The sequence below is a fragment of the Symsagittifera roscoffensis genome, chromosome 4 (assembly GCF_963678635.1).
Source record: "Symsagittifera roscoffensis chromosome 4, txSymRosc1.1, whole genome shotgun sequence".
Taxonomy (NCBI): Eukaryota; Metazoa; Xenacoelomorpha; order Acoela; family Convolutidae; genus Symsagittifera; species Symsagittifera roscoffensis.
Window position 1 is genome coordinate 60,551,621 of NC_087065.1, and position 58,790 is coordinate 60,610,410.

Here is a 58,790-nt window from a genome sequence, read left to right on the forward strand (position 1 = left end):
TCAAGATTTGATTGCGCTGAGCCTCTGCGAGGTTTTTGTTCTGCGTCAGTCTCCTGTCCACCTTCTTGACTCCATCATCAAGAAAAAGGTAGAGATGCAGAAGAGGGCTCTTCCTCGCAACTGATTCACCGGTGTTCAATGCCCTCAGCTCGTCACTGAAGCAATTATTTGTTCGTTTCGAATTAGCATCAGAATGGCGTTGCGTCTATTCGTCAACGAAGTTGGATGATCAAAACTGCCATCTTCTCATCAGTGCTTCTGCTTTAGATCTGCAAAAAAGCAACATAGCAGAGAACACGAATTCACTTCTGTAGACTGCTCAACTTTCCAAGATTGATTATTGCGTCTAAAGAAGGCTTTACCAATTGGGAGCTATTGACAACTGCAATTTTCTTTTTTCAGCACCAAATTTGCTAGCTTTGCTTGGTATGGAAGCCAAAGTTCAGAGAGCCAGCTAGGTCCATGCCAAGAGAGTGAAGACATTTTGTGCGTCATTGCATCGAATCCATGAGTTGCACGACCTGCTGGTTTTTCCTCATTTCGTACAAAGCGCCAGTTGAATGGTTTCAGTGTCTCCTGTACTTCAAGCACTAGGTTACGAAAAAGGTGTTCCAGACGTTTGGGGTCTCGTTGATTCAGCAAAGTACAATCGTGGCATCTGTCCATCCATCCAAAAATTTTCTTTGAATTCCCTCCTACCTTTTGAAGTGCTTTCCTCGTATGGTCCAGCAACTTGCATCCTAGCACAGTTGCACACAACTCCAATTTGGGGATCGTCAAATGTTTCGAAGGTGCGTCTCTTAACATAGCCCAAGAAGATTTGTTGTTTTTGTCTTCGTGTTCCTGATGTAGATGCAACTGGCGTATGCTGTTTCTGATTCATCACAAAGCAAACGAAGCTCAAAGCTGTCCTCCACATCATGTCTCGGTACATCAAACTTCTCCACAATGCAAAATTTAGTCCTTCACCTTAGAAACATCTCTATCATATCATCGGGCAGTTTGTGGTCCCAACCAAGAGGGATGCACGATGAGTTTCAAAGGAAATGTCATCGGAGTCAGCCAGCCCAGTGGATCAAAGATCTTATAGATGTCTGAGAGACGAGACTGTTTTGTCAAGTCCTTCTCTAGGTTTTGGGCTACTTTGAATACGAAGTCATCGTTTGTCGGAAGCCACTTGATTCCTACTGCTTTCACAGAGTAGTATTTTGCTGAGAACTCGTGTTCGTTTTCGCGCAGTTCACTAGACAAGGATTTCATGATTTATGCTAAGCTGCTTACAAGTTTTCGCAGAGGAAACTGACTCGTAGCTAGTTGACATCTAATGTCATTGATCAGCTTCTTAGCAGAGGGTATGTCATCTACGCCAGTCAATCAGTCATCGAATAGAAGTCTCGACTGATTGTTTCTTCGACACAAGAATGCTTGCCTGCTTCTATTAGGGATCTACCGAATGATAGCAACAACTAGAAATCCCATACATCACTCGTATCATCCTGTAGGTTTCTATCGGTTGGTTGGGCACATATTTCCGGAGATCTCGGTGGTAGCCTTTAACTTCCTTGTTAAAAGCCACCTGAAGATACATCTGTGCAAATTTTCTGGTGATTCCAGTGGGGTAGGACCGGAACCTGAGCAAATGATCAAAGAATTGTCTTGAAGCTTGGGGCCAACCATCAGTGCGACGTTTACCGAAATTGGAGTACTCGTTAGGGCACCAGCGTCAGAGACAACTCGTAGCTTTGTAGTTGTACTATCCTTTAGAACGCAGCGGTGGAGTAGATGGTAGCTTCTTTTCTCTGACATGGCGAGCTCATCTCGGAGTACAACTTCTATGTGACCCATGTCTCGGAACTCTTCGATGAAGTCTCCATACTGAGTGTACAAAGCAACATCGTGCTTAAGTTCGCGTTCCAGACTGAAGAATCGTTTGAGTGCCTTGGATTTGCACTCGCCGAGGGCTCTAACATTTTTTTTGAAAAGCAAACAAACAGAGTAGCGACCATCTGGTTGAGTTGACGTTGTTTTGTCGAAGTTATCCTCTTCAAATTTTTCTCCATCGATCGAGGGCTTCGGTTCAAAAGCAGGTATTCAACTTTACAAAAAGGACTAATGTCCAGATCAGACTTCTGACTAACAAAGTTTGTTTGCAAAACTGTATCGACATTGTGCTTGCTTACTAACTGTACTAATCCACTCACTCTCCAGCCAAATTTTGACCATCCAAGGTGAGAGATCCTTCTCGCATCCGTTTAGCACTGGTGAATTTGTTTGCCAGTTCAACACCACATAGAAGATTAGTCCTTCCTTTTTTTCCAAAGCTGGATTCGCCAGTGCATATCGAGACGGACAGTTATGTTCGCGTACATCCAAATCGTCGCCTGGTAAATCTGATGTGACTTGGGGCATCATGAAGAAGTATGCTCGTACTGTGTCTTCTCCAGGCAATGACAAAGTTATCGGCGCAAGAGCTCTCGTCGTCTCCAATGGGGGGGGAGCTCCAACTGGTTTAACTGTTTGACTGACTGGCTTAGGAGGCAACCCATGACGTCCTACGAAGCGTTCACCGACGAAACTCAACTGCGATCCATTGTCTATCAAGGCACGGCAAATATTTTCCTGTCTGTGATAGTTGAAACCAAGTAGGGCCGTTCTGTCGCGTTCCGTAGCACCGCTTACCAAACACAGGTTCTTTCCACTTGTCGGAGAGTTGTTTGCAGTCTTCCGTTCAGTCGTGATCGATTGTTCCGTGCGCTGGTTTTCCATATAAAGAAGAAGCTGGTGTCAATTTCCACACGGCTTACAATTGTGTGTGCTTGGGCATTTCTTTACCATATGCCTTGAGCGCAAGCAATTGAAGTACATCGTTTGGAATCACTACATTTTTTCATGTATGTGATTTAAACTTCTTGAGCTCGCTACATGCAGTGACAGTGTGAAGCGCACCTTAAAACACACCTTGCTTGTCTACAGTTGTTTCTCCATAAGATTCTCTTTGATCGATTTTACCTTGGACATCACCGTGTGCTTCATTTGGAGTCGTTGGTTTCTGAAAACTGCTGGTAGATGACTTCACTGCTTCTAGTGCCCTCTCTCAAGCACCAATGAATTTTTCAAACCCATGCAGTTTCTGGAGCTCTACACCTGGGTTGTGAAGCTGCCATCGCTTTTTAGCTTTCCGGATACACTTTTTGCTCAATCACATGAACCAGTATTGCGTGTTACAGACTTGTTCTTCTAATGCAACCACGTATTCGCAAAAACACTCTTCAAATTCGGGTGGAGCAACATAACACTGAGATGCGTTTTCACAATGAATATCTTGTCGTCGAACCGGTCGTAGTTCACATCAGTTTTTGCTACATTCTTGACCAGATCGTGCGCCTCTCCTCGAAGTGAAGATTTGAAGTAATCCATTTTGTCAGCATCTCGTAGGTTTGGGTTTTTTAATGTACTGCAGAATCGAAATGATCGATGAAGCTCGTCCACTCTGTATACTTCCCAGTGAAAGAGGGAAGATTGATTTTTGGCAACTTGATCTGACTTGATCTTGGTGAGAGCATTGTTTGAAGCTCGTTTGCTTCGTTTGTCGTTCCTCTGGACGACTCTAGCTGATTTTCCAACAATTCATTCGTCTGCTGATTGAAGTCTCGTACCTCTGCTCTAAACTCACAAGCTGTTTCAAGCTCGGTTTTCAGACATTTGTCTGGTTCAGCATCCTTTATCAATCGACACTTTTCGCTGATCGATGTGAGAGTCTCTCTTATGACCGCAAGAGAGATTGGCAAGCAAGTCTTGGAGAAGCACGTCTTGTGACCCTTTCTGGAGTGAACCAACTTCCAGTAGGTTCGTTCTGACTGATCAAATTGTCCATGTTGCACGCTCGCAACAGCTGGTTGATCGCTCTGCTCGTTCGCATTGCTTAGACCTGGTTGCTCGTTTGCCATTGATCGTACATCGCCTTGCTTGCTCGCGAAGCTTCGTAGATCGTACTGGTCATTCGTATCACTCATGATTCGTGTTTTGTTAGGTCTGGGTTGACGTAGACCACTGTTTTCTCGCAAAAGCCTAAATTTTTTCAATAGCGGACCAACTCAGCTTGACGTAGCGGAGATTTCACTTTAAGTGTGATTCGTCCAATTTTATTAGAGGGAGGAGAACAGCTTATAGCTGCGTCATTGTGTATTCCAATACGATTAAGCTGAACATCTTTTTCTTGAGAAGAAGAAACTTGCAAATGTCAATATAAGTATAATGGGTTTTAGCTTCTGCCTGCAGCGAGTATTAAAATACAAGGCCTCTAAAATGTTGTAACGCAATAGCTGCAGTTTTTTTGCTCGTTTAGTTTGAGCAATGAGCCCCGAACTGGTCTTTATATGTCTCACGCAACTGCTGATTCTTAAGGTGGTTCAGCATTACAAGCGGTTAACAAAGTTTCGATAATTCGATATAAAATCACATTTTAAATAAAGGGAATAACTCCCGCGTAGATTAAATCAAACATCTGAAACAAACTTTGTTTGTTCAAATCAGTTTTTTGGCGGTTAGTCATTACCAGCTTTATTTTCATTTCATTATGTTGCTTGCAACATGCATTATACAATTATCTGATGATATGAATTGCTGAGTTTTGTGCAATATGACCATTAATTCATCAAAACATAAATTAAAACAAAAATAAAAAAGAAGTTCATCTTGTCTTGAGGACTACAGTTTTACAATTTTCTACTAGCTCAAGCAGGAAAGGCATTCAAGGAGTTTTTGATTACACCAGTGATTTAAGTTTTTTTTAAATTCGGTTTTCTGATGTGAAAAAATACTGAAGGTCTGGTTTATTTGTCATACTTGATTCTGCATGAGGAGTAACACTCCAGTCAAAATTTTTAGATTTTTAAACTCACCTAATGTGGAATCTAATTTATTTGAAATGTTTCGCATGTCCTGCTCTTAGAATACAAAAACTGAGAAAAAAATATCATGCAATAAAAAACTAAGATATTACTTCTTCAGTTTCGAGCTTTAAGTGTGGCAGGAGAAACTTGGATTGGGGTGTTATCGTTCACGGAAAATCAATCATGAGGTATGTACGCTAGCTTAGAATGATTGAAACATCATCGAAAACGCGCTGTTGTAATTCAACTTGATCTGCAATATCTTTTAAAAACCGAAAGAAAGTTTAAAATTTTTTAGATTTTCGACTATTTTAAGATCGAAGCGAAAATTTTTTGGTGTCAATAGTACCACACAAATACAAATATTTTGTGGATACTATGCTTTTTTCCAAAGAAAGGTTCAACGTACAACTATGCAACTATGATGGGTCCCTAAAAACAACCAGGGCCATTCAGGAAAATGCGCTAAAGGGTTCGAGGTCTTGCAACATTCACATAATTGTGAGACAATTCTTTACAAGAAAATTAACTTTTAACTATTTTGTCTTTTTTGGCCTTTTCCTCAAACAATTACAGGGTAAATGGGCCCATACTTTTTTTTTAAAATGGACGAGTGCGATGCCAATTTCTGAGAAAAAACCACAGGGCGTGAGCATTCTACACAGATGTTAGTCACATTTTTTCTGAGGTCATCTTGTTTCTACTTGACAGAAACATAATCTTGGATTCAATTTTACACAAACTCAGGAATTGGAAGTTCAATAGCAATTTTTAGTGACCTGCTTTTTTTGCGAAAAAACACTTGTATGTTCCTCCAGCAATTTCTCCACCTAATTTCTTCAATTTCCAATTAAATAGCAGCATTCGACCAAATTTGATTTTCCTAATTATTAGGTAAATGCTGAGTGCTAATTTATAAGGTAACAGGTTTATGCTTCGCCTCATTTACTTGCCAGCATGTAATTTACCTGAAGTTTTCGGCTGGTAATCTGCAAGAACTAAGGACTTTTGGAGACAACACATGATTAAAATAACTGCAGTAAATTTCCTCCCATCATGCACCAACATCTCTGATGACGCCATAGAGCAGTCACGTGAACGATATTTGAATACTCTTCTGGGTTTATCCTCCTTCCATTGGGTTTTTGAGTTCTGCGTAAATTAAATTCAAATTTTCGGACAATAATGTAAATTCACGTCGAATGTAAATTTGAACAGGCTTTCCATAAGAATCAGGAGCTTTATTTTGGCTTTGCTTCACTGAATAACGCCTTCCTGTTTTTTAGAAGGGAAAAATTGCGCTTTCATGATTTCTAAGAAGAGAAAATTGGTAAGTAATTGAATTTAGAAGAAAGCTCGTCGATTGGCTTTACAATTTGATTCCATTTTCCACCGAAGTTTTTGCTTTGGCATTTTAGTTTCTCAGCTGAACTTCACGACTGAAAAGAAGCAATAAAACTATAAATAGATATAGAATAGAAACTAAGTGACAAAAAATGTTTAACTGCAAAAAGTAGAAAAAGGTTTAATCTGACTCTATGACTATTAGCTACCTGGTCGCTTTGCTGACAATTTTTTTCGTTCGATTAATGAGTCAAGTTGAAAAAGTTTTGATACCTCGATGACAAAAGTGTAGCTGCTTGAAGCAAATACAAACTAAGCTCGAATTTTAACTAAAATAAGTACAGAAACTAGTCTAAGCAGTTTTGTGTTTTTTGCTTTCTGACTAAAAACTCCATAAAATTGGCGTTTCCCGCAGAGGCAGCAAAATGTGCCTTCGTTGAAAAAAGAGAGGAAAAAGTTTGAGTGCAAACACATTTAGTTATTTAGTTTGGCAGTATAAAAGCCAAGTTGCAAACAATTGGTGAATCTTTCAGGAAGTGGTAAATTATGACGAATAATTCATTATCAGAATGTTGGTCATTTTATTATTGCATATTGGTAGGTAGAATGACTGTTCTTATTGTCCGATGTTTTGATGGTATTTAAATCACTCTCATTCATATTTTGGAAATATTGAAATTGCTTCAATGCTCAAAAAAAACTTAATAGATGGTTGGTGAGCAAGTATCTCAGAATGTTCAGCCCACACTGGTTGAAGAAAAATTCATAATTAAAAAAATAAAACTCAAAAAAATTTCAAAATAAAATTTAAAGTCTCTGCCATTTTGGAGCAGGTGCAATTTTCGAAGCAAATGAAAAACGCAGAAAAGTGTGAAAATTAATAGCTAATTTAATGTTGAATTTCAAAAGAGAGTCAGATTTTGAGGCTAGCCTCTAATCAAATTTCTGTCCAACTTCTTTTCAAATTGAGTCTGTCTAAAAAACGAAAAATTCAGACCAATTTTTCCATTTACATTGCGACTGTTTTTTTAATTATTTTTTGAAATCCGAGTCACGGTTGTTATCACTTTATTATATTACTAAACTCCAGGGGCGGATATAAGGGGGGGACGCTTACCTTTTCAGCAATTTAACGCCCTGCCGACCAGAAGGGTCCCCCTTTGTACTATTTTGATATTACTTTTTTTGGCGACGGACCCTATTACTTTTCTAAAGGCACTTTCGGTGCCAATATATACAAATTTTGAGGAGGAGCGCGCGCCCAAAAAAAGGCAATTTTTTTAAGCAAAATTTTCCAAAAAGAGCATGAATAGTGCAGAAATTTTAATCAAAACAGGGTCTGTTTACTGCTTTGGGAGAGCTCAGAAAATCAATCTGGTCGACCTAAAAAAAAGGTCGACAAATTTTCGAAATTTTTTCGAAATTGCACCCCCCTCCCCCCTCGAGAAAATCCTAGATCCGCCCCTGCAGAGGGTTCCTGTCTCTTCTTCTTTATTGCGGGTTGCTAATTTCTTCAAAAGGTCCCCCTTTGTTACTATTTTACGACGAGGTCATTTCTGCTGGACCAACCCAACAGTTTGACTGAAGATGACTCACGCCTTTGACGCGAATATATATTTTAGGAAATGTTACGTTTTCTAAAAAAAACGCCATTTTTGATCCGTTTTGGTCAAAAGTTACGAGCGGTGCAGAATTTTTTTGTTAAATATGGTCATTTTTAGGGGGTTTCGACAAAGCTCAAAAACTTTCGAATGGCTGACCTAAAAAAATTCGACAAATTTAAAAAACGCCCTTCAGTCAAAAATTTCCTGCACACGCCCCTGACCCTTAGTGTGAATTTATTGCTTTTTTTGCTTAATGATTTACCATCTGTCAAAATCAAGCGGGTGATGATACTGCTGCATGGTAACTTTATCAGCACCTCTAAACAAGCGCGTGCATGCCAATCAAAAAACCAGAATATTCACGACGACGTCTACATAATGTTAAAACCATCCATAAATGCTTGCCAGGGGAGTTTTTACTTATAACAATGTAAAAAACATCCATAAATGTTTGCTCTGATGTTTTTGAGGTGCTGAAAATTGGGAAAAAAATAAACACCTTGCGCCATTTTTTTGTTTAACAATTTTAAATTGGTTATAGTTTCTGTTTTTTTTTTAAATGGAGATCAGCGTCTAATTCCTCTCTAAATTTATATAAATTGGACTGGAAAACAAAAAAATTACAAATTTATTTACGAAAAGTTTTTAAAAACGGACTTTAATGCATAATTCTTTTCCAATCTTCGAGAGTAGTGGGAACAAAATAATCTGAGTTGACCAATGACCTAGAGACTTGACTTTTATCAATTCAAAATGAAGGTTCAAAAAAGTGAGGTATATTACATGATCACTTTCTCGCCAACCAAACTACCTGTTTTTTTTATACCACGTTGAAATTTCGATACCTTGTCTCCATATTTGGACGGACTGCAGTAAAAGTGTACATTAAAAAAAACTTAAATACACTAGCAAACTTTTTCCAAGATATCAGCGGCGCGAAATTGATCTACCAAAAAACTTGTTGTATAATTGTGCAACCGCAGAGACGTGATGACTGAAAATTTTGCATTCATACGCTTTTCTGATATAATAATTGCATCGTGATTGAAAGGCAGGTAAATCAAAGGCAGGTGATTGAAAGGCAGGTAAATCAAACGCTCTTCATATCTGAATGTTTATATTGCTTTTTTTTCCGGTGAAATTTTCAGTAACGAGGTCTGGATAATCAAGAACTTTTTTTTTGCCTGAGATGATTCATAAATACAAAAAATAAATTGATGGGCTATACTTTCAGTTTTCAAAAAGCTTTAGCTCATGACATTTATATCTAAATAGAAGATACAATTCTGTCTGCAGAAAAAAAAACGCCCCCGAGCACAATGATTCCATCACTTTCTTCGAAAGTCGGAACAAACACTGCGCTGAAATTGTAGTATCTGTTTCTGTTCTCAACAAAATTCCACCGATTTAGTTGGTAATTTATTGAAATTTAAAAACAGCTAACTGGCAGTTGGAAAAAATTCAATGATTGCAAGAAAACAGAAAAAAATACTAACTAGTCTTTTTGAAAAAAAAAATCAACTTTCGAGTTTCAAAGAGGAACATAATTGGCCGTAAAGCTCTTTGAATTTCAAGAACAACTTATTATCGTCACTTTTTTGATAGAATTAACCCAATTTGAGAAAAATGGATCAAAAAGTAAAATTTTGCCGCGGGGAAGTCTGAAAATTAAAATCCAATTTTGAAAGAAGAAGTCACTCGCGGTTTTCGTGATTCTAGTATTTTTTGTTCAATAGTCGAGTTTCGCTTCCTTTTTACAAAGGAAAAAACGACCTATTAACGAATTTTAACCACGTTGATTGACTCTTAATCAGGATTAATAAAACTACACGGTTCCACTTTCCGCTTAATTTGGCTATTTCCCGCCTTATTTTTACAAATGCTAGGCATTTTTTTTCAATCTCTTTAGCTTGCTGCTACCCGAAAGAAACAACATTTTGGATGCAACTGTACTCTAAAGCTCATATGTATGAAGTTTAAAATCTTTATTAATGGAGGTTTTTCGGCAATGAAGATTTCAAAGACTGCACTTTCTTCCCATTAATTAGCCTATTATAACCAAAACAAGTAATTTAATCTGAAATTATCCCGCTGAAATTTTACGATAAAAGTTTGCCAAAAAGTCTTATTTGTTCAATAATCAAAATTTTACATTGTTCAACTTTTTCAAAGTTCAATTCCCAGCTTTCTGTTAAAAAATTAATCAGCACAAAAATACTGCAGAAAGATCAGTTAGACGAGTAAGGAATTTTGTTCTAAAAAATGAATTTTTCAACCTAAACTTTTTCAACTACTGCTTAAAACTTTATGCATTAGATATATAGTAAGAATAGTCAAATTAAGACAAAAATAATACGAAAAGATAAATATTTTAATTTTGGAAGTTTAACAATTTTTTCCTCAAACTACATCAATTTCCAATAGAGAGTCAGAAAACTAATGTTTTTGCCCTGATCTGATCATTCTAAGTACACTTAATAATTTTCAAAATCATGTTTCTTCAAATAACTTACCTACCAATGAAAAATGCTGAATTGAAGAATTAGCTTGACAACCCATTCAAGTTGAAATCGATCAAAACGTGGAAGTCAGCCATGAAAAATACAAGCACAGTTTATCATCTGTTTGACATTGAAAGATTGTGTTGAATTGAGTATTGCGATGGTAAATGAATAGCAAAAATAAAAGATAAATCAAAGAATAGGCAACAACACATAGGGTTGTTTTCCGCTTGAAATTCACAAAAATGGCTATGGAAAAGACAAGCGTAGTATAATACATATCGCTCCCAATCAATACAGATATGTGTATAAACTCATTGACATAGCACAAGCTTACCGCACCAGGTGAAAAATTGCTATAGAATAAGTCACTTTTTATAATTTTTTCAAAAAAATTTAATTAACAATCCCTAATAAATTTTTTTTTCGCAAATCGTAACAAAAATGAAGTTTTTTATTGAAATTGTTTTCGGTTATTTTCGGCTATTGGTATTTTCTGTTAACAGAGCATCTTACCATTAGGAAAGGTAACTCGGAGTGGTTTGATTGCGGTTTGCGTTGTGTACTGCCACAGAGCTATCTTTGTTTCTCTTTTCCCTCCAAGGAATAAAACAGCAACTTTATAACAGAAGAGACATTTAAAAAAGAATGGAAAAATTACTTGGAGATTTTCAGAAGACGTTTGCTTGATTGTTTTCATCGTGAGTAAGCGCCATAGTGAGCTTGTTTGTCGTTCCAAATGACGCAATTTCACGATTGAAAAAGCAATAAAAATGTACCAGATTTTGCTTAAAATGTTAAAAGGACAGCAATGATTTCCTTTAGTCCTCTGTTGACAGAGATTGATTGCATGTCGACTAAACGACGTTATGTCACTATTGAAAGTAAAAGAAAATCAATTTGTATTTGAGGTTGTTTAAGATAAGATCATTTAAATTCAAAATCCATTAAAACAGATGGAAAAGTCTAAGAATTCGAAAAGGCATCATCACATAACATACCATTATACCAAATGTTTTTGCCCAAGGCAAGCATTTGATCTTTTGAATGCGAGGATTAGTTTTTGCATTGAAATATTGCCTAGAGCAGATTTAAGCAACAAAATCCTAAGATATGAGACGCTTATGATGAAACTTTTCTTGGAAAAAAATTCTTTTCTGGCTATAAAAATTAGGCCATTTTCAATATATTTCAAGGATCAATGATGCTGAAACGGCTACGGTTTCCCCCTCTGATTCGAATAGTTGTCAGCTCAATACATACTATGCACGTTGCTTTAGAGTGGGTGTTGTACCACTTCTAGCCAAGAAAAACCAATTTTAATTGTAAAAACTCACTAAGTGGAATGGTCTGACGATATTTCATATCAGAATAATCATTGTTTCTGCCTATTATCGACTGCAGTCTGCAACAAAGGAGAGTTAATCCCAGGATAGATTCACAAAATGCGATAAAAGAGACAAATGGTATTTCTGTTTCTGACTATATAAAAGGTAACTAAAATGAATATTTGGAGCAAAGTCAAATCTGCACTAGGATTTTAAACAGACCAAATTCTTACAAGCATTGCAGCGAACAAAAAACAGTTGATTCGATATATTTCAGGCCAATAATATAACCGAGTAGGATTTATTGACGAGATGAATTTAAGGAAGGCTTGTGATTAATAAATATGGATGGCCATTGCTTCCGCGTATTGCAAAAAATTCCGCCAAGAGTTACTTAAGCGAAAACAAAAAAGTACAGCTAACAGGTTAGAATTTTCATTTTTATGCCAACAAGTTGTCTGCTATAAACTAGCCATAGACACCAATGAAATAGTGCCAATGAATTCTAATCAATGAATTTTGAAAAAGCAGCCGAAGTCGAAATCAACCGAAATAGTAGTTCACAATATAATCGAAAAATGCTGGGTTTTTATAACCCTGTTACATAATTGCTACATAAAAGGGATCTCTTTAACTATCCCCTCCCTTTGGTACCTTTTTTCCTATTAACGAATCCCCCCCCCCCCCTGCAAAATGGAAAAAAATAGTTAAAAAGACTCCATAATAGATAAATAATTATTACATAATAACAACTTTTCTGCTCATAAAATTCGGCTGTTTTATTATTAGCTGGTTCATACTTCGGGTTTATGCACCACCATCCAATTTGTCCGATTGCCCACCTGCAGTAAAAGTCTATTATGATCAAAACAGGAAATTACGGTCCATTCATGCATCGACACAGAACGCATATTAAACTGGGTTTGTTCACAATTTTGGGGTACTAGAGGGAATAATAGCCACAAGTTCATTCATTGCCACTGTGGTAATGTTAACTGGCAAATAAGGGTTCAATTTCAGACACGTGTCACGTGATATATTTATGAAACTGGAATGCAGGAGATAAAATTAAGAGGCTCGAGGTCCGGTTTCATTTTTTTGGATGAATCATTCTTGAATTTTTTAAGAATATTATAAGTGTATCAATGCTACTTTTTTTTTTAAAAAAAAGCTAATTTAAAATAAAAGATTAATTTAATAAATAAATTCTGATATTTTTGACAATTGGATTAGCAGATGTTTTGTTTGAACAATGATGAATGACGGATGCTTTGAATTTTTTTGGCTTTTATTGGAGCAGCCGATCGTTTTTATAACTATACAAAAATGGAACAAAAATTATGTCTGTACAAAAATTAAACTCAATTATATTCATTTTTCGATAAGCTATATCATTTGATGAAAACTATAAATGTCCAAACGAAATTATAACACAAATTAGAAATTTTTGAAAATTTTCAACTCAGTTTTGGGAAAAAATTGTTTAAGATCAACCAAAACAAGTAAAGTTGGTCAAAACAGGGCGAAATCATCATTAAAAAAATACCAGCAGAAAATTTGACGAAATCACAGCTTTTTGCAAACTGGAAGCGTTATTCTGCTAATAAAAAATTTAAGGTAATATCAGTTTCTAAGTATTACTGTGATAAATTTGCAAGGCAGTGCTCAAATTTTGGATGCCTTTTGATTCAAAATTAGCTATTTAGAGCTCAATCATTTCTGGACCTATTCGTTGCTTAAGAAGTTAAGAAACCAAATCACATTGTAATTTTTGTTCATACTTAAAGAGAAAAACAACCAGGGGATGATATATCAAGGTAATATCACCTACATAACAGAGTTCAGATTTTATTATCAAAACACAATTGAAAAATTCAAATAACTAATTTTGTAGAGCGTCAAAATACAAATTGTATGGAATATTTCAAACGATTACAGTCTGTGCTTTTGTATGAAAGAAAAACTTTATACAGAATCAGTTTTACAGTTTATCCGACCTGGGGATAAATCTATGGGAGCGGCTGAGGAATGGCTAAAACTCCACATCCCAATTTAAGAATCTGCTATGATCTGGGCTCGTTACTTGAAAGCAAAAAATTAATACCATGCTCAGAAAAACAACCAAAAAATACATGCAATTCTTAGCCAGGCCCACAAAAACAGCTTTCCATAAAATCTGAAAAGCTCATAAATTATTCCTCTGTTTCGTGGAACAATCATCTTAAAACATATAGGACTGCCCAAATATCAAAGTAAAGCCCTGAATGTTTCGACTGTCATGTAATTGACCCACCCCGAGCACAAATATTCCGTTATTTTCGTATCGAAAGTCGGAACAACAAGACTGGTCGTATCAAGGTAAAGCCCTGAATGTTCCGACTGCCTTTTAGGAACTATGGTGCAGTAGTAACATGAAAAAATTAAATGTAGTAAAATAAAATGAAAAAAATATATAAATAAAACATTTGAGACTTTTTTTTGTGAAAATCAACCCGACACGCCATATAAAGAACAAAATGATAGATTTACCGAAAACGATCACAGGTATCGTTTTGAATTTGAAATTAGGACAACAATACTTTTTCAGAAATAACAAACTCATCAAAATTGGTTAGTTACAAATTCGAAATTTGTCTGAAGAAATAAAACCAACCCGAGCACAAATATTCCATTACTTTCGTTACAAAAATTGGAACAATTACCAGTTTTTCAAAAATTTTTTTATGTCAGGTTGAATTTTCGACAGTTTCCATCCACAAATAGACAAAATGCAGAAAAACGATACATAAAAAAAGAAAAATTTACAAAGAAACAATTTCCAAGATAGCAGCGGCGCAAAATTGATCTACCATAAGCCTCATTGTATATTTGTACAACCACAGAGACGTGTTTTTTGCATTTATACATTTCTCTGATACAATTTTTTGCAAATATACATTTTTCTGATGCCATTATTGCATAATGATTGAAAGGCAGGTTTATCTAAAGTGATTTTTATATCTGAACGATCATATCGTTTTTTTTTTCTGGCGAACTTTTCAGTTTCGAGGGCTGGATAATCTCGGATTTTTTTTCATGAGCTATATTTTCAATTTTTGAAAAAAGTTGAGCTCATGTCATCAGTATCTAGGTACAAGATCCAATTAGTCTGGAGCAAAAAAACACCCAGCTCACAAATATTCCGTCACTTTCTTCGAAAGCCGGAACCATTACTGAGCTGAAATTGTAGCGTCTATTTCTATTCTAAGGTCTATTGGCTAATTTTAGGTCGACCAGATCGATTTTTTGAATACTATATAGACACTGTTTTGCAAAAAAAAACGAACGCGTGCCAAAAATGTCATTTTGTAGAACTTTTTAAAATGTTGTTTAGAAAAATGCTTTATTTGGCGCCCATCAAAATAGAACGTATCGGCACCCAAGACGTTTTTGTCAAACTTAAAGTGGATTGTTCTATACGAAATTCCGTAGAGTAGGATTGACCAATACGATATTCCGTAAACCTTTTGGTGGTGATTTGCTGGACTACCCGCTTTGAAGCCGCTACTGCTGAAAGTTATCCGTCGGAGGTTCGGAAATGATTAGAACGACCCATGGATAAAATGAAAAATTATAGTCGGCTGAAAATCAGCCCACTTACACGTACCAATTCTCCCCGTTCAAAATTTTGCTTGTTGCGGTCAGAACTATCAGTGAAAGTGCGTTACATTTCGGTAGCTATAACATATGCGATTATGAATTTGTATCATCAATTTGCTTCTGCAGGCGGCATATCTAAATGACGTCAAATACCTCGATAAAAACCAGGTACAATCAAGCTGAAATATATTTTGGCTGACCTAAATTGATTCTAAAGCAGTCTTCACGCTCATGTTAAGTACGACTCATTGGGCAGAAGCTCTTAGCGAACTTTAGTATTTTTTTTTTTCAAACGTATTCTGAGACTATGCAAACGGAAAGAGAAAGATGGCAATATAAGATGAAACTAAACTTAGAAAATTATAGTTCAGATAGAGCTAATCACCTAAGGCTAGAAATGCCGACATCGCAGATTTTGTTTGAAAACTAGAAAACTAAAAAACTTTGATGGAGAAAATCAGAAGTGATAGTGGATATCGAATGACTGCTGCTCAAATATTGATTATAAAGATTATAAACAACCTTCCTTTCAATTAGCGAAACTGTTTACTCAGAAAAATTGAAGTAGACATTTTCTGTAATGTTCAATTGACATTTTTCGGAGTCCTGCCTGATATTTCTGAAAACGAAAAAATTTTAATGGTAAGACTAACAAGAATTATCTAGCTAATGATTTTAATAGATCTTAGAGTATGGTTACAGAGTAGAAAGTAGACATTCTAGTAATCTGACACACAAGTAAAAAAATTGTTTCGATTTTCAGTGCAATTTTTGCGAATAAAACCAGCTATATTACTCCCCAGACAGATTTAAAAAAACAAATGCATCTCAAATATCGCCTCAAAAAGGAGAGCCATTTGCTAAAAAAGGAGGGCCTGTTGCTGAAAAAGGAGGGCCTGCTACTGCATTTTGAAAAAGAAGTATATCAAAACGACTCCAAAACATTTTTCATTAGTTTACCAAATTTCCGGCTACTTTTTCAGTAAAAAGAAACTGAATTAGATGACAAAAACTGCGTGAAGGAGAACTAATGAACTAATAATCACCATACTAACGTTACAAATGAATTATCATTATGTGGGGAGGTCAGCCTCTCATCAATGTCTCTTTTACTTTCAAAAACAAAAAAGTTCAGACCAGTAGAACTTATATATATCATTCCTCACCTGAATCCACACGAGCTGGTTTTGAGGAAGAATAAGTCTGTCAGAAAAGAGACACCTCAAGCCACAGTTTCTCCCATCTCTGAAGTGGTGTTGTTTGGTTTGAAAAAAAGCAAATTTGATGAATATATCAAAACACAATGCGAATCTGTAAAGAAACACATTACTAATAGATTAAAAAAGAAGTGTATGTATATTGCTAAATTAAAGTAAAATAAAGTAATCTAATAATCTTACATTAAAATTTTTAAAAAAATCAGAGATGAATTTAAGTTTTGTCTACGTAACTTTTCCATAGGCTGCCATTGTTTTATCTTTAACGTAAGGTTTTTGAAAAAATTTTGTTATAGCTAAAGTAAATTGCTTTGTCTGTAAGAGCGTTTGCAATTATTTTATGTTATTGTATGTTGTTTCAAACTGGTACAGCTCTCATATAGAGAAAATTTTGAAAAACAAAAATAGTTTTATGATGCTGTTTGAAGACGAGTATTTTATACAGCAATAACTTTTTAATTGATGAATTGAATAACCTTAATTGATATCATCTGAAGATAAGTTCTTCTGAATTTTCCAGAACTTTCATGACGTTTTGCAGTCCAAGGAAAAATTAATCAGAGTGTTTTTTTTTCAATTTCAAATCTTAAGAAAAGTTTAAATGGGTACACTATAATTTTATAACGAAACTTTTAATGTGAATTTACTGAATTATTCGTTATTCCCTAGAGTAAAATAGCCGAGTATTTGCTAATTGTAAAATAACTGCTGATTGCTATATAATACAATAAAAATTTGGTAAACGTTTAGATTTATAATTTCCTATAGCAATGAAGGAGTAGGAAGAAAAATATTTACTGCTAAATTTTACTCAATATAAATAGCGAGAAAGTAAAATAAACCCAAAACCCGAAGTTTTGGCAGATTTACAGTCATACTGATGAAATACTCAAAGCGCTCTTAAAGGAAATCGATTCCAGAAGTTTTTTCTGCATAAAAGTACGTTCATTTCGGATTGCTGAACGCTACCTGATTGTAGGAGCTAACTCCTGAATGGTCGAAATCTTTTAAAATAATGTGGTTTATTTGAAGAGGTTTGAAAATTGTTAGAAGTGGCTTTGAAAACTGTTAATGTTTTATGGTCAATTTTTTTTCCTTTTTAAATTTTCCATAAGCTTTTTCACCTGGAAAATTATGAAAAAATTTTAAAACTCATCGGTTTTCCTTGTTTTTTTTGTTAGTATGGCATTGTTTGGTCGTTTTTCCAAACGATTCCTAAGAAGAAACTCGCATAAAATCAAGTGCGGTGTTACACGTTTTCTTTTTGTACTTTTTTTCTTGTACATTAAAAAAAACTGGTACCAGTTACCTCAGTGTCCAGAAAAAATAGGATTGATTTTTTCGACCATAAGATTAATTTGATTGAAATCGGTTTTTTCCTTTAATTCATTAACCATTTTTGCATCTATTTTGTATGTATCACTTCTCAATATTGACGGTTTTATCTGATGCATCCGCCCTTTAAATTGAAACAACAGGACAATAAAAAACAAAAAAACTTTCAGAAAAACGTTGTCCATTTTTTTAAATTATTTTTCGAATTTATTAGCAAAAATCTTTGCACTTGGATTTTTATGTGACACTTGCAGATCCTTGTTTTTGCTTAAAATAAAACATTTTTGAGTGCTTACTATATCAGGCTTTAATGAATAAATTTCTCAAAATTGAAAATCGTTCAAGATGTGGTACGCGCTGAATTATCATCAGAAAGGTAAAAATGCAATAATCTGATTCATTATACTCTTTAAGATGAGACAACAGAACAATAAGAAAAACAAACCTTTAATTTCGAAGCTTGTACTTTTACATTTTTGGCAGTTTGTTTAATTTTGAAAAACTTCTGTGTCGGTTACAAGTTCTCGTGTCGGTGACAAATTCAACTTCGAGTGATAATTATCTTTCTTTTTTCTAATTTTTCCTTCTTCCTTTCTTTCTATTGTTCATTTCAGTATCATTGATTGTCCAATGTGTTTTGAAAAAAATTTTTTTTGTCTTGCTATAACTAATCGAACTGATGAAATGATCAAGCTAGAGTCGAAAATGAAATATTCCGCTGGGAGTATTGGAGTAATATTTAATAGTACTCTACAAAAAAAAACAGATTGCTGTTCCTGTGTTTTATTTTAAAATGTTCAAGAAAATTCTTTTTTCACGTTTTGTTAAACTTTCCTGCTAACGCTTTAAATTACCGCTAAAATTGCAAATTAAACAAGACTGCTCGTATCAGGGCAAAGCCCTGAGTGTTCCGACTGCCTTTTAAGGTTTATGGAGCAGTAATAACATAAAAAACGTTAAATGGAGTAAAACAAAATGAAAATTTTTTTTTCTAAAATTTGAAATTTCTTATGAAAATCAACCCCCCACACGCCATATAAAGTACAAAAGGATAGATTTCGCTCTTTGTATCAAATCAGTTATGGCAATTTAACCAATTTGGAAGGATTTCTGAGACGGATTAAATCTCCACTTACGCGTTAATAGCGCGAAATATATCGCGCGTTAATTGTCTCAAATTGGCCAAAATGGCAATCTTTAAACCCCCGTAACTTTACGAAAAATGGTCACAGGTAAAATATCTTTTCAAATTTGAGCTCAGGACAACAATACCTTTCGAATGATAAAAAAATTCTGTCAAAAATGATAAGGTAAAAAGTTGAAATTTGTCTAAAGAAAAAAACACAATCCGAGCACAAATATTCCGTTACTTTCGTATCGAAAGTCGGAACAATAATGCTTCTTCTCATTTAGTAACAAATGGGTTTTAGAAGAATGAGGTTGCCTGATTTCAGTTTGAAGTTACATCATTTGCCGTACACGCTGCGCGCAATGTTTATCCTAAATTGGTTTTGTAAGCCCCATAACTTAAAAAAAGTTGATCACAGGGAACCATATTTTCAAACTTGAGTTCTGGGATCAATATTTTCAGGTTGCTCAAAAAATACATCAAAAAATGCTTCATTTTTTGGAAATTTTTGAAAACGCGTATCAATTTTGAAAAGGTTATAAAGTAATTAATTATATAATGCATTCAACCTCGTAAAATTTGACTGGTTTTGATTTTTAAAAAACCACTGAACTCAAAACTATTTTCCGTTTTAATTGGACGCGACAAAAAGACAAATAAGAAATGGAAATTTTGAATCAAAGCAAGAGTTAAGAGCAGACAAGTTCAGATGAAAAGTGCTTTGTTCTTCTCAAAACGCTCTATTGGCTCAAATGCCATTTGACTTTTTAAATCCAGTAATTTCTTTTAAAAAAACAATTTCACTGATAAGTGTTTTAAGATAGTCGTAGAATTCAAATTGATCTCCCCTTGCATCAATTTGCTTTCTGCATGACTCCTTGCTTTACGAACAAATAGTCGGAACAAATTAACACTTCAAAGTGGGAGGAGGTTAAATTTAGTTTTGAGCTGGAATTTTCTTTTAATCAGAAGCCCTTTAAAAATGAAACTGTCTGCAATACAGCCCTTAATAGACACGATTAAATAAGTAATAAATTAAGTGATAAAACCAACTTTTTCAAAAAAACTGGTCCGCGAGATAAAAGAGTCTATAAAAGAAAAACTGGTCCGCCTCGTATTCTAAAAAGCTCTTAAAAAATAATTTCGATGGAATAAGGAAAATAACTTGGATGAAAAACTGAAAAACTAAATTGAGACAGAAATGTGACTTAAAACATGTTCTAAAATCTGGATTACCGTGGGGATTGAACAAGGAAACGGATATTAAAATGGCGTCCTTCATATAATGAGACGTGCAAATTCAAATTGAGAGTTTAATTGAATCGCCCATTTGCATGCAATTTTGGGCTTATTACCTTGAGCAATCCGATAACGGAAGTAGATAACAGATAACAAGCTTTTAAAATTTGATGGAAAACGCCGTTCTGTTCACCAAGTATTAGTCCACCAAGTTAATTCTCACTTTTCGGATCGAAAAAAAAACAATTCCGCTTAAAATGTTTGTTTCCCCAGGGGGGATCTTTGACAAATTTAAAAATCGATTTAATTGGGCTTACTTTTCACGTGTGTTAGCATGTCCGCTGTCAATAGAGGTAACCGGTTGTTGCCGCATGGGAAATATCAATGGTGAAAATCAATGACTTGGTGGGCTTGTGCAACCACTCGTAATGTATTACAGGTAACCGTTATGTTACTTACACATGAAGCCACTACGTATTATTTTATCTAACTTCCCGTTTCCAAGGGACTTTGAAGGATAATTCTCTTTTGGGGGAGGGAAGTTAGTGGAATGAAACGGGCTTTTGTCTTACAGACCTATTTGAAATCTGCCTATTTGTTTTCACATGTACCAACTACCACTTCCTTAAGCGGGAATAAAAGAAAGGTACCTATTGATTGCGTTAATGTTTCTAATAATAGAAGCAGGTAAACTTTCATGATATTATTACTGAGCACGTTTAAGAGAAAGTCACCAGAATCTATTGCTAGTAGTCGATCTCGATCCACACCATTGCATGATTAAATGCATAACAGCCACGTTCAAAATAGGATCAACAGCAATAAAATTATGATTTTGAGCTATGGTTTTAACAAGAGTTCTGCCAAACATGGAGTTTGTTATGATCAACATGAGCTTCGAACATTCAGGAATGTTTCTTTCTGTCAAAACCTCTGCTTGGCCGACTAGTGAGCCGTTTTTGTGTTCTTCGTATTTCAAATTTTGTAGAACAGTTTTTTAAACGAACCTAACTTCTTAGCAACAAGTTTATCAAAAAAATGTTTGTGAACGAATACTAACTCCAAGCAAAAAATTTATCAAAAAATAGTTTTGTGAACGAATTACTCCTATCCTCAACAATAATTCAGCTCCTTTTTATTCATTCCAACCAAAAATCAATATTTCAACGTCTTGAGCTGAAACTGTTTTGCTTTAATCTGATTGACTAAAAATAGCCAATCAAATTTTAGTACCATCTCGAAATGTTTCGTTCATAATTTTAAATCCGATTATAAATAAACCGAATTGGCATAAAATGACGAATGTTTGGTAAACTACTCAAAACTATTTCACATGCGCTCCAGAGTTTTACCCAGATTAGAAAAAAAGACACAGAAAACAGCTCCAATGAAAAATGTCCACCTTCGCATCTACTCAAAGTGCAGCCTTGTTAGAAGTCGGCTCAAGAATAAAGTGATCGCATTCAAATCAACCAGTGCTATCACTATGTTGTTCTCATCATTTATACGATGAATATTACAAAACCGATAAAATAAAGAAATGTGGGCGGAATAAGTAAAAAGACCCCTAACCCCAAGCAAAAAGTTTATCAGAAAAAAACTTTGTGAGCGATAACGAATACTGGCTCCACGCAAAAAGTTAATAAAAAAATAATTGTGAAAAAAGCTCATGAACGTTCCAGTCATGGCTTTTCCAGGGGCGGATTGAAGAGAGGTGGATAAATGCCCCCTCCTTAGGGATTCGATCCCCTGAACAACCAAAGGGTCCTCTTTTGTACTATTTTACGACATGCCAATTCGGCTGGACGACCCTAAAATTTTTCTATTTGCCGCTTTTATTGCAATTGAGGGAAGCATTTTGGTCAAAACTTTTCAAAAAGTTCTAAAAATGGCTCTTTTGTTTTTTTTTTTAAAGTTGGCAAAATTAGACATCCGTCTCTGGTTTTGTTCTCCAGTTTATCGAACAGCAATAGCGCCTGATTAGAAGGAACTTTTGGAGCGAGAATTACTCCTATCTTATATTAATTTAAAATTTACTATCAAGCAATAATTGACAAATTAGGTAAAACAGAAACATATTTTTTGGCGTTCTGTTTGCACTCAGGTGAAGCACGATGGCGGCAGATGGTAAAAAAATTTTGAGGAGAAGAAAAATTTATTTCGGCGACTGATATCAGTTGACAGACATATCAAACAAAAAACTATGAGAAACCGCATCCTGTTTCTGAAACAATTTACCAACCAGCTATTTTGCTTCCTACTTTTGTTAAAATCTAACCGTAACATTCTTAGTGTATCAACTTTTATGTGTCGGAACTTTTATGCTTGGGGTGGGTATTATTGGCTAAGCTGAACGTTTTAATTAACCCTTTTTGACGGAATAATTCTAAACCCTTACTTTGAGGATACTGATATTTTGTGTGCTAATTTAGAAAACAATACTTGACCTATGATTGCTTTTTGGTAACTTATCGGGTTTGAAAGTGTTGGTTTGGTCATTAGCTATCACTAGCGCGCAATATATCGCGTTCTTACTAAGTGAAAGCGGCAAATAAATGCGGCTCAGAAACCATTAAAAATTGAATTGAAGCCCGCTAGTTTCTACTGTTGTGTTGTTTAATTTTTAACTATTCATTTTGACCGAATTTGTTTTATAATTTCAGAGCCAATGATGCGTTGAGCTGCAACTTAAAAAAAGATAATTTATCTGTGCTCAACTTTTGAAAAAATTTTGTGGGTTGAAAATGGCCAATTTGGTTAACTTGAGTTAATTCAGGCGAGAGATAGTTCATGCTTTTAACTCGTAGGCTGCTTACTAATTCGCTTATGAATCTCTCAAAATTGAATTGAGTCAAGATGTTTAGCGTTATGAAAACATTTTTAGAAGCTAACGACATCACTTTGTACTTGGTATAACGTGTAGGGTAAGATTTTGAAAATAAGAAAAATAAATAACGTTTTTTTTTCAATTTTGATTTTTGATCAAGTTTTAATTCAGATGCTACAAAAACAGTCAAAGCATTCAAAACATTACCCTGGTCCAAAGAATGAGGCTTGAATTGGGTGTCGGGTAGTGATTAGCAGGTCTTCCACTCTTTAACCCACGTTAATTAACCCTCTATGTTTCTATGCTTTATCACCCCGTAATAACCACAGTAGTATTTCAATTACTTATTATTTCAGTGTACTAAATGGGGACTGATCAGGCATTCTTACTTTACTTGACGCCTCTAGCATCTCAATAATTATTGCATTTTGGTTAAATAAAGAAAAAAATCCCTCATTCAAGTGGTTAAACCTATATGGTGCTGATTGAATCAACGAGAGACTTTTTAAAATTTCACATTAATTCATACTGCCTTACATATGATTGATTGCTATACCATTCTATGACCTGTTTTGTTTCAGGCGTATTTTCATATTATTTCCCAAAGATAAAGAAATATTATTGGTATCAAGCCACCAGTTTTATCTTAAACGTGAGAACAAAATCACAATGAGCTAGAATTAATCAAAATACTGAAGGCACAAACGCCGGGCAAAAGCAATTTCGGATTGCAAAAACTTTATTGAAACGAGGGGTGAGCATAATCATGACCTTTCTACAGGCAAACCTTATGCACGAATAGTTATGAAAAACATCAAGGATCTGAGCGAGGGTAGTACCCAGAACATCGCAGTCGCCACTGCAGTTCAGCCCATAACAGACAATAATTCTAATCAATTAGCCCTACCCAATAAAAAAAATTCAGAATAAAGAAAGTCTGAATTGCTCAACGCATGCCTAAACAACGAGAACAGGTTTTATAAGTCTCCTCTCAGCAATCAAAAATTTTGAAATATGCTATTTATTTAAAAACTTAGACAAAAAAAATTTATTGGCCAACCGGAAGCTCTACGTTTGCTCGAAAATTTAAGCTTTTGGTTGACTGACGGAAGTTTTAAAGTAAGTTCAAAAACTTTATCAACTCTAATTTATATATTTTAGTCTTTCAGGTATGATCAAGAGGGCTGGCATTATGGCATACAGTCATATACCAGTAGTTCACACCCAAGTATTTGGAAAGTAGCTGCAAATTGCAAAAACAAGCCTTCTTTCAAAAATTTGAAAACCTTAATGACTCGAGTGGGCAACAATTGACAAAAAAGAAAAAGTACCAAACCCTAAACAAACAAAGTGCAGAATTTTATGCATGTTTTTAAAAAAATAATTGATTCGCATTTTGTTACGCGCTATGGTGAAATTAAACAAACTATTTGTTCATTCGTTCCTTGCATATATTTTATTTCAAATTGCTGTTTGTCAGTTTTTTTGAAAAAAAAACGTCTCCTTGTTGCCTCCCGGAGAAGTACAAAACGCACTGATATGACTCGCATCTGAAGAATACTGTCTCAACAGTTTGATCCCAGACTGATTGCTGGTTCGAAAGTTTAAATAAATCCTTTTTGAAATGATTGTTGGCATTCGAAAAAAAAACTATATTGATCAAATTTTTGGTCACAACCTGTTTTTGTTTCCAATTTCATTTAAGTTCATACAACTAATATACTAATATGAAAAATGTTTTCAAGATCAAGGTCTTCTTTTGAAAATTTTAATCACTTTGGTTAATAGGGTTGGATCATTCCGGTCTGGTTAGTTTGATTAGTTATAGAAAAATCTAGACTATCGCCAAGGTTATTTCCGTTCGAAACAAGCAGCTTGAAAGTTCTTTCGAATTGAGATTTCTTTCCAAATGAAGCGTTGATGTTTACCAACGCTGTGTTTCTGAATTCCTTTCAAGTAACATTCACTTTGATTTTAACAATTTGGTATTAAAAGGGTTGCTTGTAGTTGGCGTATCTTTTGCTGGAATTATATGAGTGGCGATTGAGAAAAAAGGAGTTAAAAAACGCGGGACGATCAGTTTGGGAACCGATTAGCAAACCAAACATACATTGGCTTGTCGTCGAAGCCTAAAATTTTCAATAGCGGACCAACTCAGCTTTCCGTAGCTAAGACTTTACTTTTAGTGTGATTCAACCGATTATATCATAAGGGAGCAACTTATACCTGCTTCACTGAATATACCACATGAGGACAAAGAAGCTTAGTGCATGCGGCGAGTATTACAATACAAGACCTCTAAAACATTGTAACGCAACAGTCGCAATTTTTTTTAATCGTTGAGTTTAGGCAATGAGCCCCGATCCAGTCTCTATCTGTCTAAACCAGAGTCACGAAGCTCATCCTGCTGCTTCTTAAAGATGATCAATTTCAGAAGCTCTTGCGAAAAGTTCAATTGTTCGATATAAAATTACTCCAAAATTAAAGGGGATAAAACCCGCGTAGATTAAAACAAACAGTTGAAACAACCATTGTTGGTTTAAATAGGTTTTTTTGGTGGTTATTAATTTCCAGTTCTGATTTCATTTCGTTATGTTGCTTGTTGCAAGCATTACTGCCGCCTTCCTTGATTGAAGCAAAATCGTTCAACGCTGACTGGGAGCTTTCTTAGTTTGTTACAACGTCGAATGTAGCAACCCCTAGCGGTTTTGACTTCCGCTGAACGGAATTGATTGTCTCTCCCAAGGAAGGTTTCCACAACACGAGCTAGTATCCATTGTGATGGGAGTTTGTTTTTTTTCTATCAGGAGCGCAACATCATCCACTTCAAAAGTTCCTTGCTTTGAGGTCCATATCTTCCGAGGCTGCAGAGATCACAAGTACTCCTTGCTCTATCGCTTCCGCAACATTCCAATGAGTTTCTGCATGTGTACCCACCGTTTGGCTGGATGTATTTCAAATGGCTGAAGCATATTTGTTTTCATTGGGGGCACATGTATTGGCAGATACTGCATCTCTTTACCTGCCCACATCAAAGCTGGTGCTAGGGTCTGCAGGTCCAAAACATCAGTAGAAATAGGAAGGAATGGTCGTGAGTTCAATGTCGAACAATGTAGTAGCAAGTTCCTCGTACGTCAAAACATTGTTCAACACTCTCTTCTCAGATGGGATTTTGCAGATTTGACTCCTGATTCTCAAAGTCCATCAAAGTGAGAAGCTCCTGGAGGAATCATTGTCCGTGTGATTCCAATCTCATCAGCAGCAATCGGCATTTATTCTTTTCCGAACCTCTTGGTTAGGTTCATTTGAGTTGCATTAGTTCGGTTTTAGTTCCAACAAAGTTCGGTCCACTGTCTGAGTACATTGTCGCTGGAGCACCAAGTCTAGCAAACAATTGCCTCAAAACAGCAGTAAAAGACTGGGCGGACAAACCCAATGTTAGCTCCAAATGTATGGCATTTGTTGTGAAACAAACAATCAAACAACGCCATGTATAATTTCTACAGCTGTTTGGTATTAATTCTGTGTCACGAAGGGACCAGCAAAGTCAACACCTGTGAGAGTAGACGGATGAATTGCTGCTTGTGCGTCCACAATCCAGATTTTCCTTCGAAGTCCATCAATCACCGTATTTGCGGGAGCATGAAAACACTTTAGATGAATGTCCTGCAAAATACGTTTGGCCAATCGAAGTTTCTTGGGTATCAAGATTTGATTGCGCTGAGCCTCTGCGAGGTTTTTGTTCTGCGTCAGTCTCCTGTCCACCTTCTTGACTCCATCATCAAGAAAAAGGTAGAGATGCAGAAGAGGGCTCTTCCTCGCAACTGATTCACCGGTGTTCAATGCCCTCAGCTCGTCACTGAAGCAATTATTTGTTCGTTTCGAATTAGCATCAGAATGGCGTTGCGTCTATTCGTCAACGAAGTTGGATGATCAAAACTGCCATCTTCTCATCAGTGCTTCTGCTTTAGATCTGCAAAAAAGCAACATAGCAGAGAACACGAATTCACTTCTGTAGACTGCTCAACTTTCCAAGATTGATTATTGCGTCTAAAGAAGGCTTTACCAATTGGGAGCTATTGACAACTGCAATTTTCTTTTTTCAGCACCAAATTTGCTAGCTTTGCTTGGTATGGAAGCCAAAGTTCAGAGAGCCAGCTAGGTCCATGCCAAGAGAGTGAAGACATTTTGTGCGTCATTGCATCGAATCCATGAGTTGCACGACCTGCTGGTTTTTCCTCATTTCGTACAAAGCGCCAGTTGAATGGTTTCAGTGTCTCCTGTACTTCAAGCACTAGGTTACGAAAAAGGTGTTCCAGACGTTTGGGGTCTCGTTGATTCAGCAAAGTACAATCGTGGCATCTGTCCATCCATCCAAAAATTTTCTTTGAATTCCCTCCTACCTTTTGAAGTGCTTTCCTCGTATGGTCCAGCAACTTGCATCCTAGCACAGTTGCACACAACTCCAATTTGGGGATCGTCAAATGTTTCGAAGGTGCGTCTCTTAACATAGCCCAAGAAGATTTGTTGTTTTTGTCTTCGTGTTCCTGATGTAGATGCAACTGGCGTATGCTGTTTCTGATTCATCACAAAGCAAACGAAGCTCAAAGCTGTCCTCCACATCATGTCTCGGTACATCAAACTTCTCCACAATGCAAAATTTAGTCCATCACCTTAGAAACATCTCTATCATATCATCGGACAGTTTGTGGTCCCAACCAAGAGGGATGCACGATGAGTTTCAAAGGAAATGTCATCGGAGTCAGCCAGCCCAGTGGATCAAAGATCTTATAGATGTCTGAGAGACGAGACTGTTTTGTCAAGTCCTTCTCTAGGTTTTGGGCTACTTTGAATACGAAGTCATCGTTTGTCGGAAGCCACTTGATTCCTACTGCTTTCACAGAGTAGTATTTTGCTGAGAACTCGTGTTCGTTTTCGCGCAGTTCACTAGACAAGGATTTCATGATTTATGCTAAGCTGCTTACAAGTTTTCGCAGAGGAAACTGACTCGTAGCTAGTTGACATCTAATGTCATTGATCAGCTTCTTAGCAGAGGGTATGTCATCTACGCCAGTCAATCAGTCATCGAATAGAAGTCTCGACTGATTGTTTCTTCGACACAAGAATGCTTGCCTGCTTCTATTAGGGATCTACCGAATGATAGCAACAACTAGAAATCCCATACATCACTCGTATCATCCTGTAGGTTTCTATCGGTTGGTTGGGCACATATTTCCGGAGATCTCGGTGGTAGCCTTTAACTTCCTTGTTAAAAGCCACCTGAAGATACATCTGTGCAAATTTTCTGGTGATTCCAGTGGGGTAGGACCGGAACCTGAGCAAATGATCAAAGAATTGTCTTGAAGCTTGGGGCCAACCATCAGTGCGACGTTTACCGAAATTGGAGTACTCGTTAGGGCACCAGCGTCAGAGACAACTCGTAGCTTTGTAGTTGTACTATCCTTTAGAACGCAGCGGTGGAGTAGATGGTAGCTTCTTTTCTCTGACATGGCGAGCTCATCTCGGAGTACAACTTCTATGTGACCCATGTCTCGCAACTCTTCGATGAAGTCTCCATACTGAGTGTACAAAACAACATCGTGCTTAAGTTCGCGTTCCAGACTGAAGAATCGTTTGAGTGCCTTGGATTTGCACTCGCCGAGGGCTCTAACATTTTTTTTGAAAAGCAAACAAACAGAGTAGCGACCATCTGGTTGAGTTGACGTTGTTTTGTCGAAGTTATCCTCTTCAAATTTTTCTCCATCGATCGAGGGCTTCGGTTCAAAAGCAGGTATTCAACTTTACAAAAAGGACTAATGTCCAGATCAGACTTCTGACTAACAAAGTTTGTTTGCAAAACTGTATCGACATTGTGCTTGCTTACTAACTGTACTAATCCACTCACTCTCCAGCCAAATTTTGACCATCCAAGGTGAGAGATCCTTCTCGCATCCGTTTAGCACTGGTGAATTTGTTTGCCAGTTCAACACCACATAGAAGATTAGTCCTTCCTTTTTTTCCAAAGCTGGATTCGCCAGTGCATATCGAGACGGACAGTTATGTTCGCGTACATCCAAATCGTCGCCTGGTAAATCTGATGTGACTTGGGGCATCATGAAGAAGTATGCTCGTACTGTGTCTTCTCCAGGCAATGACAAAGTTATCGGCGCAAGAGCTCTCGTCGTCTCCAATGGGGGGGGGAGCTCCAACTGGTTTAACTGTTTGACTGACTGGCTTAGGAGGCAACCCATGACGTCCTACGAAGCGTTCACCGACGAAACTCAACTGCGATCCATTGTCTATCAAGGCACGGCAAATATTTTCCTGTCTGTGATAGTTGAAACCAAGTAGGGCCGTTCTGTCGCGTTCCGTAGCACCGCTTACCAAACACAGGTTCTTTCCACTTGTCGGAGAGTTGTTTGCAGTCTTCCGTTCAGTCGTGATCGATTGTTCCGTGCGCTGGTTTTCCATATAAAGAAGAAGCTGGTGTCAATTTCCACACGGCTTACAATTGTGTGTGCTTGGGCATTTCTTTACCATATGCCTTGAGCGCAAGCAATTGAAGTACATCGTTTGGAATCACTACATTTTTTCATGTATGTGATTTAAACTTCTTGAGCTCGCTACATGCAGTGACAGTGTGAAGCGCACCTTAAAACACACCTTGCTTGTCTACAGTTGTTTCTCCATAAGATTCTCTTTGATCGATTTTACCTTGACATCACCGTGTGCTTCATTTGGAGTCGTTGGTTTCTGAAAACTGCTGGTAGATGACTTCACTGCTTCTAGTGCCCTCTCTCAAGCACCAATGAATTTTTCAAACCCATGCAGTTTCTGGAGCTCTACACCTGGGTTGTGAAGCTGCCATCGCTTTTTAGCTTTCCGGATACACTTTTTGCTCAATCGCATGAACCAGTATTGCGTGTTACAGACTTGTTCTTCTAATGCAACCACGTATTCGCAAAAACACTCTTCAAATTCGGGTGGAGCAACATAACACTGAGATGCGTTTTCACAATGAATATCTTGTCGTCGAACCGGTCGTAGTTCACATCAGTTTTTGCTACATTCTTGACCAGATCGTGCGCCTCTCCTCGAAGTGAAGATTTGAAGTAATCCATTTTGTCAGCATCTCGTAGGTTTGGGTTTTCATGTACTGCAGAATCGAAATGATCGATGAAGCTCGTCCACTCTGTATACTTCCCAGTGAAAGAGGGAAGATTGATTTTTGGCAACTTGATCTGACTTGATCTTGGTGAGAGCATTGTTTGAAGCTCGTTTGCTTCGTTTGTCGTTCCTCTGGACGACTCTAGCTGATTTTCCAACAATTCATTCGTCTGCTGATTGAAGTCTCGTACCTCTGCTCTAAACTCACAAGCTGTTTCAAGCTCGGTTTTCAGACATTTGTCTGGTTCAGCATCCTTTATCAATCGACACTTTTCGCTGATCGATGTGAGAGTCTCTCTTATGACCGCAAGAGAGATTGGCAAGCAAGTCTTGGAGAAGCACGTCTTGTGACCCTTTCTGGAGTGAACCAACTTCCAGTAGGTTCGTTCTGACTGATCAAATTGTCCATGTTGCACGCTCGCAACAGCTGGTTGATCGCTCTGCTCGTTCGCATTGCTTAGACCTGGTTGCTCGTTTGCCATTGATCGTACATCGCCTTGCTTGCTCGCGAAGCTTCGTAGATCGTACTGGTCATTCGTATCACTCATGATTCGTGTTTTGTTAGGTCTGGGTTGACGTAGACCACTGTTTTCTCGCAAAAGCCTAAATTTTTTCAATAGCGGACCAACTCAGCTTGACGTAGCGGAGATTTCACTTTAAGTGTGATTCGTCCAATTTTATTAGAGGGAGGAGAACAGCTTATAGCTGCGTCATTGTGTATTCCAATACGATTAAGCTGAACATCTTTTTCTTGAGAAGAAGAAACTTGCAAATGTCAATATAAGTATAATGGGTTTTAGCTTCTGCCTGCAGCGAGTATTAAAATACAAGGCCTCTAAAATGTTGTAACGCAATAGCTGCAGTTTTTTTGCTCGTTTAGTTTGAGCAATGAGCCCCGAACTGGTCTTTATATGTCTCACGCAACTGCTGATTCTTAAGGTGGTTCAGCATTACAAGCGGTTAACAAAGTTTCGATAATTCGATATAAAATCACATTTTAAATAAAGGGAATAACTCCCGCGTAGATTAAATCAAACATCTGAAACAAACTTTGTTTGTTCAAATCAGTTTTTTGGCGGTTAGTCATTACCAGCTTTATTTTCATTTCATTATGTTGCTTGCAACATGCATTATACAATTATCTGATGATATGAATTGCTGAGTTTTGTGCAATATGACCATTAATTCATCAAAACATAAATTAAAACAAAAATAAAAAAGAAGTTCATCTTGTCTTGAGGACTACAGTTTTACAATTTTCTACTAGCTCAAGCAGGAAAGGCATTCAAGGAGTTTTTGATTACACCAGTGATTTAAGTTTTTTTTAAATTCGGTTTTCTGATGTGAAAAAATACTGAAGGTCTGGTTTATTTGTCATACTTGATTCTGCATGAGGAGTAACACTCCAGTCAAAATTTTTAGATTTTTAAACTCACCTAATGTGGAATCTAATTTATTTGAAATGTTTCGCATGTCCTGCTCTTAGAATACAAAAACTGAGAAAAAAATATCATGCAATAAAAAACTAAGATATTACTTCTTCAGTTTCGAGCTTTAAGTGTGGCAGGAGAAACTTGGATTGGGGTGTTATCGTTCACGGAAAATCAATCATGAGGTATGTACGCTAGCTTAGAATGATTGAAACATCATCGAAAACGCGCTGTTGTAATTCAACTTGATCTGCAATATCTTTTAAAAACCGAAAGAAAGTTTAAAATTTTTTAGATTTTCGACTATTTTAAGATCGAAGCGAAAATTTTTTGGTGTCAATAGTACCACACAAATACAAATATTTTGTGGATACTATGCTTTTTTCCAAAGAAAGGTTCAACGTACAACTATGCAACTATGATGGGTCCCTAAAAACAACCAGGGCCATTCAGGAAAATGCGCTAAAGGGTTCGAGGTCTTGCAACATTCACATAATTGTGAGACAATTCTTTACAAGAAAATTAACTTTTAACTATTTTGTCTTTTTTGGCCTTTTCCTCAAACAATTACAGGGTAAATGGGCCCATACTTTTTTTTTAAAATGGACGAGTGCGATGCCAATTTCTGAGAAAAAACCACAGGGCGTGAGCATTCTACACAGATGTTAGTCACATTTTTTCTGAGGTCATCTTGTTTCTACTTGACAGAAACATAATCTTGGATTCAATTTTACACAAACTCAGGAATTGGAAGTTCAATAGCAATTTTTAGTGACCTGCTTTTTTTGCGAAAAAACACTTGTATGTTCCTCCAGCAATTTCTCCACCTAATTTCTTCAATTTCCAATTAAATAGCAGCATTCGACCAAATTTGATTTTCCTAATTATTAGGTAAATGCTGAGTGCTAATTTATAAGGTAACAGGTTTATGCTTCGCCTCATTTACTTGCCAGCATGTAATTTACCCTGAAGTTTTCGGCTGGGAATCTGCAAGAACTAAGGACTTTTGGAGACAACACATGATTAAAATAACTGCAGTAAATTTCCTCCCATCATGCACCAACATCTCTGATGACGCCATAGAGCAGTCACGTGAACGATATTTGAATACTCTTCTGGGTTTATCCTCCTTCCATTGGGTTTTTGAGTTCTGCGTAAATTAAATTCAAATTTTCGGACAATAATGTAAATTCACGTCGAATGTAAATTTGAACAGACTTTCCATAAGAATCAGGAGCTTTATTTTGGCTTTGCTTCACTGAATAACGCCTTCCTGTTTTTTAGAAGGGAAAAATTGCGCTTTCATGATTTCTAAGAAGAGAAAATTGGTAAGTAATTGAATTTAGAAGAAAGCTCGTCGATTGGCTTTACAATTTGATTCCATTTTCCACCGAAGTTTTTGCTTTGGCATTTTAGTTTCTCAGCTGAACTTCACGACTGAAAAGAAGCAGTAAAACTATAAATAGATATAGAATAGAAACTAAGTGACAAAAAATGTTTAACTGCAAAAAGTAGAAAAAGGTTTAATCTGACTCTATGACTATTAGCTACCTGGTCGCTTTGCTGACAATTTTTTTCGTTCGATTAATGAGTCAAGTTGAAAAAGTTTTGATACCTCGATGACAAAAGTGTAGCTGCTTGAAGCAAATACAAACTAAGCTCGAATTTTAACTAAAATAAGTACAGAAACTAGTCTAAGCAGTTTTGTGTTTTTTGCTTTCTGACTAAAAAGTCCATAAAATTGGCGTTTCCCGCAGAGGCTGCAAAATGTGCCTTCGTTGAAAAAAGAGAGGAAAAAGTTTGAGTACAAACACATTTAGTTATTTAGTTTGGCAGTATAAAAGCCAAGTTGCAAACAATTGGTGAATCTTTCAGGAAGTGGTAAATGATGACGAATAATTCATTATCAGAATGTTGGTCATTTTATTATTGCATATTGGTAGGTAGAATGACTGTTCTTATTGTCCGATGTTTTGATGGTATTTAAATCACTCTCATTCATATTTTGGAAATATTGAAATTGCTTCAATGCTCAAAAAAAACTTAATAGATGGTTGGTGAGCAAGTATCTCAGAATGTTCAGCCCACACTGGTTGAAGAAAAATTCATAATTAAAAAAATAAAACTCAAAAAAATTTCAAAATAAAATTTACAGTCTCTGCCATTTTGGAGCAGGTGCAATTTTCGAAGCAAATGAAAAACGCAGAAAAGTGTGAAAATTAATAGCTAATTTAATGTTGAATTTCAAAAGAGAGTCAGATTTTGAGGCTAGCCTCTAATCAAATTTCTGTCCAACTTCTTTTCAAATTGAGTCTGTCTAAAAAACGAAAAATTCAGACCAATTTTTCCATTTTCATTGCGACTGTTTTTTTAATTATTTTTTGAAATCCGAGTCACGGTTGTTATCACTTTATTATATTACTAAACTCCAGGGGCGGATATAGGGGGGGACGCTTACCTTTTCAGCAATTTAACGCCCTGCCGACCCAAAGGGTCCCCCTTTGTACTATTTTGATATATCTTTTTTTGGCGACGGACCCTATTACTTTTCTAAAGGCACTTTCGGTGCCAATATATACAAATTTTGAGGAGGAGCGCGCGCCCAAAAAAGGCAATTTTTTTAAGCAAAATTTTCCAAAAAGAGCATGAATAGTGCAGAAATTTTAATCAAAACAGGGTCTGTTTACTGCTTTGGGAGAGCTCAGAAAATCAATCTGGTCGACCTAAAAAAAAGGTCGACAAATTTTCGAAATTTTTTCCAAATTGCACCCCCCTCCCCCTCGAGAAAATCCTAGATCCGCCCCTGCAGAGGGTTATTGTCTACTTCTTCTTTAATGCGGGTTGCTAATTTCTTCAAAAGGTCCCCTTTGTTACTATTTTACGACGAGGTCATTTCTGCTGGACCAACCCAACAGTTTTACTGAAGATGACTCACGTCTTTGACGCGAATATATATTTTAGGAAATGTTACGTTTTCTAAAAAAAAACGCCATTTTTGATCCGTTTTGGTCAAAAGTTACGAGCGGTGCAGAATTTGTTTGTTAAATATGGTCATTTTTAGGGGGTTTCGACAAAGCTCAAAAACTTTCGAATGGCTGACCTAAAAAATTCGACAAATTTAAAAAACGCCCTTCAGTCAAAAATTTCCTGCACACGTCCCTGACCCTTAGTGTGAATTTATTGCTTTTTTTGCTTAATGATTTACCATCTGTCAAAATCAAGCGGGTGATGATACTGCTGCATGGTAACTTTATCAGCACCTCTAAACAAGCGCGCCAATCATGCCAATCAAAAAACCAGAATATTCACGACGACGTCTACATAATGTTAAAACCATCCATAAATGCTTGCCAGGGGAGTTTTTACTTATAACAATGTAAAAACCATCCATAAATGCTTGCTCTGATGTTTTTGAGGTGCTCAAAATCGGGAAAAAAATAAACACCTTGCGCCATTTTTTTGTTTAACAATTTTAAATTGGTTATAGTTTCTGTTTTTTTTTAAATGGAGATCAGCGTCTAATTCCTCTCTAAATTTATATAAATTGGACTGGAAAACAAAAAAATTACAAATTTATATACGAAAAGTTTTTAAAAACGGACTTTAATGCATAATATTTTTCCAATCTTCGAGAGTAGTGGGAACAAAATAATCTGAGTTGACCAATGACCTAGAGACTTGACTTTTATCAATTCAAAATGAAGGTTCAAAAAAGTGAGGTATATTACATGATCACTTTCTCGCCAACCAAACTACCTGTTTTTTTTATACCACGTTGAAATTTCGATACCTTGTCTCCATATTTGGACGGACTGCAGTAAAAGTGTAATATTAAAAAAAACTTAAATACAATTAAAAAAAACTTAAATACACACTTAAATAAACTTAAACTTAAAAGTGCAATTAAAAAAAACTTAAATACACTAGCAAACTTTTTCCAAGATATCAGCGGCGCGAAATTGATCTACCAAAAAACTTGTTGTATAATTGTGCAACCGCAGAGACGTGATGACTGAAAATTTTGCATTCATACGCTTTTCTGATATAATAATTGCATCGTGATTGAAAGGCAGGTAAATCAAAGGCAGGTGATTGAAAGGCAGGTAAATCAAACGCTCTTCATATCTGAATGTTTATATTGCTTTTTTTTCCGGTGAAATTTTCAGTAACGAGGTCTGGATAATCAAGAACTTTTTTTTTGCCTGAGATGATTGATAAATACAAAAAATAAATTGATGGGCTATACTTTCAGTTTTCAAAAAGCTTTAGCTCATGACATTTATATCTAAATACAAGATACAATTCTGTCTGCAGAAAAAAAAACGCCCCCGAGCACAATGATTCCATCACTTTCTTCGAAAGTCGGAACAAATACTGCGCTGAAATTGTAGTATCTATTTCTGTTCTCAACAAAATTCCACCGATTTAGTTTGTAATTTATTGAAATTTAAAAACAGCTAACTGGCAGTTGGAAAAAATTCAATGAATGCAAGAAAACAGAAAAAAATACTAACTAGTCTTTTTGAAAAAAAAAAATCAACTTTCGAGTTTCAAAGAGGAACATAATTGGCCGTAAAGCTCTTTGAACTTCAAGAACAACTTATTATCGTCACTTTTTTGATAGAATTAACCCAATTTGAGAAAAATGGATCAAAAAGTAAAATTTTGCCGCGGGGAAGTCTGAAAATTAAAATCCACTTTTGAAAGAAGAAGTCACTCGCGGTTTTCGTGATTCTAGTATTTTTTGTTCAATAGTCGAGTTTCGCTTCCTTTTTACAAAGGAAAAAACGACCTATTAACGAATTTTAACCACGTTGATTGACTCTTAATCAGGATTAATAAAACTACACGGTTCCACTTTCCGCTTAATTTGGCTATTTCCCGCCTTATTTTTACGAATGGTAGGCATTTTTTTTCAATCTCTTTAGCTTGCTGCTACCCGAAAGAAACAACATTTTGGATGCAACTGTACTCTAAAGCTCATATGTATGAAGTTTAAAATCTTTATTAATGGAGGTTTTTCGGCAATGAAGATTTCAAAGACTGCACTTTCTTCCCATTAATTAGCCTATTATAACCAAAACAAGTAATTTAATCTGAAATTATCCCGCTGAAATTTTACGATAAAAGTTTGCCAAAAAGTCTTATTTGTTCAATAATCAAAATTTTACATTGTTCAACTTTTTCAAAGTTCAATTCCCAGCTTTCTGTTAAAAAATTAATCAGCACAAAAATACTGCAGAAAGATCAGTTAGACGAGTAAGGAATTTTGTTCTAAAAAATGAATTTTTCAACCTAAACTTTTTCAACTACTGCTTAAAACTTTATGCATTAGATATATAGTAAGAATAGTCGAATTAAGACAAAAATAATACGAAAAGATAAATATTTTAATTTTGGAAGTTTAACAATTTTTTCCTCAAACTACATCAATTTCCAATAGAGAGTCAGAAAACTAATGTTTTTGCCCTGATCTGATCATTCTAAGTACACTTAATAATTTTCAAAATCATGTTTCTTCAAATAACTTACCTACCAATGAAAAATGCTGAATTGAAGAATTAGCTTGACAACCCATTCAAGTTGAAATCGATCAAAACGTGGAAGTCAGCCATGAAAAATACAAGCACAGTTTATCATCTGTTTGACATTGAAAGATTGTGTTGAATTGAGTATTGCGATGGTAAATGAATAGCAAAAATAAAAGATAAATCAAAGAATAGGCAACAACACATAGGGTTGTTTTCCGCTTGAAATTCACAAAAATGGCTATGGAAAAGACAAGCGTAGTATAATACATATCGCTCCCAATCAATACAGATATGTGTATAGACTCATTTACATAGCACAAGCTTACCGCACCAGGTGAAAAATTGCTATAGAATAAGTCACTTTTTATAATTTTTTCAAAAAAATTTAATTAACAATCCCTAATAAATTTTTTTTTCGCAAATCGTAACAAAAATGAAGTTTTTTATTGAAATTGTTTTCGGTTATTTTCGGCTATTGGTATTTTCTGTTAACAGAGCATCTTACCATTAGGAAAGGTAACTCGGAGTGGTTTGATTGCGGTTTGCGTTGTGTACTGCCACAGAGCTATCTTTGTTTCTCTTTTCCCTCCAAGGAATAAAACAGCAACTTTATAACAGAAGAGACATTTAAAAAAGAATGGAAAAATTACTTGGAGATTTTCAGAAGACGTTTGCTTGATTGTTTTCATCGTGAGTAAGCGCCATAGTGAGCTTGTTTGTCGTTCCAAATGACGCAATTTCACGATTGAAAAAGCAATAAAAATGTACCAGATTTTGCTTAAAATGTTAAAAGGACAGCAATGATTTCCTTTAGTCCTCTGTTGACAGAGATTGATTGCATGTCGACTAAACGACGTTATGTCACTATTGAAAGTAAAAGAAAATCAATTTGTATTTGAGGTTGTTTAAGATAAGATCATTTAAATTCAAAATCCATTAAAACAGATGGAAAAGTCTAAGAATTCGAAAAGGCATCATCACATAACATACCATTATACCAAATGTTTTTGCCCAAGGCAAGCATTTGATCTTTTGAATGCGAGGATTAGTTTTTGCATTGAAATATTGCCTAGAGCAGATTTAAGCAACAAAATCCTAAGATATGAGATGCTTATGATGAAACTTTTCTTGGAAAAAAATTCTTTTCTGGCTATAAAAATTAGGCCATTTTCAATATATTTCAAGGATCATTGATGCTGAAACGGCTACGGTTTCCCCCTCTGATTCGAATAGTTGTCAGCTCAATACATACTATGCACGTTGCTTTAGAGTGGGTGTTGTACCACTTCTAGCCAAGAAAAACCAATTTTAATTGTAAAAACTCACTAAGTGGAATGGTCTGACGATATTTCATATCAGAATAATCATTGTTTCTGCCTATTATCGACTGCAGTCTGCAACAAAGGAGAGTTAATCCCAGGATAGATTCACAAAATGCGATAAAAGAGACAAATGGTATTTCTGTTTCTGACTATATAAAAGGTAACTAAAATGAATATTTGGAGCAAAGTCAAATCTGCACTAGGATTTTAAACAGACCAAATTCTTACAAGCATTGCAGCGAACAAAAAACAGTTGATTCGATATATTTCAGGCCAATAATATAACCGAGTAGGATTTATTGACGAGATGAATTTAAGGAAGGCTTGTGATTAATAAATATGGATGGCCATTGCTTCCGCGTATTGCAAAAAATTCCGCCAATAGTTACTTAAGCGAAAACAAAAAAGTACAGCTAACAGGTTAGAATTTTCATTTTTATGCCAACAAGTTGTCTGCTATAAACTAGCCATAGACACCAATGAAATAGTGCCAATGAATTCTAATCAATGAATTTTGAAAAAGCAGCCGAAGTCGAAATCAACCGAAATAGTAGTTCACAATATAATCGAAAATTGGTTCATTTGTGTTGAAAAATGCTGGGTTTTTATAACCCTGTTACATAATTGCTACATAAAAGGGATCTCTTTAACTATCCCCTCCCTTTGGTACCTTTTTTCCTATTAACGAATCCCCCCCCCCCCCCCCCGCAAAATGGAAAAAAATAGTTAAAAAGACTCCATAATAGATAAATAATTATTACATAATAACAACTTTTCTGCTCATAAAATTCGGCTGTTTTATTATTAGCTGGTTCATACTTCGGGTTTATGCACCACCATCCAATTTGTCCGATTGCCCACCTGCAGTAAAAGTCTATTATGATCAAAACAGGAAATTACGGTCTATTCATGCATCGACACAGAACGCATATTAAACTGGGTTTGTTCACAATTTTGGGGTACTAGAGGGAATAATAGCCACAAGTTCATTCATTGCCACTGTGGTAATGTTAACTGGCAAATAAGGGTTCAATTTCAGACACGTGTCACGTGATATATTTATGAAACTGGAATGCAGGAGATAAAATTAAGAGGCTCGAGGTCCGGTTTCATTTTTTTGGATGAATCATTCTTGAATTTTTTAAGAATATTATAAGTGTATCAATGCTACTTTTTTTTAAAAAAAAAGCTAATTTAAAATAAAAGATTAATTTAATAAATAAATTCTGATATTTTTGACAATTGGATTAGCAGATGTTTTGTTTGAACAATGATGAATGACGGATGCTTTGAATTTTTTTGGCTTTTATTGGAGCAGCCGATCGTTTTTATAACTATACAAAAATGGAACAAAAATTAAGTCTGTACAAAAATTAAACTCAATTATATTCATTTTTCGATAAGCTATATCATTTGATGAAAACTATAAATGTCCAAACGAAATTATAACACAAATTAGAAATTTTTGAAAATTTTCAACTTAGTTTTGGGAAAAAATTGTTTAAGATCAACCAAAACAAGTAAAGTTGGTCAAAACAGGGCGAAATCATCATTAAAAAAATACCAGCAGAAAATTTGACGAAATCACAGCTTTTTGCAAACTGGAAGCGTTATTCTGCTAATAAAAAATTTAAGGTAATATCAGTTTCTAAGTATTACTGTGATAAATTTGCAAGGCAGTGCTCAAATTTTGGATGCCTTTTGATTCAAAATTAGCTATTTAGAGCTCAATCATTTCTGGACCTATTCGTTGCTTAAGAAGTTAAGAAACCAAATCACATTGTAATTTTTGTTCATACTTAAAGAGAAAAACAACCAGGGGATGATATATCAAGGTAATATCACCTACATAACAGAGTTCAGATTTTATTATCAAAACACAATTGAAAAATTCAAATAACTAATTTTGTAGAGCGTCAAAATACAAATTGTATGGAATATTTCAAACGATTACAGTCTGTGCTTTTGTATGAAAGAAAAACTTTATACAGAATCAGTTTTACAGTTTATCCGACCTGGGGATAAATCTATGGGAGCGGCTGAGGAATGGCTAAAACTCCACATCCCATTTTAAGAATCTGCTATGATCTGGGCTCGTTACTTGAAAGCAAAAAATTAATACCATGCTCAGAAAAACAACCAAAAAATACATGCAATTCTTAGCCAGGCCCACAAAAACAGCTTTCCATAAAATCTGAAAAGCTCATAAATTATTCCTCTGTTTCGTGGAACAATCATCTTAAAACATATAGGACTGCCCAAATATCAAAGTAAAGCCCTGAATGTTTCGACTGTCATGTAATTGACCCACCCCGAGCACAAATATTCCGTTATTTTCGTATCGAAAGTCGGAACAACAAGACTGCTCGTATCAAGGTAAAGCCCTGAATGTTCCGACTGCCTTTTAGGAACTATGGTGCAGTAGTAACATGAAAAAATTAAATGTAGTAAAATAAAATGAAAAAAATATATAAATAAAACATTTGAGACTTTTTTTTGTGAAAATCAACCCGACACGCCATATAAAGAACAAAATGATAGATTTACCGAAAACGATCACAGGTATCGTTTTGAATTTGAAATTAGGACAACAATACTTTTTCAGAAATAACAAACTCATCAAAATTGGTTAGTTACAAATTCGAAATTTGCCTGAAGAAATAAAACCAACCCGAGCACAAATATTCCATTACTTTCGTTACAAAAATTGGAACAATTACCAGTTTTTCAGAATTTTTTTTTATGTCAGGTTGAATTTTCGACAGTTTCCATCCACAAATAGACAAAACGCAGAAAAACGATACATAAAAAAAGTAAAATTTACAAAGAAACAATTTCCAAGATAGCAGCGGCGCAAAATTGATCTACCATAAGCCTCATTGTATATTTGTACAACCACAGAGACGTGTTTTTTGCATTTATACATTTCTCTGATACAATTTTTTGCAAATATACATTTTTCTGATACCATTATTGCATAATGATTGAAAGGCAGGTTTATCTAAAGTGATTTTTATATCTGAACGATCATATCGTTTTTTTTTCTGGCGAACTTTTCAGTTTCGAGGGCTGGATAATCTCGGATTTTTTTTCATGAGCTATGCTTTCAATTTATTTTTGAAAAAAGTTGAGCTCATGTCATCAGTATCTAGATACAAGATCCAATTAGTCTGGAGCAAAAAAACACCCAGCTCACAAATATTCCGTCACTTTCTTCGAAAGCCGGAACCATTACTGAGCTGAAATTGTAGCGTCTATTTCTATTCTAAGGTCTATTGGCTAATTTTAGGTCGACCAGATCGATTTTTTGAATACTATATAGACACTGTTTTGCAAAAAAAAGCGAACGCGTGCCAAAAATGTCATTTTGTAGCACTTTTTAAAATGTTGTTTAGAAAAATGCTTTATTTGGCGCCCATCAAAATAGAACGTATCGGCACCCAAGACGTTTTTGTCAAACTTAAAGTGGATTGACCTATACGAAATTCCGTAGAGTAGGATTGACCAATACGATATTCCGTAAACCTTTTGGTGGTGATTTGCTGGACTACCCGCTTTGAAGCCGCTACTGCTGAAAGTTATCCGTCGGAGGTTCGGAAATGATTAGAACGACCCATGGATAAAATGAAAAATTATAGTCGGCTGAAAATCAGCCCACTTACACGTACCAATTCTCCCCGTTCAAAATTTTGCTTGTTGCGGTCAGAACTATCAGTGAAAATGCGTTACATTTCGGTAGCTATAACATATGCGATTATGAATTTGTATCATCAATTTGCTTCTGCAGGCGGCATATCTAAATGACGTCAAATACCTCGATAAAAACCAGGTACAATCAAGCTGAAATATATTTTGGCTGACCTAAATTGATTCTAAAGCAGTCTTCACGCTCATGTTAAGTACGACTCATTGGGCAGAAGCTCTTAGCGAACTTTAGTATTTTTTTTTCAAAAGTATTTTGAGACTATGAAAACGGAAAGAGAAAGATGGCAATATTAAATGAAAATAAACCTAGAAAATTAAAGTTCAGATAGAGCTAATCACCTAGGGCTAGATATGCCGACATCGCAGATTTTGTTTGAAAACTAGAAAACTAAAAAATTTTGATGGAGAAAATCAGAAGTGATAGTGGATATCGAATGACTGCTGCTCAAATATTGTTGTTATGTTATTATAAACAACCTTCCTTTCAATTAGCGAAACTGTTTACTCAGACAAAATGAAGTAGACATTTTCTGTAATGTTCAATTGACTTTTTTCGGAGTCCTGCCTGATATTTCTGAAAACGAAAAAATTTTAATGGTAAGATTAACAAGAATTATCTAGCTAATGATTTTAATAGATCTTAGAGTATGGTTACAGAGTAGAAAGTAGACATTCTAGTAATTTGACACACAAGTAAAAAAAAATTGTTTCGATTTTCAATGCAATTTTTGCGAATAAAACCAGCTATATTACTCCCCAGACAGATTTAAAAAAAAAACAAATATATCTCAAATATCGTCTCAAAAAGGAGAGCCAGTTGCTAAAAAAGGAGGGCCTGTTGCTGAAAAAGGAGGGCCTGCTACTGCATTTTGAAAAAAAGTATATCAAAACGACTCCAAAACATTTTTCATTAGTTTTCCAAATTTCCGGCTACTTTTTCAGTAAAAAGAAACTGAATTAGATGATAAAAACTGCGTGAAGGAGCACTAATGAACTAATAATCACCATACTAACGTTACAAATGAATTAACGTTACAAATGAGGGGAGTTCAGCCTCTCATCAATGTCTCTTTTACTTTCAAAAACAAAAAAGTTCAGACCAGTAGAACTTATATATATCATTCCTCACCTGAATCCACACAAGCATGTTTTGAGGAAGACACAGTTTGTCAGTAAAGATACACCACAAGCCACAGTTTTTCCCATCTCTAAAGTGGTGTTATTTGGTTTGAAAAAAAGCAAATTTGACGAATATATCAAAATCACAATGCGAATCTGTAAAAAAAAAACACATTACTAATAGATTAAAAATAAATTGTATGTATATTGCTAAAATAAATTAAAATAAAAAAATCTAATAGTCTACAACATTTAAATTTTAAAAAATTCAGATATATTTAAGTTTTGTCTTCCCCGTACTGAAAATTTTAGTTAAATTCAAATCTGGACATCGAAAATTCATACAACTTTCAGATCTGTATCAGTCCTATGGCATGTCTCTTTTTTTTTGCTGTACATGTCTGAATCAGACACGAACAGATATGATAACTGTAAAAAAAGAGAGGTATGATCATGTCTGCTTCACTCTGGCCCAGGTATGATCAGGCCTGTCCCAGGTATATTTCAGATCTGACTTTACATGATCATACCTGGACCAGACATGATCATAGCTGAACCAGACATGATCATACCTGACTTTACATGATCATACCTGAAGCAGGCATGATCATACCGGACTTTACATGATCATACCTGGACCAGACAAAATCATGCCTCAAATTGCATGATAAGACTTGAAGCAGACATATCATTATGGATGTGTAAGACCGGGACAATCCATGAGTCAACCAAAGCAAGCTTCGGTGTTAACTCGAGAAGCAAAAATCAGATAAATATTGGTGCCAGGCAATGCCCAATGTGCCAGATATTAAGCTGACAAAAACAGATGAAAGATTTAATTCCTCAGAATCATAATAAGCAAAAACAGGGGTTAAATTACAAGGACACTCAAAATAGTAGAAAATGAAAATTTGAAATCAAAGCAAGTTTGAAAATTTTAGTTTATATTGAAGTTGATCAACATTTGGGATGTTTGAAACAGCTAATAGCCTTCGGTGAAGATAATTTTTTTTATGTAAGTCACAATCATATAAGTTTTGGCGTTTCCGGTGATGTGTCCAACTGCAAAGTTCCGTGCATAGTGGACGTTTTGGTTGGCCAGTTTTCTCACAAGGGTGTTGCTCTTCCTTCTTGAGTTGAGCAGTCGTTCGAAAAAGGTTCGAGTGCAGCGTCGAACAGTGCCTAGGGCCCAAGTTGAACAGAATGGACGGAAGTTTTATGGCCGTAAATGTTGAAAGCACATCTCAGTGCATCATATTTGGTTGCCATGTCAGTCTCGTGCTGTTCATCAGTTTCTGTGGCTTCTCCTTAAACTTTGATATCGAGGATGAGTGTTGTCTGCTTTTCGTTATTTTGAACAATCAGGTCGGGCTGCAGATTCCCAAAACGTTGCTCTTTGATGATGGCATAATGTGCAGGTATACTTGCTTCAATCAGATTCCGTGCCTCGTCGTGTCTGCTTTTTACTGACTTACGGTTGACTGGACAATTATTGATCACATGATTTAGTGTCTCTTGATTCAATTGGCAGCGGCGGCAGGTCGCGTCTTTGTTTTTACACCAGTTGATTGCTCCGCGTAAAGCCTAGCACAATGAATGAAGCGCCAGTCGCAAAATTAGGTGTGGAAACTGTATAGCGCCTTAGACGCAACAGGCGATGAGCTGAGGCTTCTCCAGTAACGGCCTTGGTCTCGAGCCTCTAATAAGATTGTAAGACTCCTTTATGTCATTAGGGAGTGGAGCATTGGCCATGGGTTTCGATAGCCCATATCTGCAAGTTGTATGTTCAACCTGTCATTGTGCAGTTCTACTTTGATGTTCAGTTTCAAGTACTTGCGTTTTCGTTGCAGGGCTAGAGAAGTTTCTTTGGCAATCTCCGAGAGTCCATCTTTTATTCTGGTTTTTTGCGCGTATCACCTCTTCATCCGATGATCCATGAAGAAGCAATTTCCGGGTCAGCGTTTCCAGAGAGTCTTTGATATTGTAAGCATTGACGAACGATTTCAGTGTCATTCTTGCTTTTGTTATGACCAAGTCAGAAAGTCCAGGTCCTCCGTATAAACGGTTCAAATTGATGTAGGCCGTAGTTGCTTTCTCAGGTAGACAAAGGATGCGTTTTGCCATCTTTCGCAGTGATCGGTTCATCCTATGGAGTTGGTTCTGGTTGGTAAATGAATACGCTAGCAGATGGTATAACATTGGAATAGTCTTAGTTCTGAGAGCATGTAACTTTTGCATAAGGGAGAGCTGAAAATCTTCTATTAGCTGTGCTAAGGCTCAAGCTCTCTCGAAGCAGGACTCGAGTCCTCCAACTATTGACGGGAATACGGTCGTTCCAAGATACTTGTAGGCTTTTTCCTCGGTCACCACTGGTACCAATTGGTCACCAATGGTGAGTGGCTTGGAGATGTTTGCAGCTCCGTCTTTGGCAGGGTTGAAGGTTAAACCTAGTGAATTGGCGCAGTCAACTATTTTCTGCAGGATCCCCGGTGCTTCGGATGCGTCCTCCAACACAACTGCCGGACCACACAATTCGGATGCGTCCTCCAACACAAGGACCACATTAAATAACAGAGCGCTGAGTGGACAGCCTTGCCTAACACCTCTGGAAATTTTCACTGGGTCACAGAGTGTCTTGCCTGATAGGTCGGTAGGCTGTGTAGTACAATCTGAGTAAACGGATTGTATGATTCGTATAATCCATTCTGGGCAATGGCTTTGTCGTAGAGCTTCGGAAATGGTTGAGTGTTCCACACTGTTAAACGCATGGCTAAGGTCAAGATAGAGGACACCTTTCTTCGAGCGTAAGGACTCAGCTACGATAAACGTGTTCTCCATAACGCCTTTTCTGGAAAAAACAGCTCGCTGCCCGTGGGAGATGCCATTGTTCCTCTCGAGCCACGAGGATAGTCATTTGCAGATCATTGACATGAGAAGTTTGCATGTCACGTTTGATCTAAAATTTGAGCGAAATTTTTTCAGGACCTTGTGCATTCCCTCTTGGAGTTCGTTGGGCTTTTTAAACAGAAGAAGAATTCCTCCACCTATCAGGCGTGTCCCCTGAAGCTGCTAGCTGGTGCAATCCGGACGTAAAGGCTGGCACGAAACCTTTTAATTGAGCTAAATTAGCGTAGGTCCACCCATCGGGGCCAGGAGCAGATGATGCATGATCAAGGGCTGCTTTTACTTCTTGTTCGGAGAAGGGCCGTGACAGTGCTTCTCTATTCCTCCAGCATTGCCTCCACGTATTCGGCACAGGGGTGGGGGGGGGGGTTACTGGTTTTGAGCCAAGTTGGACGGTCATTTGAGACTTCAGTTCGTCTGGGTTAACTCTACACAGAATTTTTTGGTGCCCCTCAATGTAATCTATGGCCCTCATCATGTTGGTGCAGTACAACTTTTGGATCTCTACCTCGGATAGCGAATTCTGCATAGGATGCTGTTTTCTTGACGTCTTGGAGTTTGCGGTAATGAGCGTATCCAGCCATTGATCGGCGTTGAAGACTTCGTCCACTTCATCGGGGCATTCGTAGCGCTGGTTAATGCCCGGGGGGTCGACCGATCGTGTAATTTGCGGTGGTGGGGGACTTCATCAGGGCGTTCACAGTCTTAATTCGTGCTCGAGGGGTCCTCCGAGTCGGAAAATTGCGGGATTGGGGGACTCGGAACCGGTTACTGAGATCCTCGCATGGATGAAGATAGAGAGCATCCGTGCTGTTCAATTGGACGGGCTACTTTGCCTTGACGGTTGTGGCTCGGTTACAGGAACTGCATGGGTAGGTTTCCATTTCAAATAAAGGATCCTCGAAATGAGTCGCCTGATGCGTTGTCGCTTTTGTTTGATCTGAAAAGGCTTCCTTACAGAATTTGCATTCAAAAAGAACGTTATGCAGATCTATAGAATGTCTCTTCTTTGCGTGGTGGATGATATCGCGTTTAAACGACGCTTCCTCGATGACTGCATCGCAATCGCTGCAGCTCATGTGCCAAGTCGTGGGAAATGGCACTCGGGCAATCGTACCTAAATTTGTGTTATTTAAAACGTATTCGAAAGTTAAGTTCTTAAAGGTGTAACTCGAAGACATGACAGCTAAAAAAGGATCAATTTATTAATCCAACTTAGTTCTCAACTGAGCATATATTATGCGAAGATTATTCTCAGTTCTGTATAGTATAAGTAAAGATATGCAACTTGTTAAATGCATTTTAAGACGGGAAATTGACAGCGAACTAGCACTAGATAAAGTAGCTTCTCGAACGTAACTTAAGACCGGTTGCAAAGATCTAACTAAGTAAGGAAATTGGCATCATTATTGGCAACATAACTTTAGCCGAAAGTATCTTAACCAAAGCCGAATTCAGCTTGCTAAAGTGAGAAGGGAAATTGGCAGCATAATTTTAGCCGAAAGTATCTTAACCAAAGCCGAATTCAACTTATAAAGTGAGAAGGAAAATTGGCAGCAAGATGAGAATGATCTAAGTCAAAAGCCAAAACCAACTTGCTAAAGTGAGAAGAGAAATGATCTTAGCCAAAAGGCCGAAAAGCGATAACTGAAACAAAGGATTTTTCTGCTACATGCCTCAGACACAACAAGAAAACAACAGCTTGCACCATAAAACTTTTAAACTATCCGCTTGGATTGGGAGCTAGGTCGCTCCCGAAACATTTTATACAAGATCAAGGTAAATAGTTAAAAATAGGCATTCATTATGATTCTTTGCCTTATCACAATACACTGCCGGCTTGTAATTTTATTGTAAGACTAGTGGACTACATTATAACCATCTGTATTTCTGCCGTTACATGGCGCTTTCTAATTGATCTGTAGAAAGTTTTCTACATGATTAGATCTGAAGCAGGTATAGTCATGTCTGACCAGGTATAGTCATGTCTGACCAGGTATAGTCATGTCTGATCATGTATAGTCATGTCTGACCAGGTTTAGTCATGTCTGATCAGGTATAGTCATGTCTGAATCAGGTATAGTCTGCAAACGGCAGAAGTGATCACATGTGAAAGAGATATGCACAGATCTGGAAAAAAGCGAGTGTCTGACAATTGTATGATCAGACGTGAAATTGCGAGTAAAGTTCGGTACCCGTCGTAACTTTTCCATTAGCTGCAAAGTTTTATCTTTAACGTAAGGTTTTTGAAAAAAAAATTGTATTGGCTGAAATAAACAGCTTTGTTGGTAAGAGCATTTGAAATTATTTTAGGTTTTTGTATGTTGTTTCAAATTGGTACAGCTCTCATATAAAGAACATTTTGAAAAATAAAAATAATTTTAAGATGATGTTTGAAGACGAGTTTTTTGTCTAGCAAAAACTTTTTATTTGATGAATTGAATAATCTTAATTGATATAGTCTGATGACAAGTTCTTTTGAATTTTCCAGATTTTTCATGACGTTTTGAAGTCTAAAGAAAAACTGAATTGGTAGTTTTTTACTTATCACTTTCATATCTCAAGAAAAGTTTAAATGGTTCCCCTATGTTTTTATACTCAAACTTTTCAATTGATATTACTAATTTATTCGTTATTCCTTTGAGTAAAATAGCCGGATAGTTGCTAATTGTAAAATAGCTGCTGATTGTTATATAATACTCTAAAATTTTGATAAACATTAGATTTATAATGCCCTTTAGCAATGAGGGAGTAGGAAGAAAAAATATTTAATACTAGATTTTACGCAACTTAAATAACGAGAAAGTAAAGTAAACCCAAAACTCGAAGTTTTGGCACTCTCACAGTCATACTGATGAAAGACAACGACACAAAGTTTTCTTAAATGAAATCGATTCCAGAAGTTTTTCCTGCATAAAACTACGTTCATTTCGGGCTGCTGAACGCGAGTGGCTTATTTGAAGAGGTTTGAAAAGTGTTAGCAGTGGCTTCAAAAATTGTTGCTGTTTTATGATCAAAGTAATCACCTTTTCAAAAACTCAATAAACTTCTTCACCTGGAAAATTTTGAAACAATTTTAAAAATCACCGGTTTTTCCTGTTTTTTTTTGTTAGTATGGCCAGGGGCGGGGAGCGGGCGGATGCTCCCCCCTTCAGGGATTCGACCCCCTACCGACCCAAAGGGTCCCCCTTTGATACTTTTTTAGAAATCTAATTTTGGCCGACCGACACTAAAATTTTTCTAAGGGCGCCAATATATACTAACTTTGAGGGGGAGCGCGCGCCAAAAAAACGCAATTTTTTTGTCAAAATTTTTCAAAAAGTGCCCAAAAACGGCTTTTTTTTTACTGTTTTTTCGTGAATATGTTTGTCGTGGCCTTATTGGTCTGCATAACAATCGTAACAATGTTTTCATAACAATCGGACAATGTGGTCAATAAATTTACAAGTAAAAAATTGCAGGTGGGGGGAAAAGGAAAAAGAGCCGCAAAACAGTGCTTTGGGAGAGCTCGAAAAATCAATTTGGTCGACCTAAAAAAAAAAAGGTCGTCAAAATTTTCAAATTTGTTTTGAAAACCCGCCCCCCCCCTTTAGAAAATCCTAGATTCGCCCCTGAGTATGGCATTGGTTGGTCGTTTTTCCGAACAATTCCTCAGATAACGCTCGTATAAAGTCAAGTGTGGTGTTTTTAAAGCCTTTTTCTCGTTGCGCATTAAGAAAACTGGGACACGTTACCTCAGCGTCGAGAAAAAAATGGTCTTGAGTTTTCCGTTTTCCAAATTAATTTGATTGAAATCGATTTTTCCCTTTAACTTATAAACCAATTTTGCGTCTATTTTGTATTCAATGTTGGCGGTTTCACTTCTCAATGTTGGCGGTTTCATCTGATTCATTCGCCCTTTAAATTGAAACTACAGGACAAAAAAAAAAACGAAAAAGCTTTCAGAAAAACGTTTTCCTTTTTTTGCATTATTTTCGAATTCATTAGCAGAAAACTTTGCACGTGGATTTTTATGCACAACTTGCAGGTCCTTGTTTTTGCTTTAGATCATTTTTTGAGTGCTTACTGTATCAGGATTTACTGAATAAAATTCTCGAAATTAAAAATTGTTCAAGATGCGGTACGCGCTGAAGTATCATCAGCAAGGTAAAAAATGCAATCATCTGATCCATTATGCCCTTTAAGATGAGACAACAGAACAATAAGAAAAACAAAGCTTTAACTTCGAAGCTTGTACTTTTCTCTATAGTACGTTCTGTATAGTACAAGTAAAGAAATGCAACTTGTTAAATGCATTTTCAGACGGGAAATCGACAGCGGACTACCACTAGATAACGTAACTTCTCAAACGTAACGTAACACCGGTAGCAAAGATCTAACTAAGTAAGGATATTGGTATCATTATTGGCAACATAACTCTAGCCGAAAGTATCTTAACCAAAGCAGAATTCAGCTTGCTAAAGTGAGAAGGGAAATTGGCAGCATAATTTTAGCCGAAAGTATCTTAACTAAAACCGATTTCAACTTATAAAATGAGAAAGGAAATTGGCAGCATGATGAGAATGGTCTAAGTCAAAAACAAAAACCAACTTGCTAAAGTGAGAAGAGAAATGATCTTAGCCAAAAGGCCGAGGAGCGATAACTGAAACAAAGGATCTTTTTTCTACATGCCTCAGACACAACAAAAAAACAACAGCTTGCACCATAAAGTTTTTAAACTATCCGCTTGGATTGGGAGCTAGGTCGCTCCCGAAACATTTTATACAAGATCAAGGTAAATAGTTAAAAATAGGCAGTCATTATGATTCTTTGCCTTATCACAATACACTGCCGGCTTGTAATTTTATTGTAAGACTAGTGGACTACATTATAACCATCTGTATTTCTGCCGTTACATGGCGCTTTCTAATTGATCTGTAGAAAGTTTTCTACATGATTAGATCTGAAGCAGGTATAGTCATGTCTGACCAGGTATAGTCATGTCTGACCAGGTATAGTCATGTCTGATCATGTATAGTCATGTCTGACCAGGTTTAGTCATGTCTGTTCAGGTATAGTCATGTCTGACCAGGTATAGTCATGTCTGACCAGGTATAGTCATGTCTGACCAGGTATAGTCATGTCTGACCAGGTTTAGTCATGTCTGACCAGGTATCGTCATGTCTGATCATGTATAGTCATGTCTGACCAGGTCTAGTCATGTCTGTTCAGGTATAGTCATGTCTGAATCAGGTATAGTCTGCAAACGGCAGAAGTGATCACATGTGAAAGAGATATGCGCAGATCTGGAAAAAAGCTAGTGTCTGACAATTGTATGATCAGACGTGAAATTGCGAGTAAAGTACGGTACCCGTCGTAACTTTTCCATAAGCTGCATTGTTTTATCTTTAACGTAAGGTTTTTGAAAAAAAATTGTATTGGCTGAAATAAACAGCTTTGTTTGTAAGAGCATTTGCAATTATTTGGTGTTTTTGTATGTTGTTTCAAATTGGTACAGCTCTCATATAAAGAAAATTTTGAAAAATAAAAATAGTTTTAAGATGCTGCTTGAAGACGAGTATTTTGTCTAGCAAAAACTTTTTATTTGATGAATTGAATAATCTTAATTGATATAGTCTGATGACAAGTTCTTTTGAATTTTCCAGATTTTTCATGACGTTTTGAAGTCTAAAGAAAAATTGAATTGGTAGTTTTTTACTTATCACTTTCATATCTCAAGAAAAGTTTAAATGGTTCCCCTATGTTTTTATACTCAAACTTTTCAATTGATATTACTAATTTATTCGTTATTCCTTTGAGTAAAGTAGCCGGATAGTTGCTAATTGTAAAATAGCTGCTTATTGTTATATAATACTCTAAAAGTTTGATAAACATTAGATTTATAATGTCCTTTAGCAATGAGGGAGTAGGAAGAAAAAATATTTAATACTAGATTTTACGCAACTTAAAGAACGAGAAAGTAAAGTAAACCCAAAACCCGAAGTTTTGGCAGTCTTACAGTCATACTGATGAAAGACAACGACACAAAACTTTCTGAAACGAAATCGATTCCAGAAGATTTTCCTGCATAAAAGTACGTTCATTTCGGGCTGCTGAACGCGAGTGGTTTATTTGATGAGGTTTGAAAATTGTTAGCAGTGGCTTCGAAAATTGTTGCTGTTTTATGATCAATGTAACTACCTTTTCAAAAACTCCATAAACTTCTTCACCTGGAAAATTTTGAAACAATTTTAAAATTCATCGGTTTTTCCTGTTTTTTTTGTTAGTATGGCCAGGGGCGGATTTCAGGGGGCGGGGGGGGGGACGCTTTCCCCTTCAGGGATTCGACCCCCTGCCGACCCAAAGGGTCCCCCCTTTGATACTTTTTCAGAAATCCATTTTTGGCCGACCGACACTAAAATTTTTCTAAAGGCGCCAATATATACTAACTTTGAGGGGAGCGCGCGCCAAAAAAAACGCAATTTTTTTTGTCAAAATTTTTCAAAAAGTGCCCAAAAACGGCTTTTTTTTTACTGTTTTTTCAAAAATTTGCCTGCGGCGCAGAAAATTTGGCCAAAATAGGGGCAAAACAGGCTCTTTTTCCTTCCCCACCCCCCCCCCCCCCCCCACCTCACGCCAGTTTCAACTTATTAGTGTAACGAGTGGTTTTACGAGGTTGAGTATGAACACCAAATATGTTTGTCGTGGCCTTATTGGTCTGCATAACAATCGTAACAATGTTTTCATAACAATCGGACAATGTGGTCAATAAATTTACATGTAAAAAATTGCAGGTGGGGGGAAAAGGAAAAAGAGCCGCAAAACAATGCTTTGGGAGAGCTCGAAAAATCAATTAGGTCGTCAAAATTTTCGAATTTTTTTGAAAATCCGCCCCCCCCCCCCTCAAGAAAATCCTAGATCCGCCCCTGAGTATGGCATTGGTTGATCGTTTTTCCGAACGATTCCTCAGAAAACGCTCGCATAAAATCAAGTGTGGTGTTTTTAAAGCCTTTTTCTCGTTGCGCATTAAAAAAAACTGGGACACGTTACCTCAGCGTCGAGAAAAAAATGGTATTGAGTTTTCCGTTTTCAAGATTAATTTGATTGAAATCGATTTTTCCCTTTAATTCATAAACCATTTTTGCGTCTATTTTGTATTCATCACTTCTCAATGTTGGCGGTTTCATCTGATTCATCGCCCTTTAAATTGAAACAACAGGACAAAAAAAAACGAAAAAACTTTCAGAAAAACGTTTTCCATTTTTTGCATTATTTTCGAATTCATTAGCAGAAATCTTTGCACTTGGATTTTTATGCACCACTTGCAGATCCTTGTTTTTGCTTTAGATCATTTTTTGCGTGCTTACTGTATCAGGATTTACTTAATAAAATTCTCGAAATTAAAAATTGTTCAAGATGCGGTACGCGCTGAAGTATCATCAGCAAAATAAAAAATGCAATCATCTGATTCATTATGCCCTTTAAGACGAGACAACAGAACAATAAGAAAAACGAAGCTTTAACTTCGAAGCTTGTACTTTTACAGATTTGGCAAATGTTTGTTTAATTCTGAAAAACTTCTGAAATTCTCGTGTCGGTGACAAATTCTACTTTGACTGATAGTTGTCTTTCTTTTTTCTTATTTTTTCTTTCTTCCTCTCTTTCTATTTTTTATTTCAGTATCATTGATTGTCCAATGTGTTTTGAAATTTTTTTTGACTTGCTATAACAAATCGAACTGATGAAATGATCGGGCTAGATTCGAAAATTGTACAAAAAATATTCCCGCTGGGAGTATTGGAGTAATATTTAATAGTACTCTACAAAAAACCAGATTGTTGTTCCTGTGTTTTATTTTAAAATTACCAAAAAAAACTCCTTTTTTCCTTTTTTGTTAAACTTTCCTGCTAGCGCTTTAAATTACCGTTTAAATTGCAAATTAAAAATGCTTCTTCTCAACTAGTAACAAATGCATTTTTGAACAATAAAGTTGCCTGAATTCAGTTTGATGAAGTTAAATCTTTCACCGTACACGCTGCGCCTTAAGAGAAAACTGGTTAAAAAAACGCGCAATGCTTATCCTAAATTGGTTTTGTAAGCCCCATAACTTAAAAAAAGTTGATTACAGGGAACCATATTTTCAAGTTTGAACTCTGCGATCAATATTTTTAGGTTGCTCAAAAAATGCTTCATTTTTTGGAAATTTTTGAAAGCGAGTATCAATTTTAAAAAGGTTATAAAGTAATTAATTATATCATGCATTCAACCTCGTAAAATTTGCCTGGTTTTGATTTTTAAAAAACGACTGAACTCAAAACTATTTTCCGTTTTCATTGGACGCGACAAAAAGACAAATAAAAAAATGAAATTTTGAACTAGTTGCAAATCAAAGATAGGAGAGTTAAGAGCAGACAGGTTCAGATGAAAAATGTTTTGTTCGTCTCAAAACGTTTTATTGGCTCAAATGCCATTTCACTTTTTAAATCCAGTAATTTCTTTTAAAAAACCAATTTTACTGATAAGTGTTTTGAGATCGTCGTATAATCTAAATTGATCTCTCCTTGCCTCAATTTGCTTTCTGCATGACTCCTGCTTTACGAAAAACTTGTCCAGTCGAGCAAATAGTCGGACCAAATTAACCCCTCAGTCCTTCAAAGTGGGAGGAGGTTAACTTTGGTTTTGAGCTGGAATTTTCATTCACTCAGAAGCCATTTAAAAATGAAACTGTCTGCAATACAGCCCTTACTAGACACGATTAAATAAGTAATAAATTAAGTGATAAAACCAACTTTTTCAAAAAAACTGGTCCGCGAGATAAAAGAGTCTATAAAAGAAAAACTGGTCCGCCTCGTATTCTAAAAAGCTCTTAAAATTTAATTTCGATGGAATAAGGAAAATAACTTGGATGAAAAACTGAAAAACTAAATTGAGACAGAAATGTGACTTAAAACATGTTCTAAAATCCGGATTACCGTGGGGATTGAACAAGGAAACGGATATTAAAATGGCGTCCTTCATATAATGAGACGTGCAAATTCAAATTGAGAGTTTAATTGAATCGCCCATTTGCATGCAATTTTGGGCTTATTACCTTGAGCAATCCGATAACGGAAGTAGATAACAGATAACAAGCTTTTAAAATTTGATGGAAAACGCCGTGCTGTTCACCAAGTATTAGTCCACCAAGTTAATTCTCACTTTTCGGATCGAAAAAAAAACAATTCCGCTTAAAATGTTTGTTTCCCCAGGGGGGGGGGATCTTTGACAAATTTAAAAATCGATTTAATTGGGCTTACTTTTCACGTGTGTTAGCATGTCCGCTGTCAATAGAGGTAACCGGTTGTTGCCACATGGGAAATATCAATGGTGAAAATCAATGACTTGGTGGGCTTGTGCAACCACTCGTAATGTATTACAGGTAACCGTTATGTTACTTACACATGAAGCCACTACGTATTATTTTATCTAACTTCCCGTTTCCAAGGGACTTTGAAGGATAATTCTCTTTTGGGGGAGGGAAGTTAGTGGAATGAAACGGGCTTTTGTCTTACAGACCTATTTGAAATCTGCCTATTTGTTTTCACATGTACCAACTACCACTTCCTTAAGCGGGAATAAAAGAAAGGTACCTATTGATTGCGTTAATGTTTCTAATAATAGAAGCAGGTAAACTTTCATGATATTATTACTGAGCACGTTTAAGAGAAAGTCACCAGAATCTATTGCTAGTAGTCGATCTCGATCCACACCGCATGATTAAATGCATAATAGCCACGTTCAAAATAGGATCAACAGCAATAAAATTATGATTTTGAGCTATGGTTTTAACAAGAGTTCTGCCAAACATGGTGTTTGTTGTGATCAACATGAGCTTCGAACATTCAGGAATGTTTCTTTCTGTCAATACCTCTGCTTGACCGACTAGTGAGCCGTTTTTGTGTTCTTCGTATTTCAAATTTTGTAGAACAGTTTTGTAAACGAACCTAACTTCTTAGCAAAAAGTTAATCAAAAAAAATTTGTGAACGAATACTAACTCCAAGCAAAAAATTTATCAAAAAATAGTTTTGTGAACGAATTACTCCAATCCTCAACAATAATTCCGCTCCTTTTTATTCATTCCGACCAAAAATCAATAATTCAATGTCTAGAGCTGAAACTGTTTTGCTTTAATCTGATTGACTAAAAATAGCCAATCAAATTTTAGTACCATTTCGAAATGTTTCGTTCATAAATTTAAGTCCGACTATAAATAAACCGAATTGGCATAAAATGACGAATGTTTGGTAAACTACTCAAAACTATTTCACATGCGCTCCAGAGTTTTACCCAGATTAGAAACAAAGACACAGAAAACAGCTCCAATGAAAAATGTCCACCTTCGCATCTGCTCAAAGTGCAGCCTTGTTAGAAGTCGGCTCAAGAATAAAGTGATCGCATTCAAATCAACCAGTGCTATCACTATGATGTTCTCATCATTTTTACGATGAATATTACAAAACCGATAAAATAAAGAAATGTGGGCGGAATAAGTAAAAAGACCCCTAACCCCAAGCAAAAAATTTATCAGAAAAAAATTTTGTGAGCGATAACGAATACTGGCTCCACGCAAAAAGTTAATAAAAAAACAGTTGTGAAAAAAGCTCATGAACGTTCCAGTCATGGCTTTTCCAGGGGCGGATTGAAGAGAGGTGGGTAAATGCCCCCTCCTTAGGGATTCGATCCCCTGAACAACCAAAGGGTCCTCTTTTGTACTATTTTACGACATGCCAATTCGGCTGGACGACCCTAAAATTTTTCTATTTGCCGCTTTGATTGCAATTGAGGGAAGCATTTTGGTCAAAACTTTTCAAAAAGTTCTAAAAATGGCTCTTTTATTTTTTTTCTAAAGTTGGCAAAATTAGACATCCGTCCCTGGTTTTGTTCTCCAGTTTATCGAACAGCAATAGCGCTTGATTAGAAGGAACTTTTAGAGCGAGGATTACTCCTATCTTATAATAATTTAAAATTTACGATCAAGCAATGATTGACAATTTAGGTAAAACAGAAACATATTTTTTGGCGTTCTGTTTGCACTCAGGTGAAGCACGATGGCGGCAGATGGTAAAAAAACATTGAGGAGAAGAATAATTGATTTCAGCGACTGATATCAGTTGACAGACATATCAAACAAAAAACTATAAGAAATCGCATCTTGTTTCTGAAACAATTTACCAACCAGCTATTTTGCTTCCTACTTTTGTTAAAATCTAACCGTAACATTCTTAGTGTATCAACTTTGGTGTGTTGGAACTTTTATGCTTGGGGTGGGTATTAATAGCTAAGCTGAACGTTTTAATTAACCCTTTTTGACGGGATATTTCTAAACCCTTACTTTGAGGATACTGATATTTTGTGTGCTAATTTAGAAAACAATACTTGACCTATGATTGCCTTTTGGTAACTTATCGGGTTTGAAAGTGTTGGTTTGGTCATTAGCTATCACTAGCGCGCAATATATTGCGTTCTTACTAAGTGAAAGCGGCAAATAAATGCGGCTCAGAAACCATTAAAAGTTGAATTGAAGCCCGCTAGTTTCTACTGTTGGGTTATTTGATTTTTTAACTAGTCATTTTGACCGAATTTGTTTTATAATTTCAGAGCCAAGGATGCGTTGAGCTGAAACTTTAAAAAAAGATAATTTATCTGTGCTCAATTTTTGAAAAAATTTTGTGGGTTGAAAATGGCCAATTTGGTTAACTTGAGTTAATTCAGGCGAGAGATAGTTCATGCTTTTAAATCGTAGGCTGCTTACTAATTCGCCTATGAATCTCTCCAAATTGAATTGAGTCAAGATGTTTAGCGTTATGAAAACATTTTTAGAAGCTAAAGACATCACTTTGTTCTTGGTATAACGTGTAGGGGAAGATTTTGAAAATAAGAAAAATAAATAACGTTCTTTTTTTCAACTTTGATTTTTGATCAAGTTTTAATTCAGATGCAACAAAAACAGTCAAAGCATTCAAAACATTACCCTGATCCAAACAATGAGGCTTGAATTGGGTGTCGGGTAGTGATTTTGAAAAAAAAACTGGTCAATTTTCTCTTTTTGAAAATGAAAAACTCTGTCTAAAAGCTTAGTCACATTTTTTTCCAACAATCAAGATTTGACATGAAACGAATTTTTTTATTTGTGTTAAACGAACAAAAATTTCAACTTCTGACACATTTTGTTCAACTGCTTCTACATTATCGTTATGCAAAAAGACAATTGTTGGTATTGAGTCTGTTGACGCTCGTGCAACAGATTTTTCAGGTACTTTTCGGAAAGCAAATCTACAAAACTGAGAAAAACAATTTCTTCAACTTGCATTGCTCAGTTTTGTTAGCAGTTATTTGATGCATTTAAAAAAATTTCCCAGTGTAAACAAACATTATTTTTATCCTTTTTTAATTTTTTTGTTTTACTAAATCACCAAAAAAATGCCGGCGCTGTTAATAATAAAAACTATGAAAAAGAGGAAACAAGCATTATATCATGAACTCATGTGCTTATGTATATAATCTGCTAAATTAATGTTTTTTAATGAATTTTTTGAAG

General features: G+C 36.0%; 1 non-coding gene across 1 annotated transcript; it reads right to left on the reverse strand.

Moving 5' to 3' along the window:
* Positions 1–44,003: 44,003 nt before the first annotated feature.
* LOC134845328 (U2 spliceosomal RNA) lies at positions 44,004–44,201 on the reverse strand. Its single transcript, XR_010162743.1, has one exon. It is a non-coding gene; the product is annotated as a U2 spliceosomal RNA (small nuclear RNA).
* Between the last annotated feature and the right edge of the window lie 14,589 nt (positions 44,202–58,790).